We start from the raw sequence: 60,948 nt of genomic DNA, 5'->3' as shown, positions 1-60,948 counted from the left end.
GGACGAGAACAATTGTGCGTGATAAGACAAAACTGAATGATGAATTCGTTCTAGTCTAAAACTGATGAGGACCAATTCCCAGAAAATCGACATGGTACATGTAATACAGACATCATTAAACATTTATTTTCGCGCTGGTGCCTGTGGTTTTCTTCATAATGTTATATTTTTGTCTGGGAGTTGCTTCCCTTGTACTTGAGAACGCAACTTCCGCTCGAATCCTCGTGGCCGAGTGTTGTGGACAACTGGGGCTTTGTAAGTCCACAAAACGAAAGTCCAGCAGATACACCGACATGTTCTCAAGCGTTAACAGCTTTCTTGGGTTCGATCGTGGCTGCATCGGGAACCGAGAATGCTTAATTATTGGTCAGAACGAGGAGAACGGAAACTTTGTATTGCATCAAGTTTTGTCGGCTGCTGTCAAAGAAAAACGACCAGTTTGTTTGGTTAGCTTTGTCCAGAAGTTTCACCATTACAATGCAGTTTCCTTAAAGACCGGTGTCAGCTTACAGTCTGCTACTGAAGCCAAACAACTACAGTTCATTGATGGATTGGAGGAACTTGTGCATACTTTTTTCCCCGAGACTTATCAGCCAGTGACGAACCAAGAAAATTTCTTGGACCGTATGAAAGAGAAATTACTGAAGTCTTTATGTTGCTTGAAAGAACAAGCTCACGGTCAACCAGTGCTGGTGATTGACGATATTTCTGTGTTTCTTAGCATGGGATACCATTTAGATGAGGTGATGATGTTCTTCAAGGCATTACAAGAAGCATTGTGGTTCAGCTTAGATGCCTCCTCCTCGACACAGAACGGTACCACTCTGGTGGTGCTCACCTCTTACGATCAACATGACAGAGACACCTGGAGCCTGTGGAAGTTCCTGACAGCCCTGAGCTCTCTTGATGTCAATGTAACAGGACTGCAGACAGGCTATTGTAAAGACGTCCATGGACAGGTACGGATTAACCCAAGTCCAACACAAAATTCTCTGCGAGTGGGAGCGATATTATACGTTATTTGCGTGTTTGACCAAAATATGACATTTTACACAGATCGAGACAGTCATTGTTCTCCGAGACCGCGCTAGCGGTCGAGGTGAACAATGACTGTCGAGATCTGTGTAAAATGTCATATTTTGGTCAAAAACGCAAATAACATTTATGTATCGATCGAACTCCTTTCAGGTACTATGACTTTGTTGTTGTTTTGACGATTGAACGAGCCCGGGCACACACACATGCAATCAAACACATAAGCTTCATATTTGGGCGTTTCAGGTTGACCGAAACTTCAAAGGAACTACAAAACACACGTCATGTACTGACTTTGTTGTTGTTTTGACATTGAACAGCACACACACATGCAATCAAACACATGACGTGTGTTTTGTAGTTCCTTTAAAGTTTTGGTCAACCTGAAACGCCCAATTATAAAGTTTTGTAGGCCTCTGACGTCACATGACTCAAAGAAGAGAAATCTAATCTCCAATCGATACATAAAGATTTATTGTGAGCAATACCCATACGTGACTCAGCACTGTAGTTATTTTCTGTGTAGTGAAAGCTGAAGAAAAGCTTTCATTGTGATATTTTACATCTGAGTTATTTCATTTCCCACATGTTAGCATTTGAACTTTCAAGATGAATCTCAATTTACTGGTTTCGGCTAGCCAGTTTTAGTTGTCTCGACAGGTTTTCAGAGTCAATCTATTAAGTTTCAGGCTGAGAGGTTGACTGAATGTTTTGATATTGCTTGACACGACTTGTTCATTTTCTCATGTTGGCTCTGAATTAAATTTCAAAAGGTTTTGACATGAAACATTTCATCTTGTGGCAAATGGTGTAATTGGATGTAGAAATTCCTCCTTTTAATGTAACAAAGCCAAGGTTCTGACACGAAATAAAACCTTCTGTTTGACATTTCAGGCTTGTGTGACCTGGAGGGACAGCATGGATGCACCAAGACAACACGCTACAAAAACACTGCAGTTCAAGCTGATGGAGAATGGAGCTGAATTCTTTGCTGCTGGGACTTCCTCCGCTGTGTTGTGAACTTCTTCCAGGAGTTGCAGCCTGGCTGGGGTCCTTATTCACTCACAAGGACTTTGTATTGAAGAGATCCTATTTTATCTCTATCTTTTGTGCTACAAGTACAAATGCACAGACTTTGTATTGAGGAGATCCTATTCTATCTCTATTTTTTGTGCTACAAGTACAAATGCAAAGACAAAGACTTTGTATCGAGGAGATCTTATTTTATCTCCCATCTTTTGTGCTACAAGTACAAAGACTTTGTATTGAGGAGATCCTTATTTATATCCATCTTTTTGTGCTGCAGGTACAACTTCATTGACTGATTGAGATGTATGGGCATCTTAAGGTACCTTCGTCGCGATATAACCTTCGTGGTTGAAAACGACGTTAAACACCAAATAAAGAAAGTTAAGGTACCTTCCTTCTAACGTAAAGGATTATGTGCACCGCCATAGATCTGTCCAGGCTTTAAAGTGGGATAAGACTATAATCTCTATATGCAGCCTTCTGCAAAGAAAACACACACATCCTGCATTCCTCATGTGTAGAGTGGGAATTTTTGGCACATTAATTTTGCATATTGACATAGGTACGTGTCAGTTACAAAATCCTTTCAGTAACAAATTGAATTCCCACTTTGCACAGGGAGCAACTAGGGTGGGCTGTTTTAGAATAATAGTCTTATGTTATATATATGAAGTCTTATATCGCGCGCGTATCTCCAGACTCGGACTCAAGGCGCAGGGATCTATTTATGCCGTGTGAGATGGAATTTTTTACACAATACATCACGCATTCACATCGACCAGCAGATCGCAGCCATTTCAGCGCATATCCTACTTTTCACGGCCTATTATTCCAAGTCACACGGGTATTTTGGTGGACATTTTTTTATCTATGCCTATACAATTTTGCCAGGAAAGACCCTTTTGTCAATCGTGGGATCTTTAACGTGCACACCCCAATGTAGTGCACACGAAGGGACCTCGATTTTTCGTCTCATCCGAATAGTCTTATCACACGTGTGAGCCTGTACAGATCTGTGTTGCTACACATGAGAAAGATTGCAATGATAATTGAATGAGTGAATATGAATTAGAAATACTTGTGGTAGTGGGTGAGTGGGAGCATGAATTGCAGTATGTCCAGCTTGCTTTGAAAGTGCGTACATGTACAGAATTTGTTTCTTGGATGAGAAAATGTTGACTGTAGACGGTAGAATTTGTACATGTTTAAAAACTTTAACATAGAAACAAGGAGAAAGGTTTTCTCAGCAAAACAAAAATGTCATGTAGGCTTAAAAAATAAAAATTTATTGCCGTCCTTTTTGGGGTTGTGTTTTTATCGAGATTGACAGTTTAGTTTAGGTGGGTGTTTGTTTTTTTAACATATCAAGATGGCCCAAAGTCAGAATAGGTGTCCATTTTTGTGACATACAAAATCAATTTTAAAAATGAACATTTTCTTTGTTTTGAAAATAGACATGTATTTTAGAGCATAAATACGCAAGGAACAGCTATGATTTAAGAAAACTCATTTGTTTGATCACTTCACAGATTCAGGTTTAAAAGTTTGCAGGAGTTCATAACTTCACACCGTCACAAAATTTAGACTTGTTAAATCATTGTTGCTACATGTATTGGGTCTGTTTTAGACATCTGAGCAAATTGCTACAGCAAATTACTTTGCATTTCAAGCAAGTTAAACTTGTTTTGGCCACGCATGATGCAGATGGGAACTCCATTAATGGGAAGTTCATAACTTCACATAATTTACTTTTATTGGTAAAATAAGTTTAATTTATACAGGCAGGAAAAAATGTGTTTTGTTTTTTAATCTGAAAAAGGTGAGCTGGAACATGAAGGTAATTTTTGAAGATGAAATGTGGAGAAGATTTTTTGGTTATTTGTATTATTTATAGAAATTAATAGTCACAATTTTTTCACAGCAAATATTGGCATAAGTTATCATTAAATCTACAATTTTGCTGTTTTTGTGCAAAATGTGCTTGAAAAGTACCATCAAAAGGATTTCAATACACCAAAATGTTTGTCTGACTCAAAGAGTTGGCAGAAACTGAAAGTATTTTTAGAATGTCCTAGGAGTTCATAACTTCACACCGTGACATCACAAACTATGGCTAATTCAAACCAAAGTAAGAAAGTGCATATGACATCTTATTTTCTCTCCAGCTACTCTTTGTAATCAACATACAACTAAGTAATACAAGAGGCGAAGCCATCAAGGCTCACGTAAGAAATCGACAAACAGTAACACAAACTCAATCACTCCATCACACACACACACACACACAGAAAGAGCATAGGTGAAACTGTGCAAGAAAGCGAGACACTAGATCTAGATCTGTCTGTCTGCATGTAGCCTACTTACAGGGACACGACTGCCAACTAGTCTCGGCCCGCTCAAAATAATAATGACCGAGACTTTCAGTACTTCCTTCGCGTGACGTCTAACCCTCTTACGTCATAATGTGACATCAATGTAATGTGACGTCTTCAAATGTTAGAGTTTCTACCACAGACATACACACGCACGCACGCACGCACGCACGCACGCACAGACAGACAAAGTTACGATCGCATAGGCTACACTTACATGAGCCAAAAAGTAAAACATTTGTGAAAACAAACGATAACAAAAATCATAAAATGTGAGCGTGCGCATAACTTCACAAGAAATTTTTGTTATGTTGGTCTCTAGTACAATTACTGTATAATATATTTGCAAAACAATGACAAACTGAGAACAGAGTTGTAGTATAGGCTAAAGCTGCACTTATATTACAAAATCAGATTTTAATTGCCAAAATAAAACAAATTGTTTGAAACTTGTGAAAGTTCATAACTTCACATCAATCACACATTTATACTAAAATAACTAACTAAAGTCTCTCGCAAATAATTCTAAACAAGGTTTTGTTACTTAATGATTTACTTAACCAAACTCAGTCATGAAAACTGTTACCGAAATCATTATTTAGTTAGTGTTTATGTCAGCTGACTGTGTGTTCATAACTTCACATCATTTATTTAACTGAAAAGCTACGTACTAAAATCTGCTGGTAAATTAAAATAAAAATGACATCAAACTGTAACAGCCTACTCTGGAGAAGAGCAGCACATCATTTGAGGTAGTGTTTTAGTGTAGTAAATTAATTATTTTGTATAAATCATACTCATGGCATGTGTTCATAACTTCACACCATGGGGCTGAGGGTCAGTTGATGTGAAGTTATGTACACCGTGCAGTCAACCCAGATTCATGCTGGAATTATCAAAATGTAATTTTGAGGGTTGATATTCAGAAAACTTCTTACAAAATGTCCAGATAAAGTCAAATGTACTCTTTTGCTATTAACAAGGCATTATTTTAAACACGCCCTTGAAAAATGAGCTTGAGTTATGTGAAGTTATGAACTTCATGACAAAACGGCTAAGTACTTCAGAAAGAAACAGTCAGCAGCCAGTAGATTCTTTTTGTGATGAAAATCATGGTACAGTGTAATTTGGAAACTGAAAATAGTCATTTTACATATATTTTGGGTTTTGACATGAGTTAGTAACTCTCACATAAAAATAGTGCGCAAGACACAGAGAAAATAGCATACTGCTTGACTTTAGTGACAAAAAATGCTTAGTATCTAAATCTAATGTACTTTTATATGCAAAATTGCTGTTCCACTACAACCTTAACTTTCATGGCTAGCATTTAAGGACAAAAAACACTCTCAGTGGAGATAGTAGGAAAGTTCATAACTTTCTCAGAAGAATTTTTTATTTCTCAATTACTCAAACACCAATGAATGAACTTGATGCAAACTTTCAGTGTGACTGCTGCTAGTGGATCCAAATGCATTACAAAGCTAGGTGTTCCCCAACCAGTCAATTTACTCTCTTTATAAGGCAAAAGGTTGGAAAGTTTATAACTCTTTTTTCACAAGAAAATCTGCACGTAAACTTCAAACTACTTTTGAACATGCAAAAACAAGTCAAACAACCCTTTTTATGTTTTATACCTCTGCAAAACATACTGTAAAATACTTTTTTACAAAAATATATCAGGTTTCAATCTTTAATTATTATTTAGAGCTGATCAGTGAACAAAAATGAAGTCTTACGGAAATAGTTTTGAACTTTCTGTGAAATTTTGTCTCCCCATTTTCTGCAGGCTCACTGACAAAATTCAAAAACTTTGCTTTGTCAAAGGTACATTTGAGTTTTACTGGCTCAGTGAAAAGTCATTCATGACATTCTGTCCCATAAATATGACAGAGTAGACCATGTTTCAATATGCTGTAAGGTCATGTCACAAACAAGAAGGGCAAAGCCCATACGACTCACATGCTTTACACATTTTTCCTACCAAAATACATGTGACCTTGACCCAAGGTCAAGGTCATCCAAGGTCATGCAACACAAAGCTGTTAATTCAAGACATAGGAAGTACAATGGTGCTTATTGGCTCTTTCTACCATGAGATATGGTCACTTTTAGTGGTTCACTACCTTATTTTGGTCACATTTCATAAGGGTCAAAGTGACCTTGACCTTGATCATATGTGACCGAATGTGTCTCATGATGAAAGCATAACATGTGCCCCACATAATTTTTAAGTTTGAAACAGTTATCTTCCATAGTTCAGGGTCAAGGTCACTTCAAAATATGTATACAATCCAACTTTGAAGAGCTCCTGTGACCTTGACCTTGAAGCAAGGTAAACCAAACTGGTATCAAAAGATGGGGCTTACTTTGCCCTATATATCATATATAGGTGAGGTATTGAATCTCAAAAACTTCAGAGAAAATGGGAAAAATATGAAAAATAGCTGTTTTTTAGGCAACATTTATGGCCCCTTGACCTTGAAGCAAGGTCAAGATGCTAAGTATGTTTTTTGGGGCCTTGTCATCATACACCATCTTGCCAAATTTGGTACTGATAGACTGAATAGTGTCCAAGAAATATCCAACGTTAAAGTTTTCCGGACGGACGGACGTCCGGACGGACGGACGACTCGGGTGAGTACATAGACTCACTTTTGCTTCGCATGTGAGTCAAAAATGGCCAAAATGTAGTGCTGCTGACTTCAGATAATGGCGACATTTTCATTAAAAACAACAACTGAGCACACAATGTTTCTCTAGGTGTGTACTTCATACTTTCTTTTACAAGTCTCATTAATCTTTACAAGGATTTTATTTTTCTTTGATGTACAAATCAGGTTAGAACCAAGGTTGCACAGCTATTTCAGCTGTGGACACCATTTCAGACTTAAGGCCAGATACAATAAACTGGCCAATCACATTCTTCACTTGCCTTCTGTGCACACTTGAAATTGATTTCTCTATGGTGAAAAACTACGCTAGTGACAGTCTAGAAGTAGAACATTGCTTGTTTATTAAAATAGGTTTTGTAAAAACATACAAATTGCATGCAAAAGATATTCCTGAAGTAACTCATGTTCAGCATTGCCAATCATTATTTGAACAAATCTACATACATTTAGTCCTGAAAAATATTAAAGAAACATTTATTAACTTCATCATTTTAAACACTAATGCACCAATGTAGCATACATTTGTACTCCTCATATTCATACATACTGTACCACCATACACATTCTCATGCACTTTCTCATGAAGTTCTACTAAATTTGAGTTAACTGTAAGTCACACTGACGTCAACTCTTTAAATTCTACAATGTACAAGGTTTATTGCATTACTCCACTGATAATGATAAACAAGAAGGGCAAAGCCCATACGACTCACATGCTTGACCTTGACCTTTACATGACCTTGACCTTCAGGGTCAAGGTCAAATAACTAAACCTAGTAATGACATCATACACTAAGAACTGCTTTAGACATTTTTCCTACCAAAATACAATGTGACCTTGACCCAAGGTGAAGGTCATCCAAGGTCATGCAACACAAAGCTGTTCATTCAAGACATAGGAAGTACAATGGTGCTTATTGGCTCTTTCTACCATGAGATATGGTCACTTTTAGTGGTTCACTACCTTATTTTGGTCACATTTCATAAGGGTCAAAGTGACCTTGACCTTGATCATATGTGACCAAATGTGTCTCATGATGAAAGCATAACATGTGCCCCACATAATTTTAAAGTTTGAAACAGTTATCTTCCATAGTTCAGGGTCAAGGTCACTTCAAAATATGTATACAATCCAACTTTGAAGAGCTCCTGTGACCTTGACCTTGAAGCAAGGTAAACCAAACTGGTATCAAAAGATGGGGCTTACTTTGCTCTATATATCATATATAGGTGAGGTATTCAATCTCAAAAACTTCAGAGAAAATGGGGAAAATGAGAACAATAGCTGTTTTTTAGGCAACATTTATGGCCCCTGCGACCTTGACCTTGAAGCAAGGTCAAGATGCTATGTATGTTTTTTGGGGCCTTGTCATCATACACCATCTTGCCAAATTTGGTACTGATAGACTGAATAGTGTCCAAGAAATATCCAACGTTAAAGTTTTCCGGACGGCCGGACGGACGGACGGACGGACGGACGGACGGACGGACGGACGGACGACTCGGGTGAGTACATAGACTCACTTTTGCTTCGCATGTGAGTCAATAAAAGCACAATGATTAAAACATCAATCTAGCGTCAGAGGAGACAGACAGAAGATAGTGAGTGGAAACAATGGACACTACTGACAGCTATGAAAATGGACAGCAGATACAATATTTTATACATGAAGTGTGTTACCCTAGTTGATTAAAATCATTGTTTTACAGAACATCATCTGTACATATTTACAGAGTCTGTACAGCAAGACGTGTAACAAACTGGCTGGATGTTGCAGTGTTGTCAGTTAGTCTTCATAATCTTACGAAACTCGCTGAAACCCTCTGCAACCTCAACGTTCATCTTGTCAACCTGGTGAAAGACAATGGTTAAAGCTGTCAACAGAGAATCCTGAACGATGAACTTGTTTGTGCATTGTCGTTTTTGGCTCACGTAAGTGTAACCTATGCGATCGTAACTTTGTCTGTCTGTGCGTGTGTGTGTGTGCGTGTGTATGTCTGTGGTAGAAACTTTAACATTTGACTAAACACCGAAATACTCATTTCACCTGGTTATTTTTCAAGCACCATCTTCAAAATATTGAAGCAATGATCAACATTGTGTCGGCATGTGTGTAGTTAAAGCGTGTATCCAAAGAAAACGGGTGGTGGGGGGTTTTGAAGGGGTACAAGCAGTTGACTGGTTTCTGTCGTGTGTGGCATGTAGACCAGGTCAGGTGTCAAGACCAGGTCAGGGGTCGCGCGAAGGATTGTGGTATAGATTCACTTCTCCAGTTCTCACTTCTGCATTCGCCGATTCGGGGAAGACGACTTCATGTTGTTCGGTTTCTAAGCTCCAGAAAAGTAAATAAAGAAGCTACCAAAGGGAGATTTCCTACAATTTGATCTGCACAGCGTTTTTCCAATGTCCACGCGAGGAAGAGCTGTCGAAAGCGCAGTGTCGATCTGGCAGCCGTATCCCGGTAAGTACAGAGACAGATCTAGTGTCTCCCACTCTGATAACGTGCCACCTACTGTTTTAATTTCTTTTTATTTCAGCAGACACGGATGTCAAACACAGTGCTAGGCAGTCACCTCTAGTGAAATGAGTTGATCTAAAGTGCCTGTAATGTTTGGATGTCTTTATGTTCGTGGTTCGATTTATGTGAATTTCAAGACTTGCAGTAGAGTCTCAAGTTAAGTTTACTCTGCCCGAAAAAAACTGTCCATCATTTACTTGAACATGCAGATATAAGGAAACGGAATGAATCTGTTCTCAAAGTCAAAATGATCACGATTTTTTCCTCAGATTCAAAACATGCACTGTCATGGTTTTGTCTGTACAATTTAGTAAGTCTTACCTTGCAACAACTTCCTTGAACTTGAAAGACAGTTTTTGAATGCTAGATCTGTATCGCGTTTCATTCCAGACTCGATTCTCTCTTTGATTGTACTGTTTGCTGTTTACGCACTATCATGATTCGCTATGTAACGTTTGGTAAGCTTACCTTGCAACAGCTTTCTTGTCTTTGTTGGCATTTTCTTTCAAGGCAGTACAACGTAAGATTAGATTCTTTCGGACAGAAGGTAGAATGAGAATTTTGAGACAAAGCTTGCTGTGGCATTTGTTTGTAAATAATGGTACATGACATGTGTCACAGTGATTCTGTATTTTTCTGCGGTTGATGTGGTTTCTTTTTTCCTCTCTTGTTTTTTCCCTCCTGAGTTGATCGTTATCATTTAAACAAGACCCTCAGAGAGTACCTCCGTTGTTCCTTAAAATGGAATGTGAATAGTGGGTTGGTTGTGTTGACCGTCAGAATTATTTTAAGAACCAGGCTGCTGCAGTCAGTTGACATGTTTCGCATATTGTAGGGTTACCATGCTGCATAGGTAAAGTGGCTTGTATAACCTGACTATTCTGTTTCAAAACACTTTATATTTGTGTAGGTTGTAGTCATCATAACTAATCGCATTTTGCCATTTGTTTCAGAAAGGAGGTTAACCTACAAGATCGACGCTATGTCAGATATGCCTCAGCCACATGAAGACTTCCGAATTTAGATCCACTCGGCATGGTGTCAAGTCTTGATGAAAAGTATGGGACTGAGGACAGCAGTGGAAAAAGTGGCCACATGGCAGGTACCTATTGCTTAGTGTCTGCAGTGCAAAAGACAGATAAGCTGATGGTAGATTTGCAAATGAACACAGTGCCTGTGTGTGTGTGTGTGTGTGTGTGTGTGTGTGTGTGTGTGTGTGTGTGTGTGTGTGTGTGTGTGTGTGTGTGTGTGTGTGTGAGGATTGCACAAGATCTCATTGAAGGACAACTGCACCAACAACAAATACACAGTCATTTTATCTGTTCGCCTTCTTTTGAAAATTATACATGGAGTTGATATGATGCGTTAGTTTTAACTGTGTGGGTGTGTGTGTGTGTGTGTGTGTGTGTGTGTGTGTGTGTGTGTGTGTGTGTGTGTGACGGATGAGTTTGTGTTACTGTTTGTTGATTTCTTACGGGAGCCTTGAAGGCTTCGCCTCTTGTTTGTCTTGAGGAACCCAAGGGTTCATGCGAGGTAGAATAACTAACAGGGATGGCCAAATATCAAAATTTGTACTCGCCAGCCAGGCAAGTAACTTCTAGAAAGTCACCAGCCCGCCAGAAATTTCGCTGGCCCGGTACTAACCACAGTTGCTGCATCTGCAGTGTTTATACGGCTTTGAAAATCGATAGTATAACTATAACCAAAAGTGTTGCATTTGACCGTAATTTTCACTGGCCTGCCAGGCAGGTTGCCAGGAGGTTTCTACTAGCCCGGCAGATTTTTGACTCACCCCTGGAGATCAGGCAGACGATTTGGCCATTCCTGACCAACTTACAGAAAAATGTGAACAATAAGAGTTTTTGCACGATGGGCAAGTAGCAGTGTGACAGCGTAAACCTTGAGTCTCTTAGACCTTGGACAAGCGCTTTATGCTTGTGACTTTTTATTTTTATTTTTGTAACATAAGTGAGAAAAGGACACTTTCAACATTGTGTAGTCAATTTAGTTTTGGGTTAAAATGTAAAACCAGCTCAGGGTTTATCTACAAAAAAGAAGAATGCGAAAGAGGAGGAATAATCAACACCAAAATGTAAACCCTTCTGCATTGAAGAGGACAAGTCAACAGTCGAGTCCAATGACTAAGAAATCTGCCTTCCGTGTGGAAGGTTCAGGTGGAATAGGGATGAAGATTTTTCTGATCATCCGGTTGACCTTATGTGCAGGGGCTCCGTGCACCTGGACGTGACAAGTTCAGTAATTTGACCAGGAAATCTGAGAAAGCAAGGTCTTAAAAGGGGGGAAATTTTACATCAGTGTTTACCTGTGTGATGATTTCAGAGTAGAGGTTGTTGGTTCTTTCCACTTTTGCCTCCAGCTCCTCCTCCTTCATGTGTACCTCCCCTTTCACGTTCTCTATCTCCGCCATCACCTCAGACTTCTTGGATTCGTTGGATCCTTTTGGGTCGTGCACCGTCTCTTTTGAACTAAACAGAAATAGCATAAGAAAAAAAGAATAATAAACGATAGTGAATACTTCTCACTAGAGTTCATGGCGATGTACAACTACAAAGACCGGTATACAGTGAGATTACAGACAAAACAATGTAAACCTGCGAACTGACACAGAATGCACACAGAACGCACACACAACACATTGAAATACAATAAAATACAATCAACAGTCATAATTCATGACCACAGGAATTCAAGATAATGGGCTGCAGAAATTCACTTTCTGAATCATCTGAGGAGTGGAAATGCTGCCTGGCCACAATAGTAAAACCACTAGCGCTATGCTATCTTCATGGTTTGGAAATGCTGCCTGGCCACAATAGTAAAACCACTAGCGCTATGCTATCTTCATGGTTTGGAAATGCTGCCTGGCCCAATAGTAAAACCACTAGCGCTATGCTATCTTCATGGTTTGGAAATGCTGCCTGGCCACAATAGTAAAACCACTAGCGCTATGCTATCTTCATGGTTTGGAAATGCTGCCTGGCCACAATAGTAAAACGACTAGCGCTATGCTATCTTCATGGTTTGGAAATGCTGCCTGGCCACAATAGTAAAACCACTAGCGCTATGCTATCTTCATGGTTTGGAAATGCTGCCTGGCCACAATAGGAAAACCACTAGCGCTATGCTATCTTCATGGTTTGGAAATGCTGCCTGGCCACAATAGTAAAACCACTAGCGCTATGCTATCTTCATGGTTTGGAAATGCTGCCTGGCCCAATAGTAAAACCACTAGCGCTATGCTATCTTCATGGTTTGGAAATGCTGCCTGGCCACAATAGTAAAACCACTAGCGCTATGCTATCTTCATGGTTTGGAAATGCTGCCTGGCCACAATAGTAAAACCACTAGCGCTATGCTATCTTCATGGTTTGGAAATGCTGCCTGGCCACAATAGTAAAACCACTAGCGCTATGCTATCTTCATGGTTTGGAAATGCTGCCTGGCCACAATAGTAAAACCACTAGCGCTATGCTATCTTCATGGTTTGGAAATGCTGCCTGGACACTACAATTTACAAGAAGAGCAAACGCTCGATCGAGTCACTTTCGCAGTTCTGAATATTATATGAGGCATCAGATGGACAGGAAGAAATTGCTATTCACAACACAATGAGTCACGTTCACATAAAATTTGAGCCCGGTCACTTTTATAGTTTCCGAGAAAAGCCCAACGTTAAGTTGTGTGTTGCCGAACAGAAAAGGCTAGTTATCTCCCTTGTTTTTCTGATAACGTTCGTAAAAGGCTACAGATGTAAATACTTTGATGTAAATAATAATCCTACAAAGTTTCAATCACATCCGATGAACTTTGTCAAAGATATAAAATGTCTAATTTTTCCTTTGACGCTGACCTGTGACCTTGAAAAAGGTCAAAGGTCAACGAAACCATCGTTAAAGTGTAGAGGTCATTGGAGGTCACGACTAAACAAAATATGAGCCCGATCGCTTTGATAGTTTCCGAGAAAAGTAACGGTGGTGTCTACGGCCGGCCAGCCGGCCGGACAGACTAACACTGACCGATTACATAGAGTCACTTTTTCTCAAGTGACTCAATTAAAACCACTAGCAGCACATCTATCTCCGTACTGCCCGCCCTACGAGGCGCCCCGAAAGAGAAGGCCCCAACCCCCGTGGCCCAAAAACTCTATGGCAGTCTGGAGGACCTGTGGAGAACTGCTGCCTTTATCGAGGAGACGGGAGTTCTCATCTCACGAACCCAAAGAAGAAAACACTAGCGCTACGCTTTCTTCATAGTTTAGAATGTATCATTTCTTACCATTTTGTCCAATTAGGCAACCTTTCCACTATTGTTTGGTCTTTCATCCATTGGAGCTGAACGACATTAAGTTACTGCCATTCTCATTGCAGTGAAATCTCATGTGAGACTTGTTGGTTTTACATGTAGTCAAGTTTTGACTAAATGTTTTGACATAGATGGGGAATTGAGACGAGGGTGGTGGTGTATGAGTGTTAGTGTGTATAGAGCGATTCCGAGAAACTACTGGACCAATATTCATGAAACTTCACATCAGAGTTCCTGGGCATGATATATCCCCAGACGTTTTTTTTCATTATTTCGATAGATGTCTTTGATGATGTCATATCCAGGCTTTTTGTGAAAGTCGAGGCGGCGATGTCCCGCCCTAATTTTTCAACCAAATTGATTGAAATTTTGAACAATCTTCCACAAAGTCCAGACCACCCTGTGTCTGATGTGTCTGAAAACACCTCCGCGCGGAGAAGATAAAGAAGGAACATTTTCTCGGCTCGCCCTGCAGCAAGCAGGATGTCTCTAGACTAAGACTTTGGGATTGCATTTCAGATCGGAAGCTTAAAAATTAGGTTATAAGTTCATGACCCGTCTCTATCTTCAGGTATGGACCGCCGAGACTATCTTAATGTAGTCACGGCAATGACTGCTTTGTGGTGTTGATCTTTTAGTTTAATACCGACTGACTAAATGTTTTTATATCACTTCACGCGACTTGTTTCTCTTTCTACCACCTTTTGCAACTTCTTGATGCACTTATGACTGATGGTACAAGCTGTGTACAGGCGCTTTGTGTGGGTATGTGTGCGAGAAAATCTCCTCAAGACTATTTTTTGGGTACACAGTGGTCAGTGTCTGTAAACTTGGGCAGGAAAAGTTTCCTCTCACGTAAAACTCCGTCATTGACCCCGGGGAAGAAGGTCAGTGTCTGTAAACTGGGGCAGGAAAAGTTTCCTCTCACGTAAAACTCCGTCATTGACCCCGGGGAAGAAGGTCAGTGTCTGTAAACTGGGGCAGGAAGAGTTTCCTCTCTGGTAAAACTCGGTCATTGACCCCGGGGAAGAAGGTCAGTGTCTGTAAACTGGGGCAGGCAGCTGGTCTCAGCTGGCAAGTAGGGGTCATTGACCCGAGGTCTCAAGGCCAACCAGCTACAGTAAAACCTGTCTCTAAAGGACACCCTTGGGGGATGGTAATGGTGTCCCTATTAGACAGGTGTCCTTTCTTCACAGGTGGAGGGGCTGGGGCAATATTTTACAAAGAGCATTGAAAATAGAGAGAGAGAGAGAGAGAGAGAGAGAGAGAGAGAGAGAGAGAGAGAGAGAGAGAGAGAGAATTGAGCTAGTGAATACATACAGTAGAACCCCATGTTTACGACTTTGGAAAAACCTTGAAAATTAGGTCGTAAAAAGGGGGGGGGGGGGGGGGGGGTCTTAAAAGGGGTTTGAGTTTTTGGCCCGGGCGGTCATGAATTTGGTTGCCGTGTATCTACTGTCATGTTTACACACAAACACACAGTTGCAGTTTACCGTCATATCAAAACACACACACACACACACACACACACACACACACACACACACACACATTACAGCAGAACAACTTGAACTCAAATTTCAAAGAAAATTTACTCATGGCGTAATACTCGCTCCCCGCTGAGTGAAGCACATTTGACATTGTGGCGCAACCAGTAAAATCCGAATGTCCTAACTCGATAGAAAGCATAACGACTTTTCTCCCGAATCATCTTTCCGCTCATATGAATGATTTGTCGCCTTGCATCGCTAAACTTGACCACGATCGTTGAGGTCTTCGTACAGGCTCCTCTCTTTGCGTACTTTCGCTTCGCTATCCTTCTCACCATCTAGATAACACCGAGTCATTATCCTTGACGATACACAGGATTTTCGTATTCCCGACTCCCAAGGAAGTCGCCGCGGATTGCCACTTCGCTCGATTAGCGATTACTTTATTAGCTCTCTACTCAAGAGTCGGCGCTTTTCTTTTTCTTTCGCGAATCTTCGTTTGTCAACAAGACAGTCGTCGTGACAAGATAGCGTGCAGAAAAAAAACCGGACGTATCAGGATCTCGCGCGCGCGAGATTTCATTTTTATTTCTTCTCGCGATAGTTGGAGGAGCGAGAGCCGCCATGTTGTGTTTTCGTCTGCTCGAAATATGCGCAAAAGTCGTAAATCATCCCAAAAAGCTCGGTCGTAAGTCGCGTTTTGGGTCATTATCCTTGACGATACACAGGATTTGCGTCTTCCAGACTCCTAAGGAAGTCGCCGCGGATTCTATCGTGCGCGAGATTTAATTTTTTTTTCGTCTCGGGATAGTTCAAGGAGCAAGAGCCGCCATGTATTGTTTTCGTCTTTTCGAAGTTGCGTTTTCATGTACGTAGTGTCCGTTTGTGACAGTGTTTACACTTCCTACGGTCCGAAAAATCGTGTCCGCGTCCGTAAGTGGCAGGTGTCCGTCCGTTAAAGGTTAGTTATTGTTGAAATCGTGTTCGTTCCATGATAAACTGTCCGTATGTAGCAGGTGGCCGTTACAACAAGGGTCCGCTAGACTCAGGTTTTACTGTATTACAATGCATCTGCATTTGATCTCACCTCCCCCCGCGGGTTAGGGGGAAGAATTTGCCCGATGCTCCCCAGCATGTCGTAAGAGGCGACTAACGGATTCTGTTTCTCCTTTTACCCTTGATAAGTGTTTCTTGTATAGAATATAGTCAATTTTTGTAAAGATTTTAGTCAAGCAGTATGTAAGAAATGTTAAGTCCTTTGTACTGGAAACTTGCATTCTCCCAGTAAGGTAATATATTGTACTACGTTGCAAGCCCCTGGAGCAAATTTTTGATTTGTGCTTTTGTGAACAAGAAACAATTGACAAGTGGCTCTATCCCATCTCCCCCCTTTCCCCGTCGCGATATAACCTTCGTGGTTGAAAACGACATTAAACACCAATTAAAGTAAAGTAAAGTAAAACTTTGATCTCACCGCACATCGAGAGCAAAAATATTTCGACTGTATTTTTCCTTTGATGTGCGGCCAATACACTGCAAGCGCCAAGTGTGGATTTTTCTCTATCTTACCTTAAAAGTGGGGGGTTGGGCCTTATTGTCCCGAAAATACGGTAATTACTCAATCAGTTCGCAAAACAGTTCATAGTTTATTGTGTCTGTGTGTGTGTGCATCTGTATACAACAAGCTAACTGTAGCACCTATGTTTCCGGAGAACAAAAACATACCACAGTAACACACCAACCAGCTCTACCATCCCAAAATTAAAATGATCACTGACTGTTTGAGCTGTGAGATCTGTTCCTGCAAAGATGCCTTCTTGTTGTGGTACTGCAGATCCAGCTTGGACAGCTTGTCTTGTCGCGATGCCTGCACCTGTCGGAGATTGTCCCTCTTTGACATGATCCCCAGCGATGAGGACCGCAGATCTTGGTGGATGTCTTGCTGCTTTCGCACTGCTTTCTCCAGCTCTCTAAACAAACAAAAATTGCAGAAGAAAGTGATACAGTGATCATGCCAGCCATCTTCTACAAGTACTTCTTTACAAGTGCGTATGATCGCTCTTGCAGAAACCTGTAACTCTGTTATACTAACCTGTCAAATAAGTCTAAATCTCTGTGACTGCATTAAATTTGTCAGGAAAAAATCATTCAAAGGAATTATCAACCAGTATACATAACCGGTGCCAATGTTGGTTTTGATCTTCTTCTGCGTTCGTGGGCTGAAACTCCCACGTACACTCGTGTTTTTTGCACGAGTGGAATTTTACGTGTATGACCGTTTTTTACCCCGCCATCTAGGCAGCCATACGCCGTTTTTCGGAGGAAGCATGCTGGGTATTTTTGTGTTTCTATAACCCACTGAATTCTGACATGGATTACAGGATTTTTTTCGTGCGCACTTGGTCTTGTGCTTGTGTGTACACACGGGGGTGTTCGGACACCAAGGAGAGTCTGCACACAAAGTTGACTCTGAGAAATAAATCTCTCGCCGAACGTGGGGACGAACTCACGCTGACAGCGGCCAACTGGATACAAATCCAGCGCGCTACCGACTGAGCTACATCCCCGCCCATGTTGGTTTTGATAATTTGAGATGTTTACCGGTAAACTAATGGAAAATTCTGGTTAACCTGATTCCTCATGATAGAAACTACTTTTCATGGTTGAAGTAACATTTCCACAAGAACCTCCTTTTTACTTCTCTTGATGGAAAAAAAATAACACCAGGCCGTATTAGGCAGCAGCAAATTAGGAGCAATACGGATGAATAAGTACATGTATAACAAAAAAAAGAGTCTGGCTTCAATGACTGGACAGCAAAGAAACCACACAGTATCGAGCATGAGAAATTAAAATTTTTTTTTTTTTAACCACGAACAGGTATGGATGGTAATCCATTTTTTTGGTATGGTATGGATGGTAAGAAATGCATAGAGCGTAAAATGTGAGAAAACAAGCATAATAAGACAAAAAAAGTGGGATGAAAGAGGCCAGCACAGATAAGTTCTTGTGAGTAAATCATTAGTATGAGAGTTGCACTCAAGGCAACCTGAAGCCTTACGTGAGCCTGTCCGAGTCATTACTGATGTCTCTGAGCAGCTTGACGGCCTTTTCAGCATCCCGTTCCTGGGAACCAACGGATTCCTTCTTGCGCTGAAGCTCTCCCAACCTCCGTTGTTTTTCCTCCTCTGTGGCTTTCAGAGACATGATGCGATTTTTGGCTCGCTCCTGCTCTGCTTTCACTCGCTCTGGAGACTGGACAATGCGCAGTGACAGCTTCTCACCTTCTGCTTGGGCCGTCAGAATGTTGACCTTGACCTGATCCTGGTAAATAGAAAAACACAAATCCTTTTCTGCGTTAACAGACCAGACCTGCCAACCCTTGTGAAGCCTCGAAGCAATTTACATTTTTGGGGGAATTTTCAGTGTAGCAAATTGTGCTTTAGTGTAGCATTGTCTAAAATGTATTCGCACAGCCACATTTCGGCTATTTCGCGCAAAAATGTAAATGCATTTTCACAAAGTTTACTTAAAAAATCTTCTTCTTCGTTCATGGATTGAAATTCCCATGGCTTTTACGTGTATGACCGGTTTTATCCTGCCCTTTAGGCAGCCATATGCCGCTTTTGGGGGATACATGCTTGGTACTTTCTGTTCCTATAACCCACCGAACTATGACATGGATTACAGGATCTTTTCCATGCGCACTTGCGTGTACACACAAAGGGGAATAAGGCACTAGCAGGTCTGCACATATCTTGACCTGGGAGATTGGAAAAATCTCCACCCTTAACCCACCAGATGCGGCCAGGATTCGAACCCACAACCATCCACTAGGGAGGCTGACGGCCTATTCACTTCGCTATTGCGCCCGTCGAATCAGAATTGAAAACTAGGACTCACAAGAGCAAACTGTTGCATATTTGTTTGAGCGTAGCTATTCTAAGCTTGGCGTAACAATTTGTCTTATAACATAGCATGCTACGCTGAAAGCGTAGCAGTTAGCAGCTCTGCATAAAGTATTGCTTCTTTGTACATTAATACCCCTGTGCTTGTGGTTTGGTAACTACATACTGCATAATCATTTTTATGGCTGCTCCTGTCTCCACCAAAAGTCTGTTTTGGACACAGAAATGTTATGTCTTCAATTAAAATGCCCAGAAACGTACGCTTGAAGCATTTCTCTGAGACAGCTCGTTTTTCATCTCTGACAAGTTGCGTTGGTGGACCTCTCTCTGTTTGTGAAGGTCTTGAATTCTCACAGATATGGCATCATTCTCCTCTTGCAGCTGAAAAACACAGTGAAAATAAGAAGTTAACTTCATACAGTGACGATGTATACAATTTAATACATGTAAAGTCAACAACAAAAATTGAATTTACTTTTTAAGTGGCTAAAACAGTGCATTATATTTCCCCAGCAAAACTGAGAAAGTGCTATTGAATAAGCGTAAACATGCACACATTCATTTGTACTGCTATAGTCAGGCATGGGAATTAAAAAAAGTTAAAAAGGCTGAACATTTGTAAGTACTATCAAAGTCGACGGCGCTTCGCGCCTAGCCTTACTAGGGGGGTCCGGGGGCATGCTGCCCCGGAAATTTGTTTCTCCAAAGAACCCAAATAGTGCAATTTGGTGTCATCTGAGCTCCAAGTTTGCCATTAAATTCAGTTTTCAGAACCATTTTTGCCTCCCCTATTTATTTTTTCGGCGGACACTTTTGCTTTTTCGGCGGAACAAACAAACATTTCAGCGGAAATTTGCCTTTCGGCGGACAATTCCCATGCCTGTATAGTGCTAAACAAAATTTGAACTGACTGGCTTTTAAGTTTAACTATGTTTAACTTTGATGAACATTACCTGTTTCATCTTGGACATTTGCATTTCGTGAGCTTCTCTTTTTGCATGAAGCGTCTTCTTCAAATCTGCATTTTCTTTCAGCACGAAGTCATAGCTCTCACGCTGTTTCTCCTGTCGAAACAAATCATTACGATCAACAACAAAAAGAAACAACAACAAAAACACACACAAGATAACAAAGCAAAACACACTCATTCTTTCTTTTTCAATAACTGTCCTCGCTCTCTTCCTTCTTTCCACCCCCCGCCCAGTACTATCTCTATGTCTGTGCATTTGCCAAAAACTTCAAGAGACACATAGGAACATTAATAATGCTTCATGTCAGAAAAAAATAAAAGAAAAACAAAAAGAAAAACAAAGAGGAGGATTGATTCTTTTTCATACAGAAAGGAAAAAGATACCAGTGCAAACACACACTTGCAACTCAAAATCAAATATTGTATTCTTCCGATTTCAGTTACTTAGAAGCAAAATGTGCCGTAAATGAAATCAAATGTAGCATTATTAAATATAATAGTATACGTCCTGTGATAATATTACAGAGTATACACACTGCATCTTGAAACATAAACTACTGCATTGTTCACATTACGCCATTCTTACCAGTTCATCTTTCTTTGTATCAAACACACCCTGTCTGTAGACGGCAAACCTGATGAAGTTGATGGCACCACTAACGTTACGCTGCAACCGCTTGGGTTCTGCAAACAAACAAACCTTCTTCATACGAACTTCAGTGAAACTGAAAATGCGGCACAAACATTGAACAAGCAAAACACAGACAAGAAAAACTTGAATATGCAGGTACAAAGTCAACACTCATTTCATAATATATTTTTTAAGTGTAATAAAAAGAAACAGTTAAACAAAAGTCCAGATGCTTTTACTTTTACACTTTAAAACAAAAGAGTACCTATTAAAACAGATTTTTTTTAGTTTTTGTGTACACATATATATTTTAACTTAGTTATATTTCCAAAATTTTAATAAATTTTCATTTAATTAATATACTTACCCAACTCACATATAGCAATTAACTCTAGTTCAGTGCTAGTCACGCTGTACGCGTCCCCTTGGTTACAAGGGAGACCACTCTAAAAAAGAGTGACCAATCCCATAAGGCCAGACTAATATCAAGTCTGACTTCCGTATGCGTGCGCATATGCCGCCATCTTATCATTCCAAAACGAAGCCCAACTCACTTCTTTTTTAGACCCCCATACCACCAAAGCGGGGAGGCGGGAGGGAATAAACGATGTGAGTTGGGTAAGTATATTAATTAAATGAAAATTTATTATTAAAATTTTGGATTTAAATTACATATCTTTACCCAACTCACATATAGCAGATTGCTAGTATAGGTGGCGGGTAGTTACCAAATTATGAAAGTAGGACCTGTTCCCCGGCTACCATAGCAGGTAACACGGAACTGCTGTCCTGTCTCCAGGAGGAGACGTCTCTGAGGTAGAAGTTAATAAAAAAACGACCTCAGACCATCAGTAGGCCGACTCCAGTACTTCGGACAAACGGCCAGACCGGAGGATAACCAAAGAGGAGGCCCATGCCCTTTCCTCATGCGTACTTGCTGAAGTGAGAGGCAAGACTGCCCTAACATTCCCAGCCTGTGTCTGCAACCAGACAAAGGATTGTCTGATCAACGTGGAGACCCACTTGATTAACGTTACTTTCACAATATCCTTACACCGAACTGTGTTAAGTGATATAAAGAGAAGCGAAATCTGAGCGAATGTGCCGAGTCCGCGCCAGCCACTGCTGAGCGCTATCACGGGACAAGAAACCACATCAAGATCTCCGGGAGCAAGCAATTTGCTCAAGGAGGAATGTGAATTACAGGAGAAAAGTGTCCGAGTTTCTGATTTTGAAAGAAATTCCGGTCCAATATCAAGTGAAATAGACCCATCTTTCTCAGTTGAAGTATTCCTTACTAACCCAGATGAAACATGTACCTCGCTACCTCTTCGAAAAAGTAGCGAGTAAGACTAGAAGCAAGGCCTTGCATGACAAAATAGCCAGGCCGGCTGAATAAAAAGGTTCGAAAACTTCTGCAGCCAAATAACGCAAGATCAATAACAAATCCCAGACAGGGAGCTGAGACTTAGAGCGAGCGGCCTTAAAGGAGGCACCCTTAATGACACTAGAAATAACTCCATTGAGTGTAAACTTGTGACTCAGTTGCTGCAACGTTGAGGAGAAAGCTGACCTTCCAACTCGAAGAGAAGAGAGAAATCCACCCTGATCTACCAACCAAGCCAAAAAATTTGGCCGCTTGCATCGATCTAGGTGACAGGGGATTAACCCCAAAAAGAGAACATCAGTAAGACCAGGACGCACAGTGCGAAGAGTACACCAAGCTGGTCGACTCCCTATGGGCATGCTTCACGAACCTCAGAGTGGCAGAAAAAGTCCCTGTCTTACGCAGAGAGCTTCTGACAGAAACCGTCCGTGAAGTTTTAGACCTGAGGATTCTCGTGAGGGATGCCTGACCGGGGTTGCAAGAGTTCCCCCTTTCTTCCTGCGAGGGGGATAGGCGGTCAAACCGCCAATCACACCAAGTCCGGGAACCAGTGCTGACTTGGCCAAAAAGAAGCAACCAGAACCAGCGCTGGTCTCTCCAAATCGACTTTCCTCAATACCTTGCCCAACAGACAGAACAGAGGAAAGGCGTAAGCTGTCCGGTTTGACCAGTTCAGTGTGTCCGCAAGGACGTTCAAGCTGCCTTTCAGGTAAACTGCCGACAGCAGCATGTGCAGAGAATCGCACCAAGTCAGGATGCGGCAAGCACTGTCTGAAAGACTGAGAGACCGTGTCCAGCCCTGCCTATTTACGTAAGACGCCACCTTAAAATTGTCTGTGTGAGTCAGAAAAAACCCAGGCCCTTAGGGCTATCTGGACGTCCCAATCCTGGGATGATTAATCCCACCAAGCCTGTAGGGCTGCCTGAAAAGGCCTCTTATGCACCCTGCCTAATGAGGTCAGAGTCGCCATCGACTCCATCTGACCAAGTACCGATGACAAAAACCGTACACTGGCCAGATTCTCTCCGTGAAGCGAGCGGATCGAGTCCTGGAGTTTGTTCACCCTTCCCTGAGAAGGGTGGACAGACCAATCTCGGATGTCAAAATCCATCCCTAGACATGAGAACTTCTGGGATGGATACAACCCTGACTCTGTCAGGAAAACGATAAGCCGAGCTGAGCGGCCTGACTGAGACTTCCTGAGTAAAGATTCCGCAAAGATCTCTGCCCTGATGAAGGATCAGCCAATCGTCTAAGTACGCTCAGAGGCGTGCACCCTCTTTCCTCAGCAGAGAGCAAAGTTGTCAGACGATATTGGAAAGATCCATGGAGAGAGAAAGAGCAAGCCGAGCTGAAGAGCCCTTAACTGAAAAGCTCTGTCTCCCCAGCAGCCTCTGCAAAGAGGCATTATCCTGATAAGAATTGCCTTTCCCTCTGACCAGAGAAGACATAAACCCGAACACACTGTCCCAGTAACCCACTTGCTGTCCAAAAGGTGCAGCCAAGAAGTGAGGGCCCTGGACGGGCCGCCCACTACAACCAGTGCGGGGGCTACCCGGATGAACGATTCAGGGAAGGATCATTGGGGGCAAGGCCTGCGCCCAGATCCCCTAGGGCCGTCAAAAGCCTGTCCCTTCTTAGGGTACAGAGCTCAACAGCCCCCACCCTTCTAGGCAAAAGCCTAATTCTGTGTCTCTCCACCGTCAGACAAAGAAGTCCGAGGCTTGTTCTACACCTGAGGCTTGTTCTGAGTCTATGTGAAACCCTGATGAGCAAAACGAGCGATGGCGAGATCTCTCGCATCCCACGTCTCTTTCTGAAAAACGCCCAAGGATGTCTGCCCAACAGATAACCCTCCGAGAAAGGAAAATCTTCAGGCTCTCGATAGTGGCCATATCCCTGATCCTGGAGCCTGACAAAACACGCAGGCCTCCTAGAATGCACGGCATGGGCAAAAAGCTTAGCAGACAAGAACATCTGTTCCTTGGATACCCTAGCCAGCGTGGTCAAAAGGGTAGAAACATCCACTGACGAGGCGTCAAAGAGGAACTCGAACCAATCGAGTGAAGTAGCAATAGATCTCAACAAGAACCTTTGCCCGGACTCGTAAACAGAAGAGAGTTCTAAAAAAGATCTTCCTGTTTCTTCCAAAGCCGCAAGTGAAGTCTCAGTATAAAAGACAACCCTGTCTTTACTGTAACCTCCTCACGTAACAGAGCCAGTTCCGGTGTGACCGGAAGGGCCGCCAGAAGCAGAGCGAATGAATCAACCAAGTTGATAGGCTGTGAGAACCGCTTAAAAATTCCGGAAACCGGAAACAGCTTGATCTGCAGCCTTCACAAGTCAAGGGACCACGTCATCGGTGGCCTCACCATGTTGCATCAACAATGGTACCGCCGGACCACGTCCCTTCTTCAAGACCTTTGCCATTCCAAGGCAATGGAAGACGATTCTCGGAAACGGAAGCGAACCTTCTGTTCCTTCGAACTCCGGAAGTCATCAACCACAGAGAGAGGTGGAGCAAGCTACGTTCTACTCTCGACCACCCCTTCCGGGAAAAAACGTAAATGCCGTTTCCGCCGCCAACGTCACTGCGCTTGGCAATTTGAAAGGCAAGTTAAGTTGAGTGTCTTCCACCAGAGCGGAAGCCTTCTAGTCAGCCTCTCCGTCATGCTCAAAAACACATTCCGGAAGCTGACCCTCAGACAGAATCGCATGTTCAATCCCAAAGGCAATGGACGAAGACTCTCGGAAGCGGAAGTGAACCCTAAGTTCCTCGCAGCCCGGAAGTTGTCAAACGCGGAGAGAGGTGGAGGAAGCTTCGTCAAACTCGCAACCACCCCTTACGGGAAATACTTAAATGCCATGTCAGTTGCCAGTGACACTGCACCTGACAACCTGAATCAGCAAGTTAAGTTGAGTGTCCTCCGCCGTAGCGGAAGCACTCTAGTCAGTCTCTCCGTCATGCTCCAAAACGCATTCCGGAAGCTGACCCTCAGAAAGACTCGCATGTTCAATCCAAGAGTCAGCAAGACCAACTACTTCCTGCCCCCAGGGCGGAAGCGGATGTTGCAACTCCCCTTTATTCTCAGAGAGGGATGTAGCAAATCCTAAAAACTTAAATGCCGTTTCCGACGCCAGCGTCACTGCGCTCGACAACTTGACGGCAAGTTAAGTTGAGTGTCCTCCGCCGTAGCGGAAGCACCCTCGTCAGCGTTTCCGTCATGCTCAACCACGCAATCCGGAAGCTGACCCTCAGAAAGACTCGCATGGTCAAACCAAGAATCAGCCACACCAACGACTTCCTGCCCCCCGGGAGAGGGCGGAAGAGGATAAGTCCGATTCCCGTTATGCTCTGAACGAGAGGGCTTTGACAAATCCTTTCGCTGCACAGGGCCCTTCGACCCCACCGACCTGGCGCTTACGCCCAAAGGATCGGCCAGGTTGTCAGGACTTTCGCTGCTCGGCGAGCACGCATTCTCATCCTCCTATGCACGCAACTCACTTTCGCCGGAGAACCCGGCTACTCGTGAGCTAGACCAAACTTTGACCTTCCCAGGCATGTTCAGCAACGACACACGGCGACCGTCACTGTCCTGCACAGCATGAACGTCGGCAAGAGTGACGAAACCGGAAGCAGCCGCGGAAGCGGAAGTGGAAGGCGAAGACCGGATCCGAGCAAGTGATGACGCATCCACCACACCGGAAGAAAGAGCATAGTTCCGCCCTAGTGGAAGTCCACTCTGCAGCTAAAAGTCGAAACCTGCGAACTCAAAGCAAGCAACAACGACGCAACATCCGAGGGCAACAATCCTGAACCAACAGGAGCCCCAGAATCAACAACAGCTTTGTCAACATGGATAACCTTGTCTTTAGCCTTCAAAAGCAAAATATCGGTCGGCTGATTAACAACAAGAACATCAATGCATTTGTTAGAAACCGTTTCCAGAACTGAGACAGCGGTTAACCCGGCAATCTTACTCTTTCTAGACACTATCTTAGCGGGAGAAGCTTCAGCAGTCACCTGTGTCGAACTGGACTGCTTCTTTGCGTTCTCCGCCATAACAAAAACGAACTCACAAACATTTTTCTCTGAAAAATATTACAAGTCCAAAAATCGCGACCAAAATGTCGCCAAAGTTGCCACAAACAAGAAAGACCTCACCCAAACATCACCAGGTGAAGACGAGAGCTCGGCGGCGAACCAAGGGGAGAACCAAAGTCCAAAGACAAAAGGTAAAAGCTGTAAACAGCCGGAGCGTACATAGACAGCGACTAGTTCCTTGAAGCGCTGAGTGTGGAATGATAAGATGGCGGCATATGCGCACGCATACGGAAGTCAGACTTGATATTAGTCTGGCTTTATGGGATTGGTCACTCTTTTTTAGAGTGGTCTCCCTTGTAACCAAGAGGACGCGTACAGCGTGACTAGCACTGAACTAGAGTTAATTGCTATAATAATAATAATAATAACGATTACTTATATAGCGCGTAAACCTCGTGGTGACAAGCCCAGAGCGCTTTACACTTACACAATCATAATACAAACAAGGAAAGAGAACTAAATCCGAATAAATTCAAACATAGTCACACACACCCACACACGCACGCACACCGTGACACACGCACACACACACACACACACAATCTTTCTTTCGTCATTGTCAATGTTCAGGTAACCCGCAATGTCATTCCATGTACGCATACGTTATACTAGTACAACACACACAGGCACATACACATCTTCACGAACGCCACACTTTAGTAGATAATACACGTGGCAGCGCTAATGACTCACCGATCATGGGATCTCCTTTAGAGGTCTAACTTAAACATGTGTGTTTTGAGGGCTGTTCTAAAGGCAGATGGTGACTGGGAATCCCTAATGCTCCGGGGGATTTTCTCCCAGACAAGAGGCTATATGTGAGTTGGGTAAAGATATGTAATTTAAATCTTTATTTATAGCATGTCAATGATATGGAAGAATGTCATGCTACCAAAACCACACTTGCATACTGAGACTTCTTCCTTGAAAGTGAAAAGACTCAAGGACAGAATAAAGTAAGGGGAGTCTGCTTTATAATTAAAGAGGCAATTCACACGTGATCACGCAGCTTACTGGGTTCCAGTAGATCTCTGACTGTGAAATCCTGTATCCCAGCCGCACTCATTTTCTTCTGCCTGCAAAAGAATAAAAGATATAACTTTTGTTAATTCAAATGCAACTTCACTTTCAATGGCACATAAATGCACCTAACAAGTTTCCTTGTACTTGTAGAGTTAATATACAACCTTTGAAAACGATTGATCATCAGAAAGTTCCAACTTGTGCTTATTATTTGATTATACTCGCAGGTAATCAAAAAACACACATTGCCTCCAGTTCCACTAACCTAAAGAAAAAGACCCACAATGCACAAAATAACTTTTCAGCAAGATAGTAAATCATGTCCAGTAAAGTGAAATCAATCCATTTAGTCAATCCTTTAAATAAAAAGAAAACACACCAGTAACCAGGTTAGGTACGTTTATATCTATAATCAATATTTCGGCATGTTACTGCCTTCTTCAGGATGGTAAGCTTATGGAAAGAATGGAATGATGGCACGTGACATACAGTGTAATGAATTTTGATGATGATTAATGACGTCATATTGTTTCTCGCGGGTTCTTTCTTTCTCTCTCTCTCACACACACACACACAATACACATGCATACACACACACACAAACACACACACACACACTCACACACACGCACGCGCGCGCTTGCACGAACGCGTGTACGGGTACACACCCCTACACACACATATCATGATATGCATATTCACTGTCCATCTCTCTCTTTCTCTCTCTTCTCAAGATAGTGGCCATAAAGTGGCCCCACAAAATAAAAGTATTAGTCAATCCATCATCTTATCAAATCTTGACTAAATTTAAAAAGCTGTAACTTATGCAGTCTCAAACTCATACTACATGTAGTTGATTCTGTTACTGACAGCGTCAATACTAAAAACAAGTCGCGTAAGGCGAAAATACAATATTTAGTCAAGTAGCTGTCGAACTCACAGAATGAAACTGAACGCAACGCAACGCAGCAAGACCGTATACTCGTAGCATCGTCACTCCACCGCCCGTGGCAAAGGCAGTGCACGTGGAATTGACAAGAAGAGCGGGGTATTCGTTGCGCTGAGAAGGATAGCACGCTTTTCTGTACCTCTCTTCGTTTTAACTTTCTGAGCGTGTTTTTAATCCAAACATATCATATCTATATATTTTTGGAATCAGGAACCGACAAGGAATAAGATGAAAGTGTTTTTAAATTGATTTCGAAAAAAAAAAATTTTGATAATAATTTTTATATATTTAATTTTCAGAGCTTGTTTTTAATCCGAATATAACATATTTATATGTTTTTGGAATCAGCAAATGATGGAGAATAAGATAAACGTAAATTTGGATCGTTTTATAAATTTTTATTTTTTTTTACAATTTTCCGATTTTTAATGACCAAAGTCATTAATTAATTTTTAAGCCACCAAGCTGAAATGCAATACCGAACCCCGGGCTTCGTCGAAGATTACTTGACCAAAATTTCAACCAATTTGGTTGAAAAATGAGGGCGTGACAGTGCCGCCTCAACTTTCACGAAAAGCCGGATATGACGTCATCAAAGACATTTATCAAAAAAATGAAAAAAACGTTCGGGGATTTCATACCCAGGAACTCTCATGTCAAATTTCATAAAGATCGGTCCAGTAGTTTAGTCTGAATCGCTCTACACACACACACACACACACACACACACGCACACACACACGCACATACACCACGACCCTCGTTTCGATTCCCCCTCGATGTTAAAATATTTAGTCAAAACTTGACTAAATATAATGAACTTGCTAAGTACATGTATACTTACAGAGCCATTGTAAATGTCATAAAAGTGAAGGACTCCTCCTGTAGCTCACTGTACTCGCAGTCTGAACCAGCATGGAGACGAGTCTGTAAATATGACTATAACATGAACCCATGTTTATCACTTGTGATGGAAAACTGGTATGTCTAGATTTTGTGTCAATATTTGTATCATTATAATATTAACAGATTATCATAATGAATGAATCTAGGCCCTTCACAGAAGGTTTTGATTAAATTGTCATACAATTAATTTTTATTTGCATTGATCTACTGATGCAATATCACTTTAAATTCTTCACTCATTGGTTTGTAAAAACCCACTAAGTTGTTGGAGGAATAAATTGCCTGACAGTCGATGCGACTAAAACTCTTATGTGCGCCTTTGTTTTGTCTAAGATAGACTACTGCAATGCTCTTCTGTCTGAATGCCCGATGTATATCATTAACAAACTTCAAAAAGTACAAAATGCAGCAGCAAGACTAGTTCTAAAAGCACACAAAAGAGATCATGCCAAACCACTGCTCCGCTCTTTCCACTGGTTACCTGTTGAAGCCTGCATTAACTCGAAAATTTTTAATTAAATTTTCATTTGATTAATATACTTACCCGAGTCACATATTAGCATTGACGCAGTCGAGATGCTAGGTAGACTGAAAAAACGCTATCCCGTCTATAGTATAAGGGAAGCAACCCAAGCAAAAAAGTAGCAAGCTTGCTACCCTGGGTTGCCTCCCGTAGCGTGCATCACGCCACAGATCTCGTACCCAATACGAGACACCCTCATTCGACTTCTAGAATACAAAGAAACTAAAAGCGGGGAAGGTGGGAGGGAATTACCTATGTGACTCGGGTATGTATATTAATCAAATGAAAATTTAATTAAAAATTTTCGATTAAATTACATATTCTTACTCCGAGTCACATATTAGCAGATAACTCCAACAAGGTGGTGGGTAAGATCAAAAAGTTCAAACTCACTCTAAAGTTCTGGAGAGACAAAAGCCAGCTGCCGCCAAGGAAGGAACAGGCCGAGACCCATCCTGACAGAGGGCAGCAATGTCTGCAGAACCTGATAAGACAAAATCCTAGCGCCAGAAGCTGTGTGCAGGACATCATCCAAACCCCATAGGCAAAAAAGGCCAAGGCCCTGGAAAAGAGCTCAGGCCGAGCCGAGGGAAAGATAGCATAAGCTATGACAAGGCGGAAGGCAAGAAAATCCCTTGCCGAGAAACTGGCCCACTGCCAAAAGTCAGGAAAGGATCCCGTGAGAAAGCAACCACTGACTCACTCTAAACCCTTGCCAGGAACTGGCCCACTGCCAAAGGACAGAATCGGACCGAGAACCACCCTGATTGACAGCCGAGATGTCCCTCAGGCAAGAATGCGAAAGACAACCTCAGAGAGCCAGTAAGCTGTGCCCAGCACTTCTTCCAATTTTCTGAACCGTAAAACAGTCCGGAAAAGGACCCCAGTCTTGGATAAACCCGACCAAGTAGAGGGAAGGACAAGCTGCCCCCCCCCCCCCCCCTTAAATGGAAGGAAATGCTAATGGCCTGGAAAAGATCCGTGCATAAGGTTGCCGGCTAAGCCCTGAAAAGGACCGACCCTCACGGAGACCATAAGGCAAACATGCCAAAGTAAGAAAACTTTGGGATGGAGTGAGGCCCAAAGGCCGTTGAGAGAACAGTCAGCTCCGGAAGAGTGACCAAACTCCAAACCGGAAAGAGAGAGACGCCTGAGTATCAAGTACCAGGGTCCACCTCAATGAGCAAAACTCAAGGGAGACGGTCACCAGTCGTCCCTTGCCCCTCCCTACGCAAGCAGAGAGAGGGGTAAAAAAAAAGGGACGAAGCGACCTAAGGTAGTGCCTAAGCACCGCAAATGCGGACCCGCAGTGGCCAAATCCTAATGTGACCGGAGACCGGAAACAAAATGACGAAAGCCAGCGTGATCTCAGAGCAGACTGCTTGTAGGTAATTGAAAATGAATCAAAAAACCCGAAACAGAAAGGACGAAGCTGGTAAGAAAGACGGAAAACCGTGAAGCGAACCAGCCGTCAGCCTCCCGAGACCAGAGTTCTCAGTAATAGTCATAGTTGCAAGTGAAGAAGGGGTGACCAGGCCGGAAGCCCAACCCGGCAGAAATCGTCCCAACTCACATCATGCAAGCATGATGGAGAAGAGGAAGAGACGAAATCCGCAGTCACAAGAACCAATTGCCAAAGTCGCAACACGACAGGCAGGAGACTATAACACAGGCTAAGGCCGAGAGCCTTGCTGCCCGTAGGCCGGCCATTGCGCCAAAGTACTCAAAGTACACAGGCACAGTAAGAAACCAAAAGTTTCGGCCGCCGAAAAAGATGCTGGCCTAGAGGCCAGCACCGAGAAAACTGGAACATTAGCTAGACCTCTGCCCACAAAGGGGAGGAGTAGCCAAAAAACCTGAGAAAAAGTGACAAGCCAAGAATGACTTCTCAAACATGCGTTGCCCAGACAATGCACCCTCAGGAAAATCTGAATGTTACTTCCGAGGCCAACTCAAGTGAACCTTAAGTTTGGACGAAACACCAGAACGCGTCTGATCGCTAGAGAAAGACAAAGTCAGACTCGGCGAAAGACAAACCTGGACCAAGTCCAGAAGCTGGTGGCAAGAGAAAACGGGGAAGCCCAAAGGCAGAAACCCCCCTTTAAACGGAAATCGACCTCTCAGCACCCATACGCTGGGAAAGAGAAAGAATGTCGAAGCCCGAAGCCACAAGCACAAGGAAAACAACAACCACCACCTCCAACGGATGAAATGGCTGTTGCTCCCGCCGAGGCTAAAACCCCGGAGCCCTAAGGCCGGCTGTTGTTTCAAAAACCCAGCGTCCTATGACGGCTGTGAAAGAAACAATCTCACCTGAGCTGAGGACGTAGGCCGCTTAGGCTGAGTCCGCTAGGTATAGCCTGCTTAGGAGCGGCCTGCTTTTGCTGCTTTCAAATTGAAGCTCAAAAGAAGGGAACCGCTGTTCTCTGTTGGTCTCAATCCCCTGCTTCTGGCATGAGAGGCCAGGCTGCCGGAGAGAGACCGTCCACCAAGGATGACGAACTGAGAATGTTCCTTGTCGACTCCTCAGAAAACCGGGAGTGGGCAAGAAACAAGTCCCTTCCGCACGAGACCGCATGGAAATAGCGCAGAGAGGACAGCCTCATCTGTGCCTCGTTCACCCTTGTAAGTGTGGAGAGGAGTGAGACACTTCCTCCGCGTCCTGCCCTTTACTAAGGGGAAAGGGCGCCAAGGAATCTGCCAGAGCGCGAGAAAGCGCCCGCAGGAGAGTCTCGGAAATGGAACTGAGTTCCAAAAGTTGTCAGCCCCCTTCCTCAGAGAATAGGAGATTCTGCCCATAGAACGGCAGAACCGAATCCTTCCTCAACGGCTTCGTAAGAAGCGAAAGAAGTTCCGGCGTGACCGAAAAACGGTGCACGCGGACGGGGAAAGGCCAACAGGCAGCTACGAGACGACCTTGGCCAAGGCAACTTCCTCTGGTCCGCTAAGGGCACGAAGGAGGAAGCCTGCGCAGGAGCGGCAAGGCATTCCGATGCCAGCTCCGAAGCTGAACCCTGAGGAACCAGCAACGAAACCGACGCCGGAGGCCACCCCCTGTCGAAGAGGGGGGCTCGGCGAAAAGGCAAAAAGGCGAAAAGCTACTAAGGGTGATTCTTCAAACCAGAAGTAGCTGCTTCCTCTTTGCCGACCGAAGTCCTTCCTGTTGGCAATCGATTGTGCTCATTCCCTAACTGAGAGGAGGATGAGAGGAATCAAAACCAAGGAAAGTGGGAGAGAGGAGCTCGCGGCCACCACCGGAGTGTGTGGATGCTGCTGTCCCAACAGAGGCAAGAAGCCTGTATGCCCATAGGGCAAGCCTTGTTCGAAATTCACCGGCGACCAAACGGAAGCAGCGGGAACTGAACCGGAAAATCCGGGAGGAGCCGGAAGTGCGGCAGCAACAGCAGCGCTATGCCAAAGCTGGTGCTGAGCCACCTACGAGCTGAAGCTCGGAACCCAAAGGTAGGCCGTAGGCCAGAACCGGAAGTGACAGTAACCTGTGCACTACCCGCTTGACCTACCCTCCTGCCAAGGCCGGAAGCGAAGCTGCCGGAAATGGCTGCCGTGCAAAGGGCAAAGCTCAAACCGGAAAGGGCCATGGGCTGCCCACACCCCGATGAACTAACATTTCCAGCCGGAGCCGGAAGAGAAGCTGTCGCGGACGACTGCTTACGTATAGCGCAGCTCAAGCCGGATGGGATCATTATTTGTCCACCTTCCAACGAGGCACTACTTCCGTGAGCCGGAAGTGCCGCTGTCGCGTACGACTGCCGACGTAAGGCAAGGCTCGAACCGGACGTGACAGTAGCCTGTGCACTAACCAGTGAACCTACACTTCCGGTCGGAACCGGAAGAACAGCTGTCGCGGGCGACCGCTGTCATAGGACAAGGCTCGAGCCAGACGTGACAGTAGTCTGTGCACTAGCAAGTGAACCTCTACTTCCGGCCGGAGCTGGAAGCGGCTGCCGCGAACGACTGCTGACGTAAATTCGGAAGCTGGCCAGAGCCGCCGAAGGCAGCTGCTCCTCGTACACGGACCCGAAGTCCGAAACGCCACCTGAAGGGGACGGCTCATAGCCAAAAGAACCCGACAAATGACGCTGCGAGGGAAGGCCGTAAGCCGAACGCCCATCCTGTTGGCCATCGATGAAACTCGCACCCCTGACTAAGAGGAAGATGAGAGTCACCAACGACCGAAGGCAGCTGAAGAGAGGAGCTAGCGGCCACCACCGAAGTGGGTGGCTGCTGCTGTCCCAACAGAGGCAAAAAGCCTGTATGCCCAGGAGAACCACCGTATTCGAAATTCACCGGCGACACAACGGAAGCAGCGGGAACCGAACCGGAAAAGCCGGGAGGAGCAGGGAGTGCAGACGCAACAGCAGAACTATGCCATAGCTGGTGCTGAGGAGTCTGCAAGCCACAACCCGGAAGCCCTAGGCCGGAACCGGAAGTGACAGATGACTGTGCACGACCCGTTTGACCTACATTTCCTGCCCAGGCAGGAAGAGCAGCTGCCGGAAACGGCTGCTGTAGCAGGGCAAGGCTCGAACCGGAAGGGACCATGGGCTGTCCGCAAACCAGTGAACCAACACTTCCGGCCGGAGCCGGAAGCGAAGCTGCCGCGGACGGCTGCTTACGTAATTCGTAGCTCAAACCGGCAGGGACCATGGTCTGTCCGCTGTCCAGTGAACCACTACTTCCGGCCGGAGCCGGAAGGGAAGCTGCCGCGGACGGCTGCTTACGTAATTGGTAGCTCAAACCGGCAGGGACCATGGTCTGTCCGCTGTCCAGTGAACCACTACTTCCGGCCGGAGCCGGAAGGGAAGCTGCCGCGGACGGCTGCTTACGTAATTGGTAGCTCAAACCGGCAGGGACCATGGTCTGTCCGCTGTCCAGTGAACCACTACTTCCGGCCGGAGCCGGAAGTGCAGCTGCCGCGGAGGGCTGCTGCGAGCACATACCTTGTGACGACCGTATCCCAAAAGGGACCTGCTCAGGTGCACTCCCGCAAGCGGTAGCCACCGAGCGCCGGCCGAGAAGAGAAACGCCTCCCTGTTCACCGCCTCCAGCACCAACGCCGAAGCCAGCAGGCTGGACAGGTGATCCGGAAACAACAGGAACACAGGAAGCCAACGACCGAGGGTCGCACACCCCCGGGAGGGAGGCAGAGCTGGAAACAGGGTCCGTCCGCGCCATCTCAATTTCTGGAAGCAAAGAGGACAAAAGGCTAGCCACAAGAGTGCCAGCCTCCGGCACAGGCGCCGGGTTCGAAACGGACGTGGTAGCGGTAATGCCCGCCGCCCGCGAGCCAGACGGAGTTCCTCCGGCGCCGAAATGGGCACCGAAAAAACGAAGTTAGTCTTCGGGTCAGAAACGTGAACCGTGGGGTTCCTAGCCGAAGAAGTAGAAGCCGAGGACTTAGGTTTGCCAGGGCCTTTGCCCTTACTCTCGGCCTTAGCCGCTCGCTTTTTCTCACTATCAGACATGCTGTCACGCGAGAAAACAAACTACTGAAAATACACAAGTCTCTAGGACGTTAAAACTTCAGCAGAATAAACTAGCACAAAGTACAAGTTACAAGCAGGTAATAGTGCTACTGGTCGACGCTAAAAGTCCGAGCACGGACCCAAACTAACCAGCAAAAAACACCACGTGTAAGCGAAAAATGGCGACCAAAATGGCGGCCACAGCAACAAACTACCGAGCAAAATTCACAAGTCCGCGGACGAGAAAATTCTCAGCAGAATGGCAAAGCAAACAACAACAAAATGGAACAATCTCACCGCTAGAAACAGCTATGAGCAGACGGGGAGCCGAGGCTGGTGGGTGTCAAGCAGACAGCAAACAACAGCCTAGGAGCGAAATCAAGCACGACCTGTCCCTCTGGCTGAAAGATGTCGAATGAGGGTGTCTCGTATTGGGTACGAGATCTGTGGCGTGATGCACGCTACGGGAGGCAACCCAGGGTAGCAAGCTTGCTACTTTTTTGCTTGGGTTGCTTCCCTTATACTATAGACGGGATAGCGTTTTTTCAGTCTACCTAGCATCTCGACTGCGTCAATGCTAATATGTGACTCGGAGTAAGAATATGTAATTTAATACAAACTTTCTACTCTTTGTCATAGCTTTTTCTGTCAAACATCTCCTGTTTATTTCTCTGATCTTTTGACTGTGTACACACCGTCCAGACAGCTTCGCTCCTCTACTGATTCCCGACTTTTTCGCATCCCCCATGTTAGAACTTTTGGTCACAGGTCCTTCTCCTATGCTGCCCCTAAACAATGGAACTCCCTCCCCCATAACGATCGCCACATGGACTGAACCCCAGCCTATAAAACCGCTTTGAAAACCCACCTGTTCAAATTCTATCTGGAATAATAGACAACTCTTTACCTGTCCTGTTCAAAGATATGGCTGTACATGATGTGTGTTGTGTGTGTGTGTTGTGTGTGTGTGTTGTGTGTGTGTGTTGTGTGTGTGTGTGGTTGTGTGTGTTTTAAGTTGATACTTTTTATTGTACATGATTTATTGTGAGTTGTGTATCTATTGCACGGTATTGTCCATAAGGGGAGAATGTAATGCTGTAAGTTTATTGTTACGTTATTTTTGTTAGAATGTATCTATCTATCTATCTATACGACTTGTGTCTGTCTGTCTGTGTGTGTGTGTCTGTGTGTGTGTGTGTGTGTGTGTGTGTGTGTGTTCGCGATGCAGGCCAAAGTTCTCGATGGATCTGCTTCAAATTTGGTGGGCATATTCAGGTAGACCCCGGACACAACCTGGTCGATGAGAATTTTCAACACGTGCTCTCAGCGAGCAGCGCTGAACCGATTTTGTTTTTTCTGTTCATCTTCCCAGATCCATTCCCAGTAACTCTTCCTTATCTTCTCCAGTGTTTTGCGTTTATCTCCCTTTCTTCATGTGGCGTCAATCCATATTCCCGTTACTATTTTTAGAAGGTCACTGTCCACAACGCTTTCATCCCGGCGAAGCCGGATATTCCCGTTACTATTTTTAGAAGGTCATTGTGCACAACGCTTTCATCCCGGCAAAGCCGGGTATTCCTCTACTTCTTCCCGGCAAAGCCGGGTATTCGGCTCTACTTCTTCCCGGCGAAGCCGGGTATCATTCGGTTCTACTTCTTTCCGGCGAGGCCGGGTACCCGGCGAAGCAGGTATTCATTCTAGTATATATATATATATATATATATATGTATTTGATATTTAAATAGTACGGTTTTTATTCAAAGTTAATATGTAAAGCGCGGAGAGCACAGTTCACTGTGGTATGCGCTATATAATTATAACATTATTATTATTATTATTATTAAATTGCTTTTTTTATTGCTATTTTCAGAACAAACAGCATTCTTTATTATATAAGCAATCGTTTGCAACTTGTTTCTTGTTCAGCAAACCAGTGCAGTAAACAAAGGACATGTGATTGAAAAAACAAAACAAATAAACAGAGTACCTGATTTCAGCTGCATAAATGGATTACCTGGGTAACAAGGTCAGCCTGTCGTCCAGTCATGAGCTCAAAAATAGTTCCATAGAATATCTGCCATCTTTTGGGCTAAAATTCAATGAAAATACAGCGTGTCAATATGAATTATATGACGATACTTAATTTAAATTGCGCATTGCCAAGTGATTCAAACTGATCATGCCAAATCTCTCTCTCTCATTGTCACACACACACACACTTACACACCCTTTAACACTATTGTGACTAGCACTGCCACGGCGTTTACGTCCTGCCTGCCCAAGCTTGCCACCAAGAAACTTCCCAAAAATCAGTAACTGTAAAGAAATCTGTCTAGCAAGCTTGAATTAAGTCCAATCACCACCAAATTGTGTGTACTAATTCAAAAATGGATGCCCAGTTCAGTCGTGCTATTTATAAGTTTGTCACGCGATTTGTTTTAGCAAAGGGGGGTGAAAGGGGGGTGAAAGGGGGATAATTTGTGTTTTTTAACGTTTTTTTGTGTGTGTTTTATTTTCTACTGCTTTTTTTAAAAGTTATTTTTTAACAGAAAGTATTATAAATAATGTTATAACCAAACAAGGTGTAAAACCTATGAATTAGCTGAAATATTGTTAACATTGTACACAGAAATAAGGAGACAGTACAAAGAAAAAAACAAGCAAATCACGCATTCACTCACAGCATCCTGACTCAAATGAAACAAAACTGTAGATCTAACACTCACCAAATGATGTCTAGGTAATCCATATTGAATATAAGTCACATTTTCACAACAAAGTACCAACTGTACACCTATGAACAATTCCAAAAGGATTTGAAGGCTCCAGCCATCCATTGTTATCAGTGCTGCCACGCCCCCATAGCTCCTGCACGATTCCGAGATACATGTTCGTCTAGCAGTATCACCGCCAACCACGTGTAGTTTGCCGACTCGTACTAGCAACAACGGGACTGTTTCTTCCTCACTTTCACTGCTTGTATCGCTTTCGTGAGGCGAAAACGATACGTCCGAATCATGCTCTACGGGATCCTCTAGGTCCAACATCCGAAGAATCTCCTCCCGAGACAAGGCTCGCCTTTGATTCATTTTTTTTCCTCAAAAACGCACACAAATCAGGCGGATTTGCAAATGGCAGAAGGGGACGCCAAGTGTATCAAGGGAAACAACTCAATTTATTTGCAAGCTTCAAAAACCGGGAAGCAATCACGAGTCGTGTACCTTGTATGTCTAATACTAAAATAGTCGCTTCCCGTCCGTGGGCGTTGCAGCGCTATTACTAATATAGTCGCATCCCGTCACGAAAGTGTTAAGCAGGCATGGAAATTCCAAAATAGAAAAAAACTCTGAAAATAGGCCCCAGCGGGGTACAGGGGCAAAGCAAAGCCCCCCCGGAAGGAAAACGAATTTTAGACCAATATTTTGATAGTTCTCGTGTAAGCAAATAATGGATAGAGAGACAATAGTATACATATAATTTAATTTACCTTTTTTTTACCTCGGACAATTTTTCATTTTCGCTGAAACGTAATAGCTTCAGCAAGACATCAATGACTAATTTAAGCTTTATTGAAATGTAAAGTGTAGAGTTCTTACGTAACTTTGTAATAATACTAATATTCTTTATTGGTAGCCAAATAGCAATATCAAAACTTTAACAAATCAACAAAACCATACTGCAGTTATATTGTGGAACCCAAAGGTGATTATTGTGTTACTGTTAGGCTAAAAAAAAAAGAAGAAAAAAAAAGTGATTTTTAAGACACCCCATGGAAGAAAAATAAGGTAGGTTACTACTACAAGGTAGCTAGGAGTAGGAAGGTCATTTTATTTTTTGACAAGCAACACAAGTATAGTAAGTCTGCAGTTACTGAGTTAGTACATTTTTTCTCCGTAGTGTATGGTTTTTTTTTTTAATGTTTTTGTCTCTCTCCAGAGTGGCTCGGGAACGGACAAGTCAGTTATGGAGCCCCCAGGCTAGAGAACTGGTACATGTACTCACAAGTACTGTAGCTCTCAAAATACATGTTCCTTTTTTTTGCCTGATACTGATAGGTGCTTAGAACTATATTAAGATTTGCGCCATATAATTATAAATATCATTATTATTATTATTATTATTATATGACAGTCAGTGAGTTACCTCCTTAGTGTAGTGTGTAGTACTGCAGACCAAGGTCCAGTTTGTTTGGGATTGATTCACACAAACAGAATAGTTTGTTTTTTAAAATCTTGCATCCTCCTTTTTTTCCAAAAAAATCCCCACCAAAACTCTATTTCGAATGCTTCTTGTGAGTGCCAGTTCTTGAGCCTGTGAGCTCTGCAACTGACTCATCGGTTCTCCGGCTACCGCCTAGTTCAAAGAAAAGTTTAAGGTGAGCAGGAAAAAATAGGTTTGGCCTTAGTTTAATTACTTTTAAGGTCAAACACCTAATGTCACAGGGTTATATGATTATATGCTGTGCCGAATTCGCGGAACTGGCAAAATTTTTGCCCATTTCGCGTAATCGGCAAAACGCTACCAATTTCAATATTATTATTAGCACAAGTCAATTTCCTCACATCTGGCTTCTTGAAATCTTCTTCCGAGATGGTAGTGTTGGAAAACTCTCGCAAGAATGATACACATTCATCCGGACTCAGAATGGGGAAACCGTAGCGTTCCGCCATAGCCAGACCTGTGTAAATGTAACTGTAAAGAAATGCATTCCATGAACAGTTAGTTACACATTTGGTGAGCTTGGACATACTTATACAGTTGACACACACACATGTGACATACAATGTCAATGATAAATGCGGCCAGGACATAAGCCAGCCTTGTTGATCTCACAAAAACTCCATACTCACTTAGTCACTATACATCCCCTCCCCTCCAGAGCACTTCTGATCAAACTTTTGACCACGTATTCCACTCATGGAGTCCAATTAATGATTAAAAGAAGGTAATTTGGCTTAGAAATTTGCTTCATCGCAAAATCTGTCTTTTCTCATTCAAGGGACGTAACCACTCGGTGTATTTTCAAATAAATCGAATGTTGGGGTAAAATCTATGGAATTTAATGATAAATTTGCTTCTCTTGCAAGAGCTTGACATGCTTTTCTCCCCCAGTTAATTTTAAAATTGTCGAGGAAACATTCAGTCTGCAGTTTTAAGTTTATTTTGATAGTAATAGAATTAGAAGCCCGGCTGACGTCCTACAACTCCAACCTATAACCGCATGTGTGTGACAAGTAGTGATGATACAGGTATTTTCATTCAATGAGTCGATTGATAGTGGACACAGTGACACATGTGTTCATGTAAACACAATATCCACAAACTGGCGCATCATCAAATTAAAAACGAAGCTCATAGAGTCAAAGACTCAAAATATTATACTGTAGACTACTGGGACTGGGAGACTCTTCTTCTTCTTCTCTCCGTTGGGACCGGGTTTATTTGATAAACTCACTCTCAGTCTCAGTCTCAAACTGTTACTTGTGACATGTCTGACTCATTAGTGGGGAATCGGTGGAAAAGACTCGGATATATTTAATACTATGCTGTGATTACTTGTTAATTGTTCAAAGTTCGGTAAATATTGTACAAAAGAACAAAGTTTGAACCTGGCGCTCACCGGAAGTGGGTCCGACTAAACTACGCGCCAGCACGCGCTAGCACGCGCCAGCACGCGCTACCTTGAACTATAGCACTTATATACTTTATTTTTATATTTGTAGTTAGTTCATCGTCCATTCTCACATAATACAAAATTTCAAACTTCAATGATGAAAATTACGGAAGTTATGACGAGTTTTAGGAGAGAGTATGCACTACTCTCAAGTCCGACGATTTCCTCATTTTCCTGTCCTCTGCGAAGGTCGTAAATGCGGTCTGACTAATTACTGCGTGACCACGCGCGATTGTGCGCGACCACGCTAAACTAAACTAAACTAAAGCATTTGAATGTAATATTTTTGTTGTTCTAGTATCTTCAGAGTATTTTTTAGGTTGTACCAAGTTTTAAGCCATAGAAATGAAAAATACGGGAGCTGTGATGCATTTTCGAAGAGCTGGCGATCGAAAGTGAGAGCACAGGATTCCTGTCACGTCCGACTATGTCAGACTTGTTTTTAGAAAACGCGCGACCTCAAACTAAAGCATTTACATGTAATCTTTTTGTTGATATAATATCTTTACAGTGTTTTCTCACGTTGTACCAAGTTTTAAGCCAAAGAAAAAAACATAAAGGGATTTATTATGCATTTTCGAAGAGCGAGCGAGCGAAACTGAAAGCACCGGATTTCTGTCACAACCGATCATGTCCGACTTGTTTTTAGAACATGCGTGACCTCAATCTAAAGCATGTACATGTCATATTTCTGTTGATCTGGTATCTTCACGGTATTTCTCACGTTGTACCAAGTTTTAAGTCATAGAAATAAAATGATAAGGGAGCTATATGGTGCATTTTCGAAGAGCTATTGCGAGCAAAAGTGAAAAGCACCGGATTTCTGTCACATCCGACCATGTCCGACTTGTTTTTATAACACGCACGACCTCAAACTAAAGCATTGACATGTAATATGTTTGTTGTTCTAGTATCTTCACAATATTTTCTCCAAGTTTTAAGTCATAGAAAAAGAAGGGAGTTATGGTGCATTTTCAAAGAGCTAGACAGAGCGAAGTGAAAGCACCGGATTTCTGTCACAACCGATCATGTCAGACTTGCCAAGTTTTTAGTACATATGCGCGACCTCAAACTAAATCATTTATAAGTTGTTTTAGTTGGCTTCTGAGAGACCAGTCCAACTGAGACACATTCAACAAATTAGACTGCGTATCGAACTACATGTATGGCCTTCCCCATTTTTTGGTGACACAGTCAGTGTAGCGGCGGGTTCCACTGTTCTTTCCCATGAGGCTCTGTCTTTCAGTCTACATCAGACTGTTCCTGTCTGCCTGTCTTATAGTTACCGTCATTAAGGTTTGTGTTGAAACTGATGTCCGAGGAGCGTCAATGGCACATAATATATGTATGAGAAGGAACCGGCTGAAACCGACATACTTTGAGATTTGACACAAACCCTCGTTTCATATGTTGAGATTGAAATCGGTGTACCTAGACTTTTGGAAGCAAAATGTTAAAAACGGTTGAAATACCAGCTCAAAATAAATGGTTGTCTGCACCATTTTCCGGGCTCGTGCAAAGGGGGGGGGGGGGGGGGGGGTATCATCAAACCGCTTTAGAACTTCAAACCACTTAACTCAATTTGACATTCATTCCTCCGCCATGACACACACTCTCAAACTAGGACAAAGTAGTTCGCCTTTGTTAACACTGTTAATCAGAAGACACGAGAACAACAAATATATTACATGCAGGGCCGGACTACCGGGGGGGTTATGGGGGTTGCGCAACCCCCCCCTAGCCTAAACATGTACCTTACTTATTTAATTTTTTTTTTATTATTGCTTATTTTATGCCGTTTCATGCCAAGGAGCGACCATTTTCCTATCTCAGAATATGACCTACCCGTCAGCTTCAGGGGGCTTCGCCCCCTGACCCCCACAACGAGGGGTGGGTGGGGTGGGTTCTAGGGTTTCCGGACCCCCCCCCCCCAGCCAAAAAATAAAAATATTGAATGAGGTATGCATTTCTTTATTTTACATTGAGTTTCAATTTTTGGGGTATTAATCAGTGACAAAATCTGCTGCCTGAAACTGGTAATGATCATCCTCAGAATGCACCAGATTGCACCATTTTGCATCCTTTTTTTCAAAATTTTCCGGGGGGGCATGCCCCCGGACCCCCCTAGCAAGCTAGGCGCTTCGCGCCGTCGGCTCGGCGCTTCGCGCCTTCACACCCATATCTTCACAATATACTTTTGAAAAAAACCAGTCATAAAATGAACTGATCCGCCCCTGCCGTCAGGGGGGACATCCCCCTGGGCCACCACTGGCAACCCCCCCCCTCCTCTTCGCCTAGTCCGGCCCTGACATGTAAATGTTAGAGGTCGCGCGTGATCTAAAAACAAGTCGGACATGGCCGGATGTGACAGAAATCTGGGGCTTTTCACTTTCGCATGCTAGCTCAGTCTTCAAAAATGCCTCATGACTCCTTTTTTTCTTCATTTCTATTACTTCAAAACTTGGTATAACGCGAGAAAGTTATTGTGAAGATACTAGATCAACAAAAACATGACATGTAAACGCTTTAGTTTGAGGTCGCGTTTGTTCTAAAAACAAGTCGGACATCATAGTGCTGGTCGGATGTGACAGAAATCCGGTGCTTTCACTTTCGCTCGCTAGCTCTTCAAAAATGCATCAAAACTCCCTTATTTTTAATTTCTATGGCTGAAATCATGATACATGTACAACGTGAGAAAATACTATGAAGGTACGAGAACAACAAAAGTATTGCATGTAAATGCTTTAGTTCAAGGTAGCGCGGCGGGGTCGCGCTTGGTCGCGCAGTAATTAGTCAGTCCCCTTAAATTAGAATTTCTTTTTAGGCAGATTGTGCGCCTTTTCTCAGAATGGATGTGCACGCAGAAAATTCACACACACACACACACACTAGTATTCTTTCTTCGGACGCTTTTCTTTATAAATTGGTACAGTGACGTACCAACTTGGGTTACCGCTTTTCCACTGTGAAGCCTCTCGTGTGGAGGAGGATCAGTAAACAAAACAAGGTGCGCGTTGAAGGAGACAAGTTCACGTACACCAGTGTGGAAAGGCAAGTATACACATTACACGCTTGACACAGTCAGGGATACATGAATGGAAGGTTTTGCTTTGAAGTGTTTCCCTCTTTCACACACAGACGCATCCGCACACACATATACACACGTGCGCACACACTGCTCTCTCTCTCTCTCTTTCTCTCTCTCTCAGACTCTGTCACACACAACCTTTGAAATACCGCAACGTGCGCATGTGCACATACAGTGTGACACACTTAATCTTTTAGGAAGAAAACAGACAGAAAGAGAGAGCGACAGACAGAAAAGGAGAAAGTGATTAGCAAGCGTTACCACACACACACATGTAAATTAGGCAGGTATATATATATGACAATGAGATAAGCTTGGAAAAAAAATGTCAATTGTGAATTAAAGCACAGTGAAAGTTTTATGACTTGTTGACATTAAAATAATAAAAACATTGTTGATAAAAAGCAAACAGGAATCCACACAGCAAAGCATGCCGCTTCCCCTCTGAAGGTGCGACTTACCAAAACTTCATGAAAGCAATTATATGCATGTAACAAAAGATGGTGTTTTTTTTCACTGTTCAGGACACTGTTTACTGTCTTTGACGTTCCTGTTAATTCGTGGCCTGCAGATTGCATATCATGGAAGAAAAAGGAGCAGCTCCAATAGACTCTCAGCAGCTTTTGGAGCACCTGGCTCAGGTTGAAGATGTTGCTGAGGAGATATTGACCGACAAGCAGAAGCTGATTGACCTAAACCATCACTGGAACCAGACACGAGAAGCCATGAGGTGAGCTTCAGTCGACTGATATATATTATATTAAACAATTATCAGATGCTTGATCAAATACATAATGACTTCAGTGAAAACCATCCTTTACAAACTTGGACAAATCATGAAGATGAACACTATGGCGTAAAAGGGGGGGGGGGGGGGGGGGGGTCTTAAAAATAAGGGGTATATGTAAAGCGCTTAGAGAACGTCAAGCGCTATATAAATCGCCCCATACATGGACTTTTCAAGCTAAGTGCTGACGCGGTGGCCCTATTAAATAATACAAATATTTTAGCTTTCTCTCAGCCACAGTGTCTTTATGACTTTAAATTGTATCACTTAGTTTGCCTTGTTCTGTTTTCAGTGTGTCCATGTTGTTTAGTTCAGGAGAGCAACATCAGCATAAACTTTCATGTTTTGTTAGGATTACGTGTGTCACTGTGTGCATGTCATTGCGTGTGTGATTTAAAAAAATGAGTTAATAGTAAATATATATATGACTTACTTTGCAGGGTACTACAGAAGGATAAATCAGACAACAAACAGTGGGTTTGTATGGGAAACATGTTTATCAAGATGGAGAAGAAGTCTACATCCCGCTTAATAGAAAAGGGTAAAATAATTTTTCCGCAGTTTTAGAGGTGCGGATGTTGGTATTCCCCGATCTTGTGGGTTTCTAGAGTTAAAATAGGATAGTCGGGGCATTGATAGACATTTTGTTGAAAGGCAGTCTTTACTGATACGGAAAGGTGGTTAAAAGACCTTCTGGATGGAACTAAAGCTACTCATGTGGCTCAGAATTTGACGTGTCCATGACATTTATAGGAGAATAGGTTGTGTGGATTTAAGCAGAACTTTTCTACCTGGTTCCTATTGCAGCTAAGTCTGTAATCAAAGCCAAGAGAATTACCTGTGTTGAAAGAACACCCTTGGGAGCAGCCACATGTGTCCCTAAATGTTGCAGGTGGCCTGTCATGACAGATATATACTTTTGTAAAGATGAAAATAAATCGACAAAGGGACAACAAAAGTTGTCCTTTATTGGGAGGAAGCCTGTCATCAGAGTGGCCTGACGTTGCACTAAATTAAACTTCTTTCTTTTACTCACAGACTTTGACCAGACTGCGCAGGAAATCGCAAAAACTCGTACAGAGCTGAAACCCAAGCTGAGCCACATCCGTGACCTTGAACACAAGGAGGGCATCAAAGGATTCCACCTACAGCCACTCAGCAAGACAGAAATTGCAGCTATTAATGAACTTATATGATCACGTTCTTGTGCACAATTGTTGAAAACTGTCAAAATATATATATATGACTTTTTCCTTGGGTTTTCTTCCTGGACTGTTTGTAATATGGGGACAGGAGTAGTTCCTGAGGGTCTGAAAGTTCACACAGGTCCATGTGGTTTACAGCTCAGAATTTCACAGGGCTTCTCCCTCAATGGCATCAGTGCATGAAGTGGTGTCAAGTTTCACACATGCCAGCTTGTGCAGCAGGGAGCATGTCGGTTGTGCATGCCAGTCCCTCAATCTTTGGATAACAAGTTCTGATAAATGCTTCAGTTCTGGAATTTTGGACTTCTTCTTCTTCGTTCATGGGCTGAAACTCCCACGTTCACTCATGATTTTGCATGAGTGGGTTTTTACATGTATGACCGTTTTTACCCCGCCATTCAGGCAGCCATACGCTGCTTCCGGGGGAGAATCTTGGACCTATGTTGTGTTGACAGAGAACTTCATCTAGGGCCCTCAGAGTTTGACTCACTGTGTCAGGAAAGGTCTTCTAAAGAAATCCTGGAATCCTTGAAAACCCAAGTTATAATGTGTTCATGAAAGGGCTATAACTTATGGACCAAATCAGTTGTTGACTGCAGGAAAAACTGTAAAAGGCATTTTTACGCGCAGCTCGAGGTATTGTTGTGACTAGGTAACCTTACCCCTGCTGCATTTAAGTGAAGTGTGTTGTAAGTTTGCCTAGAATTTGCTGTTCTTGAAATAATCGATACAACGTGCATGCAAAATTCCTTCTCCTAAAATACAGCCCAATCCATAGTTTGGGTTACAATGGGTATTCTGAGAGCTTCATCTGTAGTGTTTAAAATACATACATGTACATGTTAGGTTAATATTTGTGCACATCTGGGATTGCCCCGTGCCTTTTAGAGTTTTACAAATGCGAGTCTGAAATAGAAATAGAGAGAGATGATTTGTTGTGCAATAAAAAGGAATGTTGTCAAAGTAATTCCTCAGAATGATATCTTTTGTGGATATATCTGACACTCTGTGTAGAGTGAAATGGTTAAGGTATATATAGTCTGGCTGAGGGGCAGGTGATGGATGTCTTTCATTATTTTTAAAAATCTAAGCAACTTTTTAGTGCTTTAGAAGAAAATTAGTTCAGGACGTTTGTACTATCTTCTGTTAAAATTACTTGTTTCTAGCTTTCATGATTTGAGCCCTGTACACGTACATTTTCACAAATCAATTAAGATGAAAAACCGTCATGCCCGAAAAGAACTCTTGTTCTTCTTAAAGCGGCCCTATGCTCCACAGGGAGTCTACAGGAATAAGTCAAAGTCAAGTAAGTCAAGTTCTTCTTAAAACTGACATTCATAGGACAGAACCTGATCAAGGAATGCAGTCAAGCAGATCTTTACAGGTGTAAAACACAAGACTAATCGTCATGAGCAACTTTCTTCTTAAGCACTATATAAAAATCGTTTTGATTATCTTTAAATAATAAAAAACGTCCACCGGTGGCTGCTCAGACGGGCTCTACACGTGAATGTATTATCTGGCTGATAACTTTCAGTGCTTCACTATATATGGAACAAAATATTGGATTGCCCTCCTTGCTTGTTTTGCTTATGTATAATATGTTTTGGTGGAGGATGCATCGACATCGTGGAATTTTGGCGCAACAGCTTTTCATGAAAAGAAAAAACTGTTTATATTTAATATGAAATAGTGTTTATATTCGTTCCTGGTATGGATATAAAGATAAAACAATGTTAATTCATGTATTGTAAATCATATTTAAGAGAATATTTCTCATGGAGAATGATTTACTTAGTCTAAAGCACAATAACATAAAAATCTCCAGGAATAGAGTCATGCCAAAATTCACCCCACGACAATGTCGGTATGTAGTCTTGAAGAGGTTTAGGCTTGTGCTATTATTGAAGTTTAGAGACAGGTGTAGAAGAGAAAATATTGCTAAAATGTCAAGAATGAATGGAACAAAAAATGTTATCAAATTCAGATTTTTATTTCTTAACAATTTGCATTAAGAAGTAGCAAATACAAACAAAATGACATTGTAATTGTGTGTCAAAGAAAGTATCTACAATTTGTTCAAATCACATAAACTCCCGTTTACTAGAATCTCCCTGCATCACTTATCTATATAGATTATTCTCCAGAGCTGTATACCAGTAGAAACCAGATATGTTACGAAGTTTAAATTTCTTTACTTCACCGAGACAAATCTATACAAATAGATTTCATTACTAAGAACTGGTTCCATATACATATATACTTGGCCTGCAGGTTTAGAAATACTTGCACATTTTATTTGTCTACGTTAAGTAATTAACAAGGGTTTTAAAGTGCGTCAACTTTGTAACATGGAAACCAAAAGTTGTGACATGGATTTGAACACCAATAATTACTTTTTTAAAAGACAAAAATCTATACTATGTTTTGTGTTGCATGTTTGTATCATTATCTAACTAGGATCTAGTTGCCATTTAATTTACGTTAAAATCATCTAATGGACTGAAAATGCATGTCACAAAATGGTACACAGCTCTGGAGTCAATAACCCATATCCAAGTGATAAGTTTCTAAAATATTGTTTGTTTGTTTGTTTGTTTATTTGTTGCTTAACGTCCAGCCGACTACGCAGAGCCATATCAGGACGAGGAAGGGGGGGATGAAGGGGGCCACTTGTCAAGCGATTCCTGTTTACAAATGCACTAACCCATTACTTGTGTCCCAGCAGGCTTTAGTAAAACTAAATTAATACCTACTGGAAGATTACCAGTTTCCAGTATGCTAAAATAGGCTTAACCTATCTACTGCTGGACTTACATCAGAACACTAACAGATTAAACTATACATGAATCGCGAGACAAGCGGCAAGAGAAGAGATTTTTGGAAAAAATACAGGTGAATGAGCAAGAAGGCAGAAAAAAGAAAAGAATTCATGAAGAAAAAGAGAGCATGACAGGAAAGAGGAACCAAAAATCTACCTAACAGCAAACTAGAAAGCTCCTGCGGTTCCAAAAACAGGAGGGGCCTTTAATTTCATAACCGCAGTGCCCCACTGCGGGATCTAAAATATTGATGAGCTTGAAAGTTTTAATATGCATTTTATACACTTGCAGGAAAATAAAACTATTTTTAAGCTTTATAATGAAAATTGCATCTGCTTCTGGTGAAAGACAGTTTCAACTGCAAATGAAGTTAACCTTTGCCGGACGCTGCTTTTGACTACACACGCCCGATGATGCGGGTTTGTCTGAACCCATACATTTGAAAGAGGGTTTTTACCGTTTATTTCTCTAACGACGATGCGGGTTTGTCTGAACCCATACATTTGAAAGAGGGTTTTTACCGTTTATTTCTCTAACGACGGGGTGGGTTCAGGGAAACCCACAGCGCTACTTCAGTGGGTGCATCGAGTTTCTCCCTTCACCGACTTCTTGCAGGGGGGAGGGGGAGGGAGAGACTGAGAGAGACAGAGAGAGAGAGAGACTAAGAAAGAGAGAGAGAGAGAGACTAAGAAAGAGAGAGAGAGACTAAGAAAGAGAGAGAGAGAGAGACTAAGAAAGTGAGAGAGAGAGACTAAGAAAGAGAGAGAGAGACTAAGAAAGAGAGAGAGAGAGAGACTAAGACAGAGAGAGAGAGAGACTAAGAAAGAGAGAGACTAAGAAAGAGAGAGAGAATAAGAAAGAGAGAGACTAAGAAAGAGAGAGAGACTAAGAAAGAGAGAGAGAGAGAGACTAAGAAAGAGAGAGAGAGAGAGACTAAGAAAGAGAGAGAGACTAAGAAAGAAAGAGATACTAAGAAAGAGACTAAGAAAGAGAGAGAGAGAGACTAAGAAAGAGAGAGAGAGACTAAGAAAGAGAGAGAGAGAGAGACTAAGAAAGAGAGACTAAGAAACAGAGAGACTAAGAAACAGAGAGACTAAGAAAGAGAGAGAGAGAGACTAAGAGAGAGACTAGGAAAGAGAGAGAGAGAGACTAAGAAAGAGAGAGAGAGACTAAGAAAGAGAGAGAGAAAGAGAGAGAGAGAGACAAAGAGAGAGAGACTAAGAAAGAGAGAGAGACTAAGAAAGAGGGAGAGAGACTAAGAAAGAGAGAGAGAGAGACTAAGAAAGAGAGAGAGACTAAGAGAGAGAGACTAAGAGAGAGAGAGAGAGACTAAGAAAGAGAGAGAGACTAAGAAAGAGAGAGAGAGACTAAGAAAGAGAGAGAGACTAAGAAAGAGAGAGAGAGAAAGAGACTAAGAAAGAGAGAGAGAGAGACTAAGAAAGAGAGAGAGAAAGAGAGAGAGACTAAGAAAGAGAGAGAGACTAAGAAAGAGAGAGAGAGACTAAGAAAGAGAGAGAGACTAAGAAAGAGAGACTAAGAAAGAGAGAGAGAGACTAAGAAAGAGAGAGAGAGAGACTAAGAAAGAGAGAGAGAGACTAAGAAAGAGAGAGAGACTAAGAAAGAGAGAGAGACTAAGAAAGAGAGAGAGAGACTAAGACAGAGAGAGAGAGACAGACAGTCAGATAGACAGACAGTCGGATAGACAGACAGAGCAACTGACAACAGACATACAGACAGAGAGATACATGTACGGACAGACAGACAGACAGTCTCTTGGAGACAAACAGACAGACAGACACTGTTCCGCCGCTTTGGTAATTATGGGTGTAGCAGAACCCGCGCCGTCGGCAGAGGGATAGTTACAATCACTACTACTCTTTAAAAGTATGGGTTTGTGTGAACCCGCGCCATCGGTAGTGTTTATGTAAATTATCATAATCAATTAATTTTAATGTTTTGTCATGTACACTCTAAAAATTTGCAGACAGAGAGCAAATTAGGTGTGTGAGAGATACTTAAAATTTCAAAACGATACCTTTAATGGTTCCCGAGTTACAATGATTTTAGTGTGTCTCTGGGTACAGGTGAACCCAGGAAGCACGGCAAAGGTTAAACATCATGCAACTGTACGGTCGAGCAACTCACAGAGTGATCTTTCTAAGAACAGCTTACTGTTACTGCAAAAGGTGAGAATGAGAAAGTTACTTGTAACTTAAAGCCATTTGAAGACTGAAAAGTGGTCTTTCAAGATAAAAATGAAGGTTTTAGGAAGACAAATTTTAAAAGTGATTTAAAATACAAGACACACAGTAACAATATATTTGCTAGGTATGAACCATGTTATATAAAGTTTACGACAGTCAAACCTATTTATAAAGACCACCAAAGGGACCAACAAAAAGTGGTTATTAGACAGGTGGTCTCTATGGTGGGTGAATTTTATAGAAGAAAAACTTATCTAGGATCCATGGGATGGTCGCTGTGCATGGGCAGATGATTGGCGAAGATATAGCTCAGTTGGTAGCGTGCTGGATTTGTATTCAGTTGGCCGCTGTCAGCGTGAGTTCGATCCCAGATTCGGCGGAAATTTATTTCAGAGTCAACTTTGTGTGCAGACTACATTGGGTGTGCACGTTAAAGATCCCACGATTGACAAAAGGGTCTTTCCTGGCAAAATTGCTTAGGCACAGTTAATAATTGTCTACCTATACCCGTGTGACTTGGAATAATAGGCCGTGAAAGGTAATTATGCGCCGAAATGGCTGCAATTACTGGCCGTATAAAATTTCATCTCACACGGCATCACTGCAGAGCGCCTAGAACTGTACCCACGGAATATGCGCGATATAAGCCTCATTGATTGATTGATTGATTGCTTTTGAGAGGTTGGTCACAAGGGCGGGTTCGACTGTACCAAAAAAGGTTGAAAAAATGTTACATTATGAATCGCATGCTATACCATGGTCCCATTGTAAAAACTGACAGGAATTCTTGGATCAGTGCATCAAATTTACTCAGTGTGCATCAGCTACATCTATGCCAATCATATCAATACTTTTCACAGCCAGTGAATTACAAAAGTCAAGAACAGCATATATACATTTTATGGAGAATACATATCCTCGTGTACACTACATTGGGGTGTGCACGTTAAAGATCCCACGATTGACAAAAGGGTCTTTCCTGGCAAAATTGTATAGGCATAGATAAAAATGTCCACCAAATACCCGTTTGACTTGGAATAATAGGTCGTGAAAAGTAAATATTCGCCGTAATGGCTTGAGGTGTACTGGCCGATGTGAATGCGTTATATATTGTGTGTAAAAAATGTCTGTCTGTAAAATATTCCATTTCAAACAGCAGAAATTAATATGTAAAGCGCGGAGAGCACAGTTAATTGTGGTTCGCGCTATATAAGCTTATAATAATAATAATAATAATATCATGAAGGAAACAGTTATATATTTACAATTCAAATGAGTGTGATCGACAAGAAGAAGAAGACAATTCAAATGAGTAAAGTTTTTTATACATTTATTTTCAAAGGTACACTATCTACTTTATTTTTCACTCTTAGGGACCTTATAGTCGCACCAACCAGTGAGGGTAGTTGCACTGTAAAAGGATTACCTGAGGAATCAGATGAAGAAGAAGACATCTGCAAGTTCTCAAACTCTTAAATAAGACTCCTTGTGTAATGAACGGCCTGGGTATATGCCTTTATTTTTTTAACTTCAATTGGTTACCATTTACTGACATAGGCCGCCTTCATGTTCCTCGAGAGTAAGGCAATGGCATCTTAGGTGTATAAGGTATTATACCAATATCCTTCCCGATAAACAAAGTGCAAGTAGAACACTGAGTCTTACATGTATACAATGACAATCAACATTTCTTTTCCCGCTCTGATGAAGTATTGGTTGGATTACTTCATCATCTATCACAGTCATATATGACAGAAATGAAAGATATTGATACTGTAGTGGGCAACAAAAATGTCACCACAAAACCAGCTGGTTGTACACATCGGAATAGATCCTGCATCACAAGTTTGTACAGTAATAACAGTTCACTTTTCATTGAGGATGCCACTGTAGTAGACAAAAATCCACAACTCTACTGAGGCTTGAGTCTTAAAACTTCACAAGGAATGGAATACACAACATTTTGGCAAATATGCACAGGATTATTTGTACAGTTGTACCCAAACTTGCATTAAAGTTTGCAAGGGTAATGTTAAAGCATATTTTACAAACTCTTAATGGTGAACAGAATGGCAAAACAGTCTGACTTTAATCTGTGTTTATACCGCAACTATGTCTGCAGAAATACCACACCTGACCCACTCCTATCCGCCCCCCACTCCGCTCAAAGTCTGATACCTGCTTTAACCCTTAGGCTGGTTGTCGCAACATATGTTGCACTACTTTACGTATACTGTCACCTGGTTGTCACAACACATTTCGCGCTACTGGCTCAGTCTGTTTGGTCGGTTCCGATTTCCTCCCATGGATGCGAAAACCTATATGACCGGTTTTCTTTATTTTTCTCTCCGTTAATTCACCAGTGGCTATGTAACATGACTGTGTTACAGAATTTCACCAGTGTAAGGATTAAGTGTCAGTCTTCTATTACACCACCCAAAGAATAGCCAGTCACTGATTCAAATTTAAAAACCACACACACAAAAACACAACCAAGAGGTATCATAACGCAAATATCAGCTGTTGTCGAAACAATGATGCATAGATGAGAACTTAATGCCACTCACATTGCTTGCTTTCTAAGGATAGGCCAAATCCACTCCAAGAAAATTAATAAAAAATAAATCTTAAAAAAATTAGACATACCGATTGCTGCAACCTTCTTTGGTTTCAGTCTTACATATATACATATTTGTAAGTTACCCTTTAGAAATAATGCCCAGACAATTTTCTAACTTGTAGGAAACTATATCGTGTGCGGAAAACTATGTGCATGAGAAACGTTGTCCTTGCATGGTGCTTTCTACACTTGGTAAAAGTCTACAAAGTGGTGTAAAAACGGGTCAGTCTTTGTGAACTATGCATTCTTCTGGTCCCATAATCGTTTTACAAAAATTCCAAACCGAGACTTGTGTACCTTAGCCAAGCCCTGTTAAACTCCAGTACAAGTGACACCAGTTCTTTTTCTTACACTTCACTGGTAAAATAGCAGTGAATCATACATAAACTATCAAGACATTAGTATCAATGACCACTCATATTACTCTTCTTGTAAAAAAACATTACATGAAAAACAACACATTGAATAGTAATATAATGCCAAGAAATATCATGTATGCTCCATAATGTATCCCAGTTAATGTCAACAGAATAATGAACAAGAAAACAACCCAGCATATCACTCACAGCTTACTAGAAAAATATCAATGAAAACTATGATATACGTATACACGAACTGAAGAAACACTTCTAAATATCAAAAATTATATCAATTACCTTCTGTAACAATTAACATCTTTCTCAACAACAAAAAGAATTCAAACAATGCTCCATGATCCATTCTGATTACCCAAACAGTAAAATAATACAACAAAGAAGTATACCAAAAAAAAGAGAAGAAAACCTCACACTACAATCCCAAAAGTCTTCTTTTCCAACTGACATGTCTTCATCATTAGCTGAAAAAGTGTACAACACCCACACACACACACACACACTACACATACACCCACAAAAGACTCAGAGAAAATATCACACACACACATATACACGTGCACCCACAGGGACTCACACACATGCAAACACACACATACACCCAACAAATTGATCAAAAGCAAACCCAACAAGAAATCCAGCAATTAATCTGAGCCCTTGATAAGATTCCCCAGCTCATGCAAGCGATGTCGGTTGGCGACCATGTAGCAGTGAGTCTCCCACATCATGTTGATGAGCTTGTTGTGATCGTGACAATCCAGAGCGACGTCCTCTGACAGCTGGGGGCTGAACCTGAAGTGGGGAACGTTGATCATGCTGCACCAAGCACGCGCACGATCCACCACTCGCCCTTCTGACACAGAGGCCTGTGGGTAAGAGGTTAAAAGAAGTGATCATTATTTCACTTGTTCACATTTTTTTATTTGCATTACTTTATTATACCATTGCTGGAAAAATAGTATCGTTTCCTCTCGGGGGGGAAGCTAGCAGCAACAAGAGTTGCTCTACGCAGCTATGTGCATGTTTATGTGTGATCAGCCACCTGCACTTCACTTTTACATGACACAGGTATGACACAGGGGGTGGGAAATGGATACCATTTCTGAGTCGGCACACAGAGTTGAACTGTGTCCGTCTGTACTGGATTCAAACCCATGCCCGGAGAATCAAATACCCAGTGCTCTACCAACTAGTTACCAGGCCCCCTGGTATGCAGTCAGGGACAGAAGTTTAGACATTGTGCAGTACCTAAACTCTGTAAAACTGGTACCACATAGTGTTTTGGGGATGGTGAAATCAGTCATTCACATGAAAGTCATAGCTTAAATTCCTTTTTAGAGTACCAACCAATAAGGCTGTGCGTCTCCAGAAGACTAAATGGTACTGAGAATGCTAGTACATGTAATGAATGTAAAAAGGCCATAGCAATGCATATAAATAAGCCACCATTTTCAAGAGCATCTGTGCCTTTCAACAGAACCAATCTGAAATACTTACTGATTAAACAAATGCAAGAAAATAAAACAAGTAATTTAAAAAAAATGCTCACTGTATCCATTGGTTTTTCTTAGGCGGCATATTTTTGTTTGTTCATCACAGTATATTCATGTTATGTTTGACTTTCTGTATCATACAAACAAACAAACTGAAGGGGGAAGCAAAGCCTGTGATCACTGACCTGATCAATAAGCATCTTGCTGAGAGACAACGCCCCAGACACGGCCCGGTAGGCGTCCAGAATTCCTTCTGGCCGAAACACGTCCACGTTCTTCACCTCTGATACTGGGATGCGCCCTGTCCCCAGGGAAACTACACAGCCCAAGGGTCGCACTTTGTCTGCCTGACCCTGTTCAACAAGTTCAAGGTGAAGGAGTGAACAGTTGTCTTCATTAATTAATTATACCAACAGGTTTTTCTTCAACTTATTGACAAAAAGAAAGAACCAGGAACACATGTAATATCTCTGCCATCTCTTCTTTTCTCATTTACCAAACCTTTCAGTAATATGTTCAGTCTTTTTTTTTTTAGTCAACCCCCAATTCTGCCCCTTCTCCCAAGATCCATCCCCAAGATGCAGGCAAAAAATAACATCCCGGTCAACCATTACAACATGGACAAAGACAACAGTCTTTCGTAGCAAGGACCCGGTCTTTCCAGTCAAGATTTATTTAAGCCATAATCAAATAACTGGATGCCAACAAAGCAGATCTATGGTTTTTCTCCATGAAAAGTAAGCTAGAATAAATCAGTGACAGCCAGGCATAAAAAAGAATTGAGACTGAGAGAGAGATTGCAAGAGAGACGTAATGAATACCACTTACAATCATACGAAGGCCAACATTATACTCATGGATTTCAGTCAGCATGTCACAGGTGGGGTTGTTAGAGATGAGACCTCCATCCATGAAGCGTCCGTAAGCTCTGAAGTAGGTTGGAGCTGCTCCTGTGCTGCGAGCTGCCTCCCACACCAGTTGTTCTGCGTCAGAAAGGAAAAGTACACATCTCTTCCTCCATTTGGTTCATGAACAGGGCTGAAGTTTTACCGCTTATTATAGACTTTTTCTTTCACAACATTAACCATACTTCATTCCTCCATAATTCTTTTTTTTTTTATTAGTATGCAACAGCAGTGTAAACCAAATCAAATGACATTCTCATAAGTTTGTCCGTTTTGGTTTGTGTGATTGTTTGTTGTTGTTATTCATTTTTTGGTTTGTTTTCACCCTCTGTTTTGCGGTTATGTTTTACCTTTAGGTGGTGTAAAGTGAGGAAATCGTTTGACTTTTTCATCGTCATTGTGTGGTTCTTCAAAAGGTTGCTCATATGTTCTGAAAATGTGAAGAGCCGCTGGGTATCTGTCGGCCAGGGTGGCTGTGACCATCACTCTGAAACACACATCAACACTTCACTGAAAAGTAGATCATTCGACTACAGTATCAACATCACCTGGGTCTTACAGGTTGATTTTTACATTTAGTCAAGTTTTGACTAAATGTTTTAACATGGAGGGGGAATCGAGACGAGGGTCGTGGTGTATGTGTGTGTGTGTGTGTGTGTCTGTGCGTGTGTAGAGCGATTCAGAGTAAACTACTGGACCGATCTTTATGAAATTTTACATGAGAGTTTCTGGGTATGATATCACCAGACGTGTTTTTCATTTTTTCGATAAATGTCTTTTATGACGTCATATCCGGCTTTTTGTAAAAGTTGAGGCGGCACTGTCACACCCTCAATTTTCAATCAAATTGATTCAAATTTTGGCCAAGCATTCTTCGACGAAGGCCGGACTTCGGTATTGCATTTCAGCATGGATGCTTACAAATTAATTAATGACCAAATCTGAAAATTGTAATTAAAATTATTTTTTTATAAAACGATCCAAAATTACTTTTATTTTATTTTTCATCATGTTCTGATTCCAAAAACATATAAATATGTTATATTCGGATTAAAAACAAGCTCTGAAAATTAAAAATATAAAAATTATGATTAAAATTATATTTCCAAAATCGTTTTAAAAACTATTTCATCTTATTCCTTGTCGGTTCTCGATTCCAAAAACATATAGATATATGTTTGGATTAAAAACACGCTCAGAAAGTTAAAACTAAGAGAGGTACAGTAAAGCGTGCTATGAAGCACAGCGCAACCGCTACCGCGCCAAACAGGCTCGTCACTTTCACTGCCTTTTGCACTAGCGGCAGACTACGTTCAGTTTCATTCTGTGAGTTCCACAGCTTGACTAAATGTAGTAATTTTGCCTTACGTGACTTGTTTTTAATGCAAAGACAGCTATTTCCTACACATTGCTTTTTGATCTAACAACACTCGCAGCTGAGGCTATACTGCTGTGATGAATCAAAAACATAAAACCAAAGGAATATATTATATGCCAGGTACTACAGGGCTGAAGACATAACATGAAAATGTCATCAGTAAGTTGATCTCACTTGTCATAAAACCTGCAGAAGGTAGAGATGGCAATGATATAGGTGTTTGCCTGATGCACATCATTAAAAAGAAAATGCATGCCTGTGTGTGCCTGTAATTGTGTTTCAATACCCGATCCTATATTTTCAGAGTGACTTACTTTGGACTCTTAATGTCTGTCATTACAGTTTCCTCTCCAAATTCACGTTTCAACATGGTCTCAAAGAGGGCGCTATTGTAGGGGCGAGCTCCTTTGAAGACTTCATCTTTCATCCTCACGTACAGTCCTTTGATATATGCCAATGAAAAGCCTGCACAGAAAAAAGTGTGGAGATTCATGGCAAGAGTATTTAGAGTAAGAAGAGCATAAACCAAACAAACTAAGAATACAAATATATACATTCGGACAACTTTTTACCTAGAGGCCAATTCCACAATGGTGTACATAAACTCATCTCTGCTGCAATAGAAAAGCAGCCAACTATATATATGTATATGCTTAGAAGCTGCAGAACTCTCAAATCAAATCATCACCATCTGGTTACATGGGAAAGAGGAGCTGGTGAAGTTCATAGAGTGGCTGAACGAGCAGCACCCTACGATCAAGTTCACATACTCATATGGGAGATCTAACGTCCCTTATCTTGATGTGAACTTATCTATCACTCCAGATGGCCTCCTCACTACAGATCTCCATGTCAAACCCACTGATGCGGCCATGATCCTCCCTTTCCACTCATGTCACCCTCGCCATTGTCCTCGCAGCATCCCGTACAGTCAATGCCTGCGACTGAGACGCATCTGCTCTGATGAGGAAACTTTCAGGAGCAGATGCACTGAGTTGAAAGGGAAACTCGAGAAGAGAGGATATCCTACAGGTCTCATCAACGCAGCTGTAGAGACAGTGGGAGCCAGGTCTAGGGACTCTGTCTTGCAGTACGTCAATAGTAACCAGCCCAAAGCAGACAGAGTCCCATTCGTCATCAGACATAACCCCAGCAACCCTCCCCTCGGGCGTTGGTTGAAAAGCTTCATGCCAGTGTTGCACACCAGTGCTAGGATGAAGAAAGCTGTACCAAACCCACCCATTGTAGGAGAGAGGAACTGCTACAATATCCGCAACCTCCTCATGCCCTCTGGCCTCCCACCTTCCCAGAATTTGACACCAGTGTCCAGCGCCGGGTGCCACTCCTGTCCAGGGTGTGTGTTGTGTGCTGGTCACCTGCGGGACACCACTACTTTCAGTAGTGTGGTTACTGGCCAGTCTTTCCACATCAGAGACTGCTTGTCGTGCACCTCCACTAATGTAGTGTACCTCATAGACTGTGAAAAGTGCCACGGCAAGCAGTATGTGGGGGAGACTGGTCAGACTGTCCGTCGCAGGTTCTATGGCCACACATACACCATTCGGAAGGACGTGGACACCCTGGTGGCGAAACACTTCAGGTCCCCCGAGCATTCCCTGTCTGACATGAGGGTGACCGTAATTGAACAGGTCAAAGTCGATAACGTGGACATCCGAAGGCAAAGGGAGAGGTTCTGGCGGTATAAGTTGCGTACCAACTGTCCTGAGGGCCTGAATGTGTTTGACTGAAATGTATAAGCCTACTCAGGATAGGTGTTGCGCGATTTGTATCGCTTAGGGCTTACCTGTGCCTTTGGATGTCTACCTTTCCTTTTTTGGAAGTGCTTAAGGGATCGATGAAAATGCAGTTTGTTTCCTGCATGTGTGAGTGAGTGTGTGTGTGTGTGTGTGTGTGTGTGTGATGGATAGAGATAGATGGATAGAGAGAGATGGATAGAGAGAGATGGATAGAGAGATATAAATAGAGAGAGAGAGAACGAAACTTATGACGTGTGGCTGTGACGTTTTACATGACGATTTTTTCTTTTTTTAATCAAGAATTTTACGTCATTGTTTGCTTACATTCATTTCACTGAAGAAGGGCGTGGCCCGAAAGTCTTTGGAACTTGGTGTTTACTGTGGGGTTTTTTCTAATAAATCAGTGTTCTTCTAAGATGTGCCAACATCACTACAGGCACTAATACAGCCATAAACAAATGTGCACCAACATATGCCTGGGATGTTTGTTGATAGTCTTTCCGTACCAGGACTCAAAGATTTACATGTTTTTCATATCACAGCAGAACTCATATTCCCACATGCACACCAATAACAATACTTTATTCATCCTTTTTCTCTTTTTTCTTCTCTTCTTCTTTTTTTGAACCTCAGTTACAATATGACTCGCTATGAGTATGATACTGTGAGCGATGCTGAACAGTTTAAACATAAACAGATTGGGTTATAAATAGCAATAATATCATTCTTTCGTTTAACATGGACAATCTTCAAAAATGTACAGTATTTTCAATCAATTATAATTTAGCTATAATTCTCTCCATGAACAGGCATTTGCACACTTTCTCTCTCTATCCTCTCTCTCCATCCTCTCTCTCTCTCCTCTCTTCTCTCCCTCTCTCTATCTTTAATCGTCCTCTCTCTCTCTCCCCCTCTCCCTCTCTCACCCTCCCTGCCACTCTCTCTCTCTCTCTGATACTTTATTCATCCTTGACAGGCAATGAACACGAAGCTCAACTGCTACATAAAACTTTTGTTACGACAGCAAACAAACAATGAGAAAGATAACGATAAAATGTCTTTTCCATTCCATTTCTGCACGTACTCCTCTCCCAAAAAGTTGGTATGATTGTTGAAAGTGTTCGCTGGGTATGTGTGTATGTATAGGTTACAACACGAGTGGTTTTTTATATGGCTTGTATTTCAGTCAAGACCCAGCGGATGAATATCATCGGGAGACACGAGCCTTTGGCGAGTGGCTCTCGATTGATATTCCCGCTGGGTCTTGACTGAAATACAAGCCATATAAAAAACCACGAGTGTTGTAATC

The 60,948-nt window shown here is 42.4% G+C and overlaps 4 protein-coding genes across 5 annotated transcripts in view; 2 read left to right on the top strand and 2 right to left on the bottom strand.

The window, feature by feature from the left end:
* Positions 1-208: 208 nt before the first annotated feature.
* On the top strand, positions 209-3,747 carry LOC138959381 (elongator complex protein 6-like). Its single transcript, XM_070330821.1, has 2 exons — positions 209-959; positions 1,930-3,747. The coding sequence occupies exons 1-2, from the start codon at positions 294-296 to the stop codon at positions 2,053-2,055; spliced, it is 792 nt and encodes a 263-aa protein (XP_070186922.1). The 5' UTR covers positions 209-293; the 3' UTR covers positions 2,056-3,747.
* A 2,042-nt stretch (positions 3,748-5,789) lies between these two features.
* Positions 5,790-40,046, bottom strand: LOC138959380 (kinetochore protein Nuf2-like). The gene is made up of 11 exons (XM_070330820.1): positions 39,895-40,046; positions 37,347-37,421; positions 29,262-29,344; positions 27,460-27,521; positions 20,908-21,005; positions 20,305-20,415; positions 19,613-19,732; positions 18,505-18,767; positions 17,222-17,413; positions 11,954-12,116; positions 5,790-8,963 (listed from the first exon to the last, which is right to left on the bottom strand). Exons 1-11 carry the CDS (start codon positions 40,000-40,002, stop codon positions 8,895-8,897), a joined length of 1,344 nt encoding a protein of 447 aa, XP_070186921.1. The 5' UTR covers positions 40,003-40,046; the 3' UTR covers positions 5,790-8,894.
* A 3,775-nt stretch (positions 40,047-43,821) lies between these two features.
* LOC138959379 (p53 and DNA damage-regulated protein 1-like) lies at positions 43,822-47,053 on the top strand. Of its 2 annotated transcripts, none has more exons than XM_070330819.1 (4): positions 43,822-44,057; positions 44,619-44,824; positions 45,322-45,422; positions 45,920-47,053. In XM_070330819.1, exons 2-4 carry the CDS (start codon positions 44,676-44,678, stop codon positions 46,075-46,077), a joined length of 408 nt encoding a protein of 135 aa, XP_070186920.1. In that variant the 5' UTR covers positions 43,822-44,057; positions 44,619-44,675; the 3' UTR covers positions 46,078-47,053. The 2 variants fall into 2 exon arrangements, with proteins under 2 accessions (XP_070186920.1, XP_070186919.1); XM_070330818.1 differs by having other exon boundaries at positions 43,823-44,057; positions 44,666-44,824.
* A 5,372-nt stretch (positions 47,054-52,425) lies between these two features.
* LOC138959377 (85/88 kDa calcium-independent phospholipase A2-like) overlaps positions 52,426-60,948 on the bottom strand; it is a 38,613-nt gene continuing 30,090 nt past the window's right edge. Inside the window, exons 13-17 of the mRNA XM_070330816.1 lie at positions 58,197-58,347; positions 56,855-56,991; positions 56,428-56,582; positions 55,785-55,952; positions 52,426-54,972 (exon numbers count right to left, since the gene is read on the bottom strand). Coding sequence (XP_070186917.1) covers positions 54,751-54,972; positions 55,785-55,952; positions 56,428-56,582; positions 56,855-56,991; positions 58,197-58,347 — 833 coding nt within the window. The 3' untranslated portion in view covers positions 52,426-54,750. The remainder of the gene's footprint in view (positions 54,973-55,784; positions 55,953-56,427; positions 56,583-56,854; positions 56,992-58,196; positions 58,348-60,948) is intronic.

This window comes from Littorina saxatilis, linkage group LG2 (assembly GCF_037325665.1).
Source record: "Littorina saxatilis isolate snail1 linkage group LG2, US_GU_Lsax_2.0, whole genome shotgun sequence".
In the NCBI taxonomy this organism is placed as follows: domain Eukaryota; kingdom Metazoa; phylum Mollusca; class Gastropoda; order Littorinimorpha; family Littorinidae; genus Littorina; species Littorina saxatilis.
The sequence above is the reverse complement of the archived record's forward strand: the minus strand, read 5'-3'. Positions and strand labels throughout refer to the sequence as shown.

Excerpts from the sequence above, each read along its gene's own strand:
- LOC138959379 (XM_070330819.1), top strand. The coding sequence starts at position 44,676 with ATGGAAGAAAAAGGAGCAGCTCCAATAGACTCTCAGCAGCTTTTGGAG. Across the intron at positions 44,825-45,321 it reads CAGACACGAGAAGCCATGAG|GGTACTACAGAAGGATAAAT; the intron begins GTGAGCTTCAGT and ends CTTACTTTGCAG. Across the intron at positions 45,423-45,919 it reads ATCCCGCTTAATAGAAAAGG|ACTTTGACCAGACTGCGCAG; the intron begins GTAAAATAATTT and ends TTTTACTCACAG.
- LOC138959381 (XM_070330821.1), top strand. The coding sequence starts at position 294 with ATGTTCTCAAGCGTTAACAGCTTTCTTGGGTTCGATCGTGGCTGCATC. Across the intron at positions 960-1,929 it reads GTAAAGACGTCCATGGACAG|GCTTGTGTGACCTGGAGGGA; the intron begins GTACGGATTAAC and ends TTGACATTTCAG.
- LOC138959380 (XM_070330820.1), bottom strand. The coding sequence starts at position 40,002 with ATGGCGGAACGCTACGGTTTCCCCATTCTGAGTCCGGATGAATGTGTA. Across the intron at positions 27,522-29,261 it reads ATGACATTTACAATGGCTCT|GCAGAAGAAAATGAGTGCGG; the intron begins GTAAGTATACAT and ends ATTCTTTTGCAG. Across the intron at positions 17,414-18,504 it reads AATGACTCGGACAGGCTCAC|AGAGCTGGAGAAAGCAGTGC; the intron begins GTAAGGCTTCAG and ends TTGTTTGTTTAG.